At 35.8% G+C, this 72,089-nt stretch overlaps 1 protein-coding gene, 1 long non-coding RNA gene and 1 other non-coding gene across 3 annotated transcripts; all 3 read left to right on the top strand.

The window, feature by feature from the left end:
• The first annotated feature begins 27,209 nt into the window (after positions 1–27,209).
• On the top strand, positions 27,210–29,178 carry LOC145095716 (alcohol dehydrogenase-like 6). The gene is made up of 8 exons (XM_079033547.1): positions 27,210–27,306; positions 27,935–28,005; positions 28,072–28,147; positions 28,257–28,318; positions 28,409–28,504; positions 28,585–28,721; positions 28,999–29,016; positions 29,124–29,178. Exons 1-8 carry the CDS (start codon positions 27,210–27,212, stop codon positions 29,176–29,178), a joined length of 612 nt encoding a protein of 203 aa, XP_078889673.1.
• Positions 29,179–44,407: 15,229 nt separating this feature from the next.
• On the top strand, positions 44,408–45,755 carry LOC145094670 (uncharacterized). The gene is made up of 2 exons (XR_013703474.1): positions 44,408–44,844; positions 45,268–45,755. It is a non-coding gene; the product is annotated as an uncharacterized LOC145094670 (long non-coding RNA).
• Positions 44,586–44,720, top strand: LOC145096519 (small nucleolar RNA snoR126). Its single transcript, XR_013703923.1, has one exon. It is a non-coding gene; the product is annotated as a small nucleolar RNA snoR126 (small nucleolar RNA).
• Positions 45,756–72,089: the final 26,334 nt, after the last annotated feature.

Raw genomic sequence — 72,089 nt, 5'->3', positions numbered from 1 at the left:
TGCCCCTATGTCTCCGGCTTCTAAGAAGCGAAGGGCTGAAGAGATGGTGAAGAGTATTATGAAAAAGCGAAAGCAGGTTCAAGATCCTTTGGATGAAGTAGTTCTCAAAACTGACTTTGGGGACAGTGGTAAGTCTCAATCACTACTTTGTTATGATGATATGGGATTCGATTCATTCCAGAGGGACTCTCCAGTCAAGTCGACTTTCGAGGCGACTGGAAGTCTTAGTGGCAATGTGGAAACATCTCATGTGGACACAACCACTAATCTGGATGCCCCTTCACATATATCCATCCCTGAGCAGACTCCGGTCATATCACCCGAAGTTTCACTTGTTGAGTCCAATATGGAGGTGCTACGAACTTCAGGCATCCCTGCGCACATATCTGATATGGACGTAAATGTTAATAAGGGTGATGGGGTGTCAACTTCTCAAGCCCAAGGACATTCAGATACTACTGCTGTTTCATCTACCTTCGAAACATCTGGTATTGACTCGTCTACTTCGCTAACACCATTTCATACACCCATCTCTACAACATTACCTCAATCTGCAACTTCACCCACTTTTCAAAACATTCTGTAGCAACCAATCACCTCTTTATTTCCTTCTCAATCTACTGAAGGACATAAATCTATTGCGAATGATACCACAGAAGAAGATGATGTCATGGTGTCTTTTGCCGAAATACAATTTGATCTAGAAGAGGAGAACATACCAGATCACATGATGATGTCTGGTAAGAAATTCAAGATTCTAAACAGAAAGCTCAATCCTTGTTACAACTTCAAGCAGATGCTGGGAGTAGAAAAATCATGTTTCAGGAATTAAAGTTGATGTGATGCTCAAGGCTCAGGAGGTTCGATTGAAAAATATAATAGATAAAGTGGATAAGAATAATGAGTTGTGGGTAAAATTTCAATATGAATCCTTTCATCATGAAGTTGAAGAGTTGTGTGCAGTTGCCAAAGAAAGACATGTCCTGTTTGTTCAAGATGTCAAGAAAGTTCGTGAAGATTTCAATTTGAAGCTTGAAGAACTTCGTATTGACATGGCAAAGGAGGTTGCACAGATTGATCACAATTATTCATTTCTCAACAAGAAGGTGGATATTGTTGTAGATGTTGTAACTAGGGTGGTTGAGTTATACAATTTTTTAATTCGTAAGGTGGATTCGAAGTTTGAGTTTGGTGGTCAAAGTTTTTCGAAGATTGAAGAGCTCTTGGGGAATTTGAAAGAGCTTGTTTTGAAGCTTGGTTCTTTACCAAAATCTTCGGTTTCTCCAGATTCGTTGTCTACAATGTTCTCATCATTGGAGGCTTTGATAAAAGCCGATTTAGCACCATTATTGAAGTTAATCAATCTCATGCTAACTGATGTGCCGCCTATTTACACACAGGTGCAAGGGGGAGAAAGGAAGACGAATGTTGGCATTAGTTCGTCAAAAGTTGCTGGAAGTGGATCATCGAAAGATGGAGATGATGCGAAAGTTGTTGGGAAAGTTATTTCAACACAAATTCCCACTCCCACTTTTTTACCCAACACCATTGTTCCAATTACATCTACAACGACAACAACAAGGCCCTTGACAAAAGGAATTGTTATTAGTTCATCTATAGGTGGATAAGGTTAGAAGCCACTTCTGTCAACAGAAGAATTGAAGGGAAAAGGAAAGGGTATTTTGACAAAACCAACTGTCATAGAGAAGAAGTTGGCCTTGGAGCAGGAAATAGAGAAGCAAAGAAAAATTCAGAGTATTCTTTGACAAAAGACAAAGTGATCCTCCTGGTCTTGATAAGGGTGATCCATCAAAACATTACAACTATGAAACAATTGAGGCTAATGTTTTCAGTGGAGTTATGCATGAGTTTTATAAAGTTCCTAAAAAGAGATTTGATATCGAAAACTCAAATTTCAATCAGTTGGACTTCCCTATCAACGAAATGATGTTCATTTCTTCACAATATCAAATTGTTCATAAATTTGAAGACAACGAAGAATTTAAAAGAATGAAGCTCGGATTCCATGCGGTTCTTGTAAAAAGAGAAGAAGAGATTCAGTCTTTGGTGAAGATAGTGAGAGTTCTGAATATCTCAAAGGATGTTTTATTTGAAGGGGTATTACAAAATTTCAGATTTCATGCTCTTCGAGCCAATAATGTTGCTTTCGATTTTTCAATAGCAGATTTTCCATTGATGAATCTCAATGGTCTCATCAATGTTACTAAGATCTTGAAATGTACAAATGTTTCGAAGCTTCAACTGACCAACAAAGAAGATTTTCTACTTGGATTTTCTCACATAAAGTTGTTCATAGACAATTACTATGATTGTCTTGCAATGATAGATGTGGAGCTTGGACTTACAATGGGAAAACAAATCACTATCCCACAGTCCTTGTTGAAAGCTGCCAAGAATTTGAAGAATTACAATGATGGAGAAATTTGTTTGAAACCCTTGGGAATTGTTTTTGTTGGGAAGAACAAAAACAACATTACAAAGTTTTTATTCAAGGTTAAGGATGTGGAAAGATATACAACTCTCAGTATACAAATTTATTGGTTCGTATCAATAATTGGAAGAAGAATTCAGATGGTGATAAAGTTGAGGTTTGTAAATCGATTTTATGGTATATGAAAATCCGAAGAGTCTTACATCAATCGATCCAGATGCTAATGAGTTAGGATTCGACACTGCTCATAAAGGGGGAGAATGTTGAGATCGAAATTAGTTGTGAGGTGTCGAAGTGTCCTTAGTTATGTATTAGTGTCGAAGTCAGTCTTGTATGTTTGCATAAGGGTGTGTCTTAGTATCGAAGCGTAATTGTATAGGCCCGTGTGGATTTTTTGTATGCCTTTGTCATCCCTATAAATAGGGGATAGGTACTAGAGTTAGAGTATCTTTTGAGTCTTCGCTACCTATACTCTACATTTTCTCTATATCTTTCAAGAGAATAATTGAGCCAAACAGATCATGTTTACTCTTTGTGTTCATAATTCAACCTAAACTCTGATTTCATTTCTTGCAGTCGATTAATAACAACTACAAACATCCATGGATTCAAGGTAGATGGTAGCCGATAAGAATTGCTTGGAATACATCGACATCTGTTATGCGTATATGTTTGATTTCTTTGTTCAAAGTGAAGGACACCTGATTTCTCATTAATCCCTATTGTAATTTTGTATTTTATTTTCATTTTTTAGAACCTGAAAAGAGATGAAATGCACATAAGATATTGGTTGTTTGCGGTTCATATTGATTCTTGGTTACTAGCTATTGCTTTCTACTTTGGTGTTGTGTTAACAGAAATGCAAGATAACCACTTTCTATGCATATTTTCACTCATTTTGACATGTTTATAAAGTCACATTTGTCTTCACATTGTAAAACCAACTTAAACAAAAAGCAACTTGTCAATGGTGAGATTCCTACTTCTTTGGGAGATCTCAAAAACTTGAATTTAATGTGAATTTTTATTTCGTCTCATTTTTTTGCTTCATCTCATTTTTTAATGTGAATTTGTATTTCGATAACTAAATATTTATCGAAAATTGAGTAATAGAGTCAACATTTGTTTAAATATAAACATTGTTGTTCGAACGAATCTTGTGTTTCAGGTGTAGTGATCATGGATGTTTGGAGATATCAAGGTTTTAATTACAGTAAAAAGGTCACAACTCACAAGAATAGGATCAAATAGCTATGGAATGCCTCCTTTCAATTATGGACATGTATGACTTAATACAAATGTTCAATTATGAACACATATGAATATTAATGTTCAGTAATGAACATGTGTAGTTTTATATAAATGTTAGGAAGGTAACAAATGTTAAACATAAAACATTTATGAGTTTGTATAAATGTTCAGTTATGAACGTGTATAATTTTCTATAAATGTTAAGAAGGTAACGAATGTTGAATATAGAAGATGTATAAGTTTGTATAAATGTTAACTTATGAACACATATGATTTTTATTAGCATGTATGATTTAATATGAATGTTCAATTTTGAACGTAAGGTTTAATTATGAACATGAATCTCATGTACATTTGTTCAATTTATGTTTGTATATTGTTCATAAGTGATGGTACATATACCCATAAATGTTGTAATTTTGAAACATCATTAATAAATTATTATTTTATTTTGAAGTTAAAATAGTTATTTCACCATAATACTCTTTTAGTCATAAATTAATCTAATTTTTAAAAAGGTGGTTCTATGGTTCTATGCTTAAATTTGGCTCTATGTTGAACTCACCGATATATATATATATATATATATATATATATATATATATATATATATATATATATATATATATATATATATATATATATATATATATATATATATATATATATATATATATATATATATCAATTTCATTAGCGAATTTTCCTTTTAATTTCAAAATTACTAAATTAAAACTTCATTAGTTTTTTTGTTTATTTATCTAAATTATTTGTTAAACATAATATAGAAAAAAATATTTTAATTTTAAAAATTTATTAAAATTTTTTTCAATTTCTTATAAATTCAAACTTTTCAAATGGTAAGAATTTCATATTTAAGTTTTCTTTTAAATAAACTAATGCAATATATAAGTCTCATACCTACTATATATATATATATATATATATATATATATATATATATATATATATATATATATATATATATATATATATATATATATATATATATATTATATATATATATATATATATATATATTATATATATATATATATATATTTTATATATATATATATATATATATATATATATATATATATATATAGTTTTGTAGATAAGTTGTAATTTGATGGATTGAAGGTGTCAAGCATGTAAACTAGAACATTAGTTGTTGTACCTATTGTTTTGAAAACCAGACCAAACCGGCCGGTTCGACTGGTTGGATTGTGAACCGGCTTGGGAATCAGTTCTCAAATGCTCAAAAACCATTTATCACTGAACCGCAAAAATATCGGCTAATTTAAGGGAAAATCAGAAAATTTAGGCAGCTACCAAGAAAACCGGTTTATTGAAAGCAAAGAATGAGAATAATAACAAAGTCATTTTCTGTTGACTTGAGAGCTAAAATAGCTATAAATGAATTAAAGGAATGAGATTAATAGTTTATTAATTTATTAGGAATTAAAGGAATTAGATTAATAGTTTATTAATTTATTAGATGTTAATAAATTAATTAGAAACTAGTGAAAGTTAATTAGAATTAATTTGGATTTAATTTAAAGATATAAGAACTAAATGTTAAAGTTTTTGATAATTAAGCAATAGGAACATTCTCTAACCCCTTGTAGGTGGACGATTTTAGAGAGCTTACAGAAGGCTTCTGGAATGATCTCTAGTAACAAATAAGGTAAAGATTTGAGTCAAGATTAAATTTGATTATTTAATTGATTCAAATCAGGTTTATCTGCTAATCACCACATCTATATAAAAACCCCTCTAGACCTTCAAAATTCAGATGATCCAACTATTAAAATGCTAAGAAAATCGTTTCACACACACACACTCTCTCTCTCTCTCTCTCTCTCTCTGCCTCTCCTCAATTTATGGGTTTTAGACTTTTGGGTGTAAACCATTAGAGGTATTCCTACTTTGGGTGCTAGATCTTCCAAGTGCATCAAGGAGTTTGAGATCTACATAGAAATTACAAGTATATACGATTATGGCGAAAAGGTTGGTAATCCTATCCCTTTTAATTAGTTTGTATTGATGTTTTGAAAGTACATTGCTATAAATTATTAGTTAAAAGACATAGGTTAAGTAACATTAACGAAACACACACACACACGATTTTTAAGACCGGACCCACCAGTCGAACCAATTGAATAATCGAACCAATTATGTGGTTGGTTCAATGTCCGATCCGGTTTTCAAAATAGTGGTTGTAGCTAACTTGTACTTGGATGTTGTGTTAGCTTGTGCATTAATTCGTAGGATCCAACTATAATCAACTATCATTTTTAGATTTGTATTGTTAGCTGCATATTCTCTCATGCATATACAAGATCGCATTCAACATATTAGGGTTTAACCTTCTTATTAGGGTTTAGTTGTTATTAGGGGTTCTTGATGTTATTGACTGTCAAGAGTAGATTAGATTTATACAGTGGGGTTTCTATTGTAAGTATTTGTTTTGTTCTAACAAAAGCTCAAGATTTGTGTTTCGTTAATGTTACTTAACTTATGTCTTTTGATTACTCGTTACACATTCATATGCTTCGAGTTGGATAAATTTAAATTATTAGTAACTTGCCTAGCCACAACCTCCGGTTTACTATTTCATTTTTTTGTCAATTTGGATAGGGGTAGGGGTTTCTTTTTAGAACTTTTCTTTCAAGAATGACCTACCAAAGTAAGAAAATTGTAAAATGATTAAACTCACCATTTTGCGTTTTCTCTTACCTCTAAAATCGAGATAAACATCTGAACAATTAATATGATTATGAATTAAGGTTGGAGGTTGATCCATGAAGACATTATTTGTATGAAAATTATTACCATCGAGTATTGGACTTAACGGGATTCACCTCTAAAGATAGACTAGATTCATCTGATATGAATATTGGTCCCCTCAATCTTGACAACGATTGAATAATCCTTGGTATGTTGTGAAAATGCCCATCCTATCGGCTATGTATGCCTTATTCGAGTCCGAAATCCATATTCCATCTTGACAGCTTGCAAAAGCACTTATTTCATATTGTTTAGAGCATTGGGTGTGGGCAACAAGGTGTAACACTAAGTTGTGCCACCTCACATGCTACATAAGCAAATAGTGTTATAACACCAAGTGAGGAAATGGGCAACAAGATACAACAAGAAGCAACAACAACGGTCATTAAAGCCAACAGTATAAAATCATGCCGTTTCAATTCGTCGTAACGCCCACGAGACTCGCCACGATGAGATGCAACGAGTTAGAGGGGGGGGGGGGGGGGGGGGGTTCCCCCATTAAGACGGCGTTATGGGCATCCAGGTCAGCATCTCCCGTTCTCGTTATGGCCCATACCATATGGTCTTAAGCATTTATCAAAAAGTCATCAACGAAAACGCCCTCACTGAATTCAAATAGAACATGCATGGCCTGATAGAATTATTGTCCGACAACCTTCTGCATCCTTGAAACTCTCTCTTAATTTTGGTGTCTATATATGTTATGCTCATTCCTTGCAACATAATAATCAATCAGTTTGTCACTATTTTTTTACTCTTTTTTATTTTACAACATTGGCTAACATACATTTTAAATCATACTTTAAAATACACATTTTGTTCTATAGTACACAATAAATTCATCATTTTGTGAAAGGATAATTGAGTACCAGTTCATAATACACATAAAAGTACAAATCAAAAACAATAAGATGGATTTTTGACAAATCAATAGACGGATTCACAAGAGACAAATTATAGCTGAGTCCAGTTCTTGTTGATAGCTTACCTAACATCCATTGTAACATCAACCTTTTCATCATCAAGGTTCATGAATAAACAAAGCGTACGTTTCGACACTGATTAAATGAAAAGATCAGCTTGAACGACAGCTCAAGAACCAACCAAACTCTGAAAAAATATATACGTACATAAAGAATCGGCAAGAAACAACATTATTTAGTAAACATGAAAACCCTAATCCAATCTGAAGCAAATAAAACGCAAAGATCGGCATGCATATGCATGCATGATATAATATAAGACTCCTTAATTCCTCCGACGTCGCTGCTTCATATGATACAAACCACGTACTACAAAGCTTGATGGCCTCGTCGACAAATGACCCTCTTCCACATCAAAAGAATGTTTGCATGACGACAAGAAAGATTTGCTCGTCCAAACCCTACTCCCAAACCTCTTCTTAATGTCATCCTGACCCTTATAATCATCACAATCTTCAGTACACTTAATTATAGCAGCAATGAAAGGGTCCTCCTCTGATGAATACATCCTTTTCGATTCACTTTTAAGTGGCTCCCGGAAAGACCCTGGTGGCAACGGAAGAGTCTTTCTCCTCTGCACCTCAAGGTTATGACGACTTAACCCAGGAACCAAAGCGCACCTAGGTGAAGCCATAGACTTTGGCACCCCAGGCATCTTCTCCCATGAAAAGGGTATATGAATCACTAAATTGGTTTTCTTGTGGCTCATTTTATGTTCCTTTTGGGTGAGTCTTTGAGACGAAATGTGTTGACACCATGGAAGCTAGGCTTGGTGGAGTGTGTATATATATGTGGGTTTCTAGTGTGTTATTCAAAGTTTAGCTGGCTATAACTGAAGAGAAACTCAAGGGATAAGTAAATAAAACGTGGATTGGAAGCTAGTTTAATTGCTTTTAAAACAATTCATGGAGATTTGACGAGTAATATGGAGAAGAAGAAGCAAAAAATGAAAGATTAAATGGAGTCTGTTGGTGATTTAAACGTATTTTTGGTCTAAATCAATGATTGTCCATTCTCTTGTTTGGTGTGAAGCATATTGCATAAACTTGTAAGCTATGCATGCAAAGCTGTACTCTAAATTTTATTTCTATAATTGGTTGTGTAGGTATAAATGTAAGCATCTTTCTTTAACATACGTAATATATCCCTATATAAATTTTGATTAAAGGAAATATGGAATTTATAAATTTTACTTAAGTATATGATATAGGAATTTGACTGATTCTATTAAAGGACAAACTCAGGTGGATAAGAAACTTGAATGTTGTTGGAGATGTCCAAATTAAAACAAAAGATAATTACATATAACTAAACATGTTGCTTTAGAGTTTCATCCAATTAATTGTATTGGCTGGTGACCATACCCGCCCGCCGGTAAGTTCGATCTACTAGTGTACCAATAGAACAGGCTAAATACAATTTCCAAAACCGGCTTTCTAAACGTGTTTCGTTCGTGGATTTAGAATAGAGAAATTAAATTGAAAAGTATGGAATGTAAATTCCACTAAAAGTTACGTCTGCTTGATAAAATTAAAGGCATTAAAAAATTTTAGATTCCATTAAAGTTTGCTTCTGAAAAAATTGGTCATTAGTTCTTTAGCTTAAGATAAAAAATTCAGATTTCATTTCTTATTTTTAATATATATATATATATATATATATATATATATATATATATATATATATATATATATATATATATATATATATATATATATATATATATATATATAAATTGTTTACTAATTAACTCCTTTAAATATGATTCATCAAGTCCAAACGTATTATCTGTTGGATTAGTGTCTAAGTCAGTAACCATATTTGGTATATACTTGATCCGAGTGTGCATGGTCCTTTTGGGTTGCCTTCACCAAAGCAACTTGACAAGGTAATTTGATAAGAGAGAGGAGATATTATGATTTATTTATATATTATAAGAATAATATATTAAAGGAGAAATCATATTTATTTAATTAGTATTAGTCATAAATTAATTAGGAATTAATTTGGTGACTAAAAGAGATTAATTAAATAAAGGGGTATAAACTGTCAAATGTGTGATAGTTGAGTTTTGGGTTAGGAAACCTAATGGACTAAAGGGGGAACGAAATTATGATGAAGGATCATCATATTTTCGTCCAAAGGCCTCATTCCATAAGGCTCCTTGGGCTGCTTGGTGGCTAAGCTGTCCATTAGGGTTTTGACTGAAACCCTAGCACCCTATAGTATAAATACATGCCCTATGCTTCAATTTAAGGCCACTTGATTCCAAGGAAACCCTAGGGCCGAAATTAGCATCATTCCTTCTCTCTCTTAGTTGCCTTCTTGCTTCAAGGTGTTTGTGAGCCATTAGAGGCACTACAATTGTGGTGCTTGCTTTCAAGAGTTCAAGAGAGTTCAAGAGATCAAGGAAACTAGTTGTTATTGCTATATAACAACAAAAGGTATGTCTACTACACTTCTATGTAAATTTCGAAAATTATAGAAGCATGCCAGGGTTTATTTTGTGTTCATTAAGTTGTATGTCTTATAGTGAAAACATAGATCCAACTAGGGTTGCATGCACACATAGGATTGTTTGTATAAAATCTAACAGTGGTATCAGAGCCATTGGTTTTTTTGTTTTCAATTGGATTTGATGCATATTATGAATTTGACAAATTAGGGTTTATGGCAAGTAAACCCTAAGGCTTGGTGATTTTCGCAAATTAGGGTTGCAAAACCCTAGTTGGCGATTTTTTGATAGGGTTCTTAAACTGTTTTTGCCTAGCCTCCAAATTTCGAAATTAGGGTTAAGAAACCCTAGGGATTTCGAAATTCCCTTGCCCCCAAGATAAGATCCCAAGATTTTAGGGATTTGGATATTGCTATCTTTATAATTATCCATTTAATTGTTTAAACTAGATAATTGAAGATCTTGTATTATCCTTTCCATATATTTAAAAAAATCTAGGGGATAAAAGGATTAATTAAATTAATAATTTAATTTTATGATAAACCTTAAAGATTTAATAGTTCAAATTAATTGTTTAATTTTGATAATTATTAAATCAAAGTTTTCTTGGTGTTTAAAATTTTTTAAATTAAATAGCCTTAATATTCGAAAATTTTAAATACACATTAAGATACTAGTATTTTGAAATGCTTTAAAATACACCCTTATACAATTATGATATTATAAGATTAATTATTATATATGTATAAGAATAAGCTAGTCTTATCGCTAGTAGGCCTCATTCACGAAGCCGGTCTATAAGGTGGGTATAAGGTTGCTGCCTATAAAATGGCGCTTAATGGATGTACACTCACATCTACCGCTTGCTTGACTGGTGGAGGGTCGTTAGCCGAACGGATAGGATAGGGCACTTGATTCCTCATTAAAAGTATAATGGAAATGTTAAAGTAACTACATTGTTTTACAAATTCCCACTCTTAGTTACTTTAGGGTAAAATGTGAAAATGATGCTAATCCATGGAATTACACTTCGTACCCTTGTCAAACGTTGATGGAGCGCGTGTGGTTAACCGGCACATCAATTTGGGGATGACATAGGTAGCGAAGGGTGACTCGATGTTTGTCATAGATCAATGGAGCGTGTGTGGTTTACCGGCACATTGATTAGGTGATAGTGACGTTGAGTGCACCACGTTAATTCGCATGGTTATTCACAAATTTGTTTGCGATCCTCGGCATCCCAGTCGCAAATGTGAAATGCATATCGAGATTTAAACATGCCATTGAAAAGTTCAATGAATCTCAAAGATCTAGGAGTTTTCAATACATTTAAAACCTAAATTGTTTTTTCGTTTTTCATGGTGAGAATTAGTGAATCGTCATTCACTTACCTTCAAGTTATTTACTTTTAGAGTACGGCATCCCTTTCTAAGTTGTAAATAATGTTGTTGGATCCTAGCCCTAATTTCTCATTTGGGTGTTTAATTAGGGATTCATTTCTAATCAAGCTTTGTCCCTTTCTTTTTCAGATGTCTGCTAACAACAACAACAACAACGCTTCTGGGTCATTCTCGTTGATGAACTTGTGTCAGAAAGTGACATTTGATGGTTCAAACTTCAACGAGTGGATGAGATACATTCGCATGATCACACGCTACGAGGACAAAGAATATGTCCTCGATGAAAAGCTTGAGAAGATCATCCCAGATGTTGCTACTCCTGAGGAACTGGCCGCCTTTGAGGCCCACGAGCGTGATGCCACGAAAGTTCACTGCATCATGCTGGCCACCATGAACCTCGAACTCCAAAAGTCCTATGAGGACATGTATCCATATGAAATGCATCAGGATTTGCTGGACAGGTATCACCAGAGCGCGAGGCAAGAGCGCTATGAGATCATTACTAGCATGATCACCGCTAAGATGGGGAGTGGAGAATCCCTAACCTCTCATTTGCAGAAAATGCAGAGGTATGTTGATCGTCTTCTCAAACTTAATGTTAAGTTTGATGAGGATTTGGCTATCGACATAATCCTCCACTCCTTGCCCTCCTGCTACAATCAGTTTAGGATGACCTACCATATGAACAAAGAGGAGGTCTCCTTGAGCAAGCTCCAAGGACTCTTGAGGACTGCTGAGAGCAACCTCAAAGACAAATCCGTTGCACCGTCGCCTGCTGTGGCCGCTCCCGTGATGGCGATAGGTCAAGGAAAGGGTAAAAAGAGGAAGGCTCCATGTAAGAGCCACCATAAGGGGAAACCCCGTGATGGTTCGTCATCAAGTGGGACCAAAGCAGGCCCCATTAAACCCTCTTCCGATCCTAAAGAAGCAGAGTGCTTCTATTGCCACCAAAAGGGCCACTGGAAGCGAAGCTGCCCACAATATCTGCAGGACATAAGAGATGGGAAGATCAAGCCCACATTTGCAGGTATGTATTCTATTAAATCTAATAACTCATCATTTGCTACTTCATGGGTTCTCGATACAGGATGTGGTTACCACATTTGTTCTGATTTGCAGGGCCTAAAAAGAAGTAGGGAGATGGAGCATGGGAAGATGAACCTGATTATGGGAAACAGAAGATCGTCGCCTGTGACCAAAGTCGGTGTTTATTCTTTAGTGTTAAGTAATGGGTTAGGAATAGATTTAGAGAATTGCTGTTATTCGCCAGATATGGCAAGAAACATTATTTCTTTTCATGGGTTGTTTAGACAAGGTTTCAGATATTCTTTTGATAATAGTAATGGTTCTATTAATGTTTATTTGAATGGTGTCTTTTATTTCAATGCATTACCTTGTAATGGGATTTATGAATCAGTGATGATTGTTGATAATTTTGGAAATAATGTTTTGAATATTGATTCGTCTACTAGTCTAGACAAAGCATGCTTGTGGCATTGTCGTCTTGGCCATGTCAACAAGAAACGCATAGCCCAACTCCAAAAGGATGGAGTGTTGGAGTCATTCGACCTTAGGGACGATGACACGTGTGAGTCTTGTTTACTTGGGAAGATGACCAAGTCACCCTTTACTGGCACTTGTGAAAGGGGTAAGGGTTTATTGGATCTCATACACACCGATGTGTGTGGGCCCTTTAGATCCACCACAAGGGATGCTTGCCGCTTCTACGTGACTTTTACAGATGATTATAGCAGATATGGATATATCTACTTGATCAAGCAAAAGTCGGAAACCTTTGAAAAGTTCAAAGAGTTTAAGAATGAAGTGGAGAATCAGCTGGGCAGGAAAATCAAGATGCTTCGGTCAGACCGAGGAGGAGAGTACCTAAGTCTTGAGTTTCACGACTATCTAAAAGAATGTGGAATCGTTTCGCAATTGACGCCTCCGAGAACGCCACAATTGAATGGTGTGGCTGAGAGACGTAATCGGACCTTGTTGGACATGGTTCGTTCTATGATGAGTCGGACTTCGCTACCAATAGCTTTCTGGGGGTATGCCTTAGAGACTGCCGCCCATATACTTAACTTAGTTCCCACTAAGAAGGTTTCCAAGACTCCTCACGAGATGTGGACAGGGAAGGCTCCCTTGTTGGCACATATCAAGGTTTGGGGTTGTGAGGCTTTCGTAAGACGAGAGACTCACGACAAACTAGAACCTCGCAGTGAGAAGTGTTATTTCATCGGCTATCCGCAGAAGTCTTTTGGCTACCTTTTCTATAGACCGAGTGACAATGTTGTCTTCGTTGCTAGAAGAGGGGTTTTCCGAGAAAGGGAATCAATAAGCCAAGAAGACAGTGGGAGGCAAATTGAACTTGAAGAAATTCAAGATCAAAGCGATGAAGGAACCTCGGACACTGGCACTCAACTTGAGGAGGAAACTCCTGTTGAACCTATTGACGAGTCCCTACCTCTTCGACGTTCCACTAGGGCTAGCGTTCCACCCCAGTTTTATGGTTTTCATATTACTACTGAAGGGGATACATTTATTAGTGATAGTACACTAGTAAATTTGGATGAACCTAGTAGCTATAAGGAAGCCATGGCAGGCCCGGAGTCTGCAAAATGGAAAGAGGCTATGGACAGCGAGATTCAGTCCATGTACGACAACCAAGTTTGGAATTTGGTTGATAATGTACCGGGTCGTAAGACAGTCGGGTGCAAGTGGATCTTCAAGAAAAAGACGGACATGGATGGGAAAGTGCATACTTATAAAGCGCGATTGGTTGCGAAGGGCTTTACTCAAACTCCCGGAGTTGACTATGATGAGACCTTCTCACCAGTTGCGAAGATAAAGTCTATTAGGGTGATGCTTGCCATAGCTGCGTTTCATGATTATGAAATATGGCAGATGGACGTGAAAACCGCTTTCCTTAATGGAAAGTTGGCTGAGGATGTCTATATGAATCAGCCAGAAGGTTTTGTCGATGTGAAGCATCCGAATAGAGTATGCAAGCTTGAGAAATCTATTTATGGATTGAAACAAGCATCTCGCAGATGGAATCTTTGTTTTGACGAGAAGGTTAAAGATTTTGGCTTTCTGCGAAGCGAAGATGAATCTTGTGTGTATGTCAAAGTCAGTGGGAGTATAGTAAGCTTCCTCGTATTGTATGTCGACGACATACTACTCATAGGAAACGATGTCCCAACCTTGCAGGAAGTCAAGTCCTGGCTTGGGAAATGCTTCGCTATGAAGGACCTCGGAGAAGCCGCTTATATTCTGGGAATAAGAATAGTAAGAAACAGGGAAAAGAGACTGATAGGACTCAGTCAGGATACATACTTGGAAAAGGTACTAAAGCGTTTTAGTATGGAAAATTCCAAGAAAGGGGAGTTGCCAATCCAAAGCAATACCAAGCTGAGTAAGACTCAGAGCCCGAGTACAGAGACAGAGATAGCTGATATGAGCCGAGTACCTTACGCTTCCGCAGTAGGCTCTATCATGTACGCTATGACTTGTACTCGCCCTGATGTGGCCTTCGCTTTAAGCATGGTCAGCAGATATCAAGGGAATCCTGGTAGGGCACATTGGATTGCGGTTAAGAATATTCTTAAGTACCTTCGGAGGACCAAGGGATGGTTTCTAGTCCTCGGTGGGAGTGATGACTTAAGGGTACGAGGGTACAGTGATGCTAGTTTTCAGACGGATCGGGATAACTTCCGATCGCAGTCAGGCTGGGTCTTTACCCTAAATGGAGGAGCAGTGACTTGGAAAAGTTCCAAGCAAGAGACCGTAGCTGATTCAACGTGCGAATCAGAGTATATTGCGGCGAGCGAAGCGTCAAAGGAGGCTATATGGTTGAAGAACTTCATTGGAGACCTTGGAGTTGTGCCATCCATAAAAGAGCCCGTGGAAATTTTCTGTGATAATGAAGGAGCGGTTGCCTTAACCAAGGAACCAAGGGATCATGGCAGATCTCGACATATCGACAGGAAATACCACTTTATTAGACATCGGGTAGAAGAGGGACTCCTCGTTGTGAAGAGGGTATCGTCAGAAGATAACCCAGCAGATCCCCTTACAAAGGGACTGAGTAGGGTCAAGCATTTGCAGCACGCTAGGAGCGTAGGGCTGAAGGACGATATTAGTTTAGATTAGATAGGTAGAAAACTTGTAATAGATAATGTCATATTCAACAAATGATGATTAAATAAAGGTGTGTTATTTATAAGAAAGTTTCTATCTTGTGTTGATTATTTATCTATTGTGTCGATTTTGCATGTTTTGACTTCCTGAATAATAAGATTATTCGAACAGTTCACAATCGCTCATATGTTGGAAGTAGATATGAAGGAAGATTGTCATAAATTTGTTTGTAGATTGTCTGAAAAGTTTTAGACATAGCAAAGGTTTGCTGCAAAGTTTATGAGTGCTTATGAAATTTGTATTGAGCATTGAAATAGACCCACACTTGCTGGTATTACTTCATGAATGTTATCACAAGTAATCGCAAGATGATAATATCATATAATCTTTAAACCTAGAGATATGGTTATTGTTTACTAGTTGATTATACATTGATAATACGAAAACGCATCAGTAACTTGATGTTATAAAACGTATTATTGTGTGTGGTTTAACTAGTAAATGATAAAGGCATATTAGTCAACGTTTTCTGTTCCTTTTATTCTATGAGGATAAAAGCGATATCTCGGCCACTTGATGATTTGGTTTGACTTATGTGCCGGGCCCGGTCAGGATAAAGTTGATGTGTTCAACTGAGTTCTATGTCGAACAAATCAGAGATCAAGAAATAGAGTGCTAGACAATAAGTATTGTTAGCATGATATCTAGAACAGAGGATTATACGATCCCTTATCTGAAGGACAGATTATTGGTCAGAGTTGACAGCGGCTATTGAAAGCTACGATTGCTATCGGGTACGGAAGTTATACGTGAGATATAGTTACTAGACTTATCCAAGTGGGAGACTGTTGGATTAGTGTCTAAGTCAGTAACCATATTTGGTATATACTTGATCCGAGTGTGCATGGTCCTTTTGGGTTGCCTTCACCAAAGCAACTTGACAAGGTAATTTGATAAGAGAGAGGAGATATTATGATTTATTTATATATTATAAGAATAATATATTAAAGGAGAAATCATATTTATTTAATTAGTATTAGTCATAAATTAATTAGGAATTAATTTGGTGACTAAAAGAGATTAATTAAATAAAGGGGTATAAACTGTCAAATGTGTGATAGTTGAGTTTTGGGCTAGGAAACCTAATGGACTAAAGGGGGAACGAAATTATGATGAAGGATCATCATATTTTCGTCCAAAGGCCTCATTCCATAAGGCTCCTTGGGCTGCTTGGTGGCTAAGCTGTCCATTAGGGTTTTGACTGAAACCCTAGCACCCTATAGTATAAATACATGCCCTATGCTTCAATTTAAGGCCACTTGATTCCAAGGAAACCCTAGGGCCGAAATTAGCATCATTCCTTCTCTCTCTTAGTTGCCTTCTTGCTTCAAGGTGTTTGTGAGCCATTAGAGGCACTACAATTGTGGTGCTTGCTTTCAAGAGTTCAAGAGAGTTCAAGAGATCAAGGAAACTAGTTGTTATTGCTATATAACAACAAAAGGTATGTCTACTACACTTCTATGTAAATTTCGAAAATTATAGAAGCATGCCAGGGTTTATTTTGTGTTCATTAAGTTGTATGTCTTATAGTGAAAACATAGATCCAACTAGGGTTGCATGCACACATAGGATTGTTTGTATAAAATCTAACATTATCATCATTTTTTCCACACCCCACTCACCTTACAATACCCCCACACCCCTCCCCAACCCATCCACCCTACACCTATACCCATGCACCCTATCCACCATCATATTCATACATACCCACCCACAAGCCTACGCCCATCCGCAGCCTACCCCCACCCCTACATACACACACACACCACCCTCACCCCATCCAACACCCAGACCTCCACCTTCACCTTCACTCACAACCCTCATATCCACCCGCACACCAAGACACATAAGCCCAACCCTATACATACCTCAAACTCACAATAAATTCCATACCCACACCCATAAATGTATGTATATATACATGCTTGAGCCAACGCCAATAATCCATCATCAGTGTCGATGCCCACCTCACCCTACCCCTCACCCCATATACATACCCACACACCCACCTACCCTCACCCATATACCTAGATGTGCACGCCCACCCCACACTCACTACATCTCACCTCAACACCTTATATCCGTCAACCCCCCTCCCCACCCCACCCACCACTACCCTATCCTACCCCATCATACTCATCCTACTCTCATCAATGCCAACACCAATAATCCCACACCAGCATTAACACTAACTCCCACCTCGCACATACACTCACACCCACACCCCACACATTGGAACTCGCTTACGCCCACACCCCACACCCATGGAACTCTCTTACGCACATACACTCACACTCGCACATACACTCACACCCACACCCCATGCCAGCACTAACACTAACTCCCACCTCGCACATAGATTTTTGTCATATTACACAATTTACTTTCCAACTCCTTCGATAAATCGACAAAATAAACAAAAAATTATTCCATTTCATGTCTACAAAACACATAACATATTTCAATTTCTTCATATTCTAATTTTCTCATATTCCGTTTCCTTTGTTTGATTCAACTCCTTCTAAAATCATCCAAGAAACCAAACACAATAGTTCCATAAAGATTGAATTTGGTAAAATAGGTGGCTTTTTAAATAGCTTTTTTTATTACATTAAACCTCTTTGCGGCTAGAAGTGAAAGATGTTAGCATTTGATAAAATAATTTTTTGAGTAATTAATTTTATAAAGGTTAAATTATAAAATCATTAATTAAATTCATGTTTTATAGATAAATTGAGACGCAAACTCTATGTCTACCAATTCTTCACTACTAAGTATCCTCACGGATAAACTTAATTGCTCAAATTACCTTGATTGGCATCGAAACTTGGAACTCGTATACAAGTACGAAAAGAAAACTCAAGCCATTGAGGAAGCTTTCACTGAGCCTCCTACAAAAATTATATCTAGATATGAAAGGAACGACTATGATAAGTGAATTCACGAGTCAACTAAGGTGGCATGCATCATGTTAGCGACGATGGTTCTAGAGTTTTAAAAGTACTTTGAGAATGACATTTTGCATGAGTGCACAACTCAAGGAGATGTTAAAAGAGAAGGATCGAAAAGATCAATTTGAAAAGGTAAAAGCTCTCATGGATAGTAGATTGCAAGAAGGTCGAGTGTCGGTATTCATGTCCATACATTGACTAGTTAGAGCGTCTAGGATTTTCAATTATGCAAGACTTCTCTAGGCTACAAATATAATCCTCAACTTGCTAACTAGCTTATACAATCATTTTATTTTGAACTTTAACATGAATAATCTTGAAAGGTCTATTATAGATTTGCATGACATGCTTAAGACCACTCATTCCAACATAGTCAAATAAAGAACTCCAACATAACTACTCTCATGTTGGCTATAAAGAAAGGAGGTGTCAAATGAAAGAGGTCGAACCATTGTATGAGAAAATAGAGGGGCAAAGTTGCTCCAACCAACTCTGACCCTAAGTTCAAGAAAGATAAGGACTAATATGAGATATATCCATCAAAGAACTCTCAAGAAGTTGTTTGTTTCCACTACAGAGAAACAAGATACATGATGTAACATCCAAAAATATGGTCCCAAAATTTTCATTTTTAATAACAGATAAAATATTATTTTACAATATCATCCAAATATTTCAAATAAAAACCAATAGATCAATTGCCATAAAATTAGTATAACATCCTTAAAAATTCATAAAATTTAAACTTTTCAAAACAACCGTTTTTCTAAAGAACTGTTTACAAAAACCATTGTTTCCAAAACATTATTTAAAAATCAGAATCGCTTTCAACATAGTTTTAAAACATTCACATTATCAAAGTTTGCTAGAAATCATAAGTCCAAAACACGAGGATGTGTACGGTCATGCCTTCACCTTGACATGATCCACTAAAGTACCTGAAACCATAAACCAAAACTGTAAGCACGAAGCTTGGTGAGTTCCTCCAAAATACCAATCACACAACTGTTCACATATATAAAATAACATTATGCAATGGGTCTACAGCTAAAACACTGGATTACCCCTGAGCCCACAGTATGATTCTAGCTTGCCTATCGGGCCCACAGCTCACATCTGGCTTGCTCTTGAGCCCACATCATAAGTCTGGCTTGCCCTCGAGCCCACAACTTATGTCTTGCATGCTCCCTGTACCGATCAGTCATCGAACTGAACTATCAATATTTAGCCCTTAGTACGAGTCTGGCATACCGACTGATCCTCAGCTCGTATTTGGAAAGCTATTGAGCCCTCAGTATGAGTCTAACATCCCCCGCCCAACCCTCAACTCATATATGGAATGCTACTGAGCCCTCAGAATGAGTCTGGCATGCCCCACCCGACCTTCAGCTTATATCTGGAATGCTCCAGAGTTTTTTGGCTACAGCACAAAGCAGTACAACCTCAACCCAACCCAACATGTCAACATATAATAAACAACAACATATATATAGTTAATCATGCAGCCAGAAACACAGGTAGTCCTAGAGATCTACCAGGCTAAAATATCGGCAACTAACATATCATGCATATCTGTTTCATACTCAACATATCAGCAAGCAGCATGATATCAACCAATCGGTCGGCCTTGGTGCCTTCCACCCGAAAGTACAGTAAGGAAAACTCACCTCGAAATGTTGAATCATATTAAAAACCTCCGACTGCTGGCTCACGAAAATCCCGAACTATCACAACAAAACAAACATCCAATTAATAATTGACTTACCATCCTTGACTAATGATCCATACTTAGTGTAAATGTCCATTTTTTACTTTCCCTAATTGGGCCAAAACCTAAGCCCAGTTCTTGATCCAAAAGGCCCAAATTACCTCAAGACCCATAATTAGCCCAATTTTCCAAATTAGCCCCCAAACCCCTTATTGGGCCTTATCCAAAAGTTTGATCCTCTAATTATCCCAAAACACACTTATCCAGATAGACCATTAGATCCCAAGTATCAAAGCCCAACAGATGTCCCAATACCCGCAGCCCAAAGTATGAAACCCAAACAGAAGTCGTATGTGGGGCGTACCCCTTCGGTACCTCGCCTCGCATTGACTACCTATGGGGTGGCTGACTTAGTACGCGGGGCATACGTTGCCTTACGCGGAAGTACCCTCGCACGGCTTAAAACTTCCATAACTACTTAATGGATTAATAACTTAAGCTCAAACTTTATATACATGATTCAAAAGCACTCTAGAACCATAAGGACTCAAACTTTAAGACTTTGGTCGTCCAAAAAGCCCAAAATACATGGTCTTAATCCATTAAGACCTCCTACAAAGAACAAGGAACCAAACTAGCTAAAGGGACCTCATTTTTATGTTTTAGGACCCATCCTTGGGTCTGAAAGGACAGCTAAACACATCCAAAACAAAGCATGCACAATATTAGGACTTTTGGGACAAAAGAACAGCATAAAGCTACCAAGATGAGATCCAAACAAACCAAGCATAAAGGTAGAATCTTTTTACCTTCTAGAGCTTCTTAGTGAAGTGATTATCCAAGATCTGCTAGCTTGCTTCCATATCTAATCACCTTGATGCAACTTCTCCTTCTTCAAACCCATAAGGAACAAACTCTTAGCTCAAAACACACACTTACGGAGTTAGGGTTTACTCAAAACAACTCAAGGACTTTGACGTTGGAGAGATAGTAGTAAATGGTCCATAAAGATGCTTAAATACTCCACAAACCCTAAAAATTACGGTTTTCACCCAGACACACGTACGCCCAGCATACATATGTATATGCCCAGTGTACTACTCATGCTCCCAAAATTACCATTTTGCCATTAGGGCTTCCCATGGCCACTTCTTTCCAATCCAAGGACCAAAAATAACATAATTAAAACCCAAGGGATGAATTTGAAATTACTTGAAAGCTAGGGTGTCACAACTAGATTAAAACTTCATATGATGAATCCCAATGGTGTGTGCGATGTAGTCAACCCGAGCTCTTCCCTTTGCAACCGGAAGTACCTGAAACACAAACTAAAAATAGTAAGTACAAAGCTTAATGAGTTCCCCAAACTACCACATACCATACATATTATGCAATAATGAGATACGGGCCCCGCCCACACTCAGATAACAACGAGATACGGGCCCCGCCCACACTCGGATAATAATGAGATACGGGCCCCGCCTACACTTAGATAATAAAGAGATACGGGCCCCGCCTACACTTAGATAATAAAGAGATACGGGCCCCAACCACATTCACATAATAGGCCCCGCCCAATAGACATACACATATTAGCACATACAAGTATCACACAAACAACAAGTATAATAACCTAACTAAACGAGGATAGGCCTTGGTGCCTTAGACCCACTAAACCAGTGAGGAAACTCACCTCGAATACAGAACGATAGCTGAACAGGTCCCGGCTCCGAATATCAGCTCTACTCAACCCTAAACAGAAAAAATTCCTTAAATGCAACTCAAAATGCCCCAAAACTGCTTATAGTCGAACTTGGTCAAAGACTAAAGTCAAAAGTCAAGGTTAATGGTCCGAGTTGACCCAACACGCCGTGTTTCTACATCCGCTGCAAGATCGGGAAACACCAAACCAACTCGTCATGTTTACTAATGAACACGCTGAGTTCGCCAGAAATCCAACAACTTAATGCATTAAGTTGTCTTCATCAAATCTAAGAGCTCCAAAGCTCAGATTTCCTCCAAAATGATATCTAGAAGGGTAAAGTTTCCAACTTTGCCCTTAGGAACCACGAAAATGGTTCAAACCCCAAACCCTAGGCTCATTTGTGTGAGGGCTTAACCCATTAAGCTCTTAATCTCCAAAGACATAGTCTCGAAATGCAGATATGACACCCAAAGGATGAAAAATCACGTGAAGTTGCCAGCTTCACATTCATGCATGCCAAAAAGAAGCTCTAGAGATCAAGGAGGGCTGAATAAAAGACTTAATGCATGAATGAGACCTAGAACCTAATAAAGCTTGCAACTTTAAGCCAAATGAGGCCACAAAATGGCCAGATCTAACATGACAACCCATGAAACACTCAACTCCTTGGACAATCCATCGATGATCCCAAAAGTCATTATAAAACCCCACAAGAAGAGATCTAAAGAATAACAAAGCAAGGTATAAACTTGATACCTCAAACTTTACAGCTCCTTCAAAAGAGTACAAAAATCAACACCCAAAGCTCGCCACAAGCTCACACACTCAACTATGGAAGATGATACTCGAATTTAGGGTTTCTAGACAAAAGAGGTTGGTAAGGAGGCCAGATAAGGGACTTAAGGTCTTCAAATAGGGTGCAACACCTTAAAAATTAGGGTTTCCTTCCCAACTGCCAACACGCCGAGTTAAGGCACCTCGACTCGTAATGTTGGTTCATTAATATCCGCAACCAAAGTCATCTCGACACTCCGTTTTGAGGCTTCCAACATGTCGTGTCCCAAAGAAAATATAAACAATTGGAAAGTAAGCTTATACCGGAGACCAAGTGTTACACATGAGGCATAGCTTTCCGAAATACTTAGCGGAACTAAAGAAGTTTAAGCCAATGGGTTTGCCAACTCAGGTATATTTTTGATTAAACTCTATAATGATTTTACTGCTAATTCATAATATTGGACATAAGATATGGCATTAATATTTGTACTAATGTAAATGTATAAAGGGGAGTAAATGTTGAGATGCAAGGAAATGGACCTAATCATGGGCAACAAGAAAACAAATCATTTCAATATGATTGAGAATTTTGAAGTTAATGTCCTTAATCGTTTATATATGGTTTTTTCATATTGTTACTACTTGCTTGAAATGGCACAAAAAATATTTCATTTTATTCGTTATAAAAAATATAGATATGATTTTGGTTTTGATAATTGTTCAATTTTAGTTTACAAAAATGATATTATTTATTTTAAAGCAAATCCTTGTCATGGAATCTATTTGACTAATATAAGCATAAGAAGCAACAAAATTCAATTTTTAGCGTTGATTAATCCAAAAATGGTTTAGATAACATATATATGTGACATTGCCATCTTGGCCATATAAACATGAAAAACATCACCAAATTCCAAACAGATGGGATTTTAGAATTATTTGACTAATGGACTTATGATGAATGTGAATCTTGGTAATTAAGAAAAACGATAATGGCACCATTCACATGAAACTATGAGTAGGGAAAATATATGTTGGATGTAGTATACACTTATGTATGCGGCACTACAAGAAAAAGACCCTTTTACGACGCGCAAACCACGACACTCATTGATTTATGTTACGCAAAAGAGAGTGACATTAAAAAAGTATCATCTCTTCAAAAAATTTAAGGATTTAAGTCACGCATAATTGCGTGCCCTTAAATTAGTGTCTAATGTAAAAAAAAAATTATAAACACGGAGGGCACATGCGCGTCCTCCATAACTGTCGCTTTATAATTTTTATTGAAACGCGCATTTAGTAGACAATGGGGAAACAAAATCCCCAAAATTTTGAAAACCCGCCTTGTTCTTTTCTAGCTTCTTTCTATCTTTCATCTTTGCAATCGACCCTCCCTCTTTTTTCTCTATTGTGAGAAGTGATGGAAAGAAGGGAGACTGGGATGGATCCGTTGGTGATGATGAACGGAGGTGCTTTCCGGTCAATTTCGGAGATGGCGTTGTCAATTTCGATGGTGGTGTCGACGTACATGCGTAAATCCTTAGCAACAAGGAATCAAATCCACCCTTTTTATTCTTGGTATCAAAAATTAGGTTTAAAGGGGTGAAATCTGTATCTTTGATACTTATGTTTACGTCTTGATTTCAGACTGCTTAGATAAGAACAATTAGAGAGATAACGATGGGAATCATCGGAAATCTAAGTTTTGACCCGCTTCAGTTCTTTAATTATCGAGGTAATGAGCTTCTTCTTCCTTTCTTCCCCCAAACCCTAAGTTCTTTAATTATCGAGGTAATGAGCTTCTTCTTCCTTTCTTCCCCCAAACCCTAACTTCTTCTCCCTTGATGAATTATAACTTCAATATACGCTAATATCATAGTCACAGGGATAAAGAACGCTAATTTCTTCTCCACCCTTTTTATTCTTGGATCATTAGCTTCTTCTTTTTTTCTTCCCCCAAAACCTAACTTCTTCTCCCTTGATGAATTATAACTTCAATATGCGCTAACTTCTTCTCCCTCTATCAGCCACGATCCATGTTCTGAACGTTTCGTTCCGAATAACGGTACGTTATCGTTCCGATCCTTGGCGGAAACGTACTTTGGTACGGAAACTCCACGATCCCACAGGATGGAAAAATTGATTGCTGGAACGTGTTTTTAGAGATCGGAATTGGTCCAATATGTGATTAGGATTGCCAATTTTGGTGTTTGGGTCGCCAATTTTGTGTTTTTGGAATGCCGATTTGCTATCCTATTGCCACCGTTTTGTCTAACTGGTCTCAAAATCTACCAGTTTTGCTATTTATTTTTTTCCTTGTATATTAGGATTTGATTGAAGCAACTGGTATGATTGAATTTATTGATTCGGTGGTTACACGTGGTTACACGTGGAAATTCTCTCAACAGGGCAACTGTTCTGCGGGTAGCTTTCAATGCACCGTGATACGCTTCTTTCAAAGTAGATTAAGGTAATGTTTTTTTATCTTACAATTGTCGGTTCTTTATTTCTCCTCCCATGCTTCAAATAAAAAAACAGTTTAAAAATTGTACCCCGTTTACATCTTTCCGGTCGGTTGTCGTCGCCTCCAACTCGACCATCTAACGTCGCCGCCTGTCGGGACAGCTGACTTTATTTGGATTGTTCTAATTTGATACCGTTGAAATGATGGTCTTCATTGTTACTCCTCTTCCATCGATGCTTAATGGAGGTACTCATAATGAGAATGAAGGAGAACAACTTCCCCTTTCGATCTGCCATGGTTATCATCCAGGTCAGCTGATAACTCTTGTTTTTGGAATGCCGATTTGGTACCCTATTGCCACCGTTTTGTCTAACTGGTCTCAAAATCTACCAGTTTTGCTATTGATTTTTTTTCCTTGTATATTAGGATTCGATTGAAGCAACTGGTATGATTGAATTTATTGATTCGGTGGTTACGCATGGTTACACGTGGAAATTCTCTCAACAGGGCAACTGTTCTGCGGGTAGCTTTCAATGCACCGTGATACGCTTCTTTCAAAGTAGATTAAGGTAATGTTTTTTTTATCTTACAATTTTTGGTTCTTTATTTCTCCTCCCATGCTTCAAACAAAAAAACAGTTTAAAAATTGTACCCCGTTTACATCTTTCCGGTCGGCTGTCGTCGCCTCCAACTGGGCCATCTAACGTCGCCGCCTGTCGGGACAGCTGACTTTATTTGGATTGTTCTAATTTGATACCGTTGAAATGATGGTCTTCATTGTTACTCCTCTTCCATCGATGCTTAATGGAGGCACTCATAATGAGAATGAAGGAGAACAACTTCCCCTTTCGATCTGCCATGGTTATCATCCAGGTCAGCTGATAACTCTTATTTCCCTTCTCATAACAACTCCTTGCCATCGACTTCTATACCAGAACTCGATTCCAACTTTGGTTCCTTCTTCTACACATATACCTACTATTTGATTTGGTGAACCCTAAGTTCTTGTATATCAACCTCTAATTATATGAAGTTTTCCCTTTTCCGTTAGGGTAATTTGAAGATAGTCATTCATACATACTTTTCTTGAATTCTTTTGTGCTTTTAATTAAGTATAATATTATATGTAGCTTTTAATCTTTCAGAAGACATAGGTTGTTGTACATCTGTGAATTCTTTATCACTATGAGGGCAACTTCACTTAAGAGGGTAATTTTAGACATTGGATTCATAAAGTTTGGCCAGATAGATGTTGCAGAGAAGATGTTTGATGAAAAGCCTAAGAGGGAAGTTATCTAATTGGGCTCATTGATAACAGGTTACATCAATAATTGATACTTAGAACAAGCATTAGAATCTATTAAACGAGTGAAGATTGTTGGAGTGCAACCTAATGATCCCTTTTAGGTGATCGTTGTTTTGCCATGTGCTTACTTAATATGTCATTTGTTCTTTAAACTAACATCACTTTTAACCCTTATGCATCCAGTTATGAATCTTCAAAATTGGATTCGTGACCTTCTAATCAAATGGGATGGTCATTTTACCCCTCCTTTTTTTACAAAAGTTCTTATTTCTTTTATATGTAGGGCCCATATGGTGGTATAGGGGCATCAAGATATTGCTACAAATAACAATGTAGAATTGTAGCTTATATATATATATATATATATATATATATATATATATATATATATATATATATTATTGTGAAATGTTAGGAATTGTGCAGCTGGAAAAATATTTGGAATACCACTTCGTGGAACACATTCCCATGCTTTTGTTAGCTCATTCATGGTTAGTATTATAAATAACCTTTTTTTATTCAATTAAAAAGTTCTTATTACATTTTTTTATTTTTTGATGTAGGGAACTGATGAGATTATAGATAAGTCTCTAAAAAGTCATGATGGATCTCAAGTATGTGAGGATTTTGTTGGTGCATCTCAGACCTGGTTAAGCAAAATAAAGGTAAGAAATTTTCATTTTTCATTATTTATATAATTATATGTCATATTTTTAATAACTCTATTTTTTTATATGTTTCAGAGGCTAAGTATATTGATGGGTGTTTTTGGTGAAACTAATAAGAGTGAATTAGCTGCTTTTATTTTATATGCTTTAGCCTTTCCTGACAATTTTCTAGCTCTTGTAGACACATGTGATGTAAGTTATTAATATAATTATTATTATTTTTATCATTATTTGCATACATTACCAATTATAATTCGGTTGGATTCAGGAACAGCAGGTAAACAAACTTTGTAAAACATAAATTTGCATAATTGATCCCTCAAGTTTCAAAGTTGCAAATTTGGTCCTTTTTTGTGGTTTTTGTCCCTTCTTAAAATGAAAAAGACTATTTTTCCCTTGTGATATATATATATATATATATATATATATATATATATATATATATATATATATATATATATATATATAAATTGCAAATTTGGTACTTTTGGCATACTTTTGTTGTGATTTTGGTCCTTCCTCAACTTGAAAAAGACTATTTTGCTCTTCTGATCTCTTTTCTAGATAATTTTAAATATAGGACCCCTCTTTTTAGTCATTTGAAAAGAAAATCCAAAAGAAATTACGTAAGGGCAAAATAGTCTTTTCAAGTTGGAACATGATCAAAAACCGCAACAAAAGTACACCAAATTTGAAAATTTGAAACTTGAGGGACAAAAACCAAAGAAAAAGGCAAACCACAGGGACCAATTTTGCATTTTTCATAAATAAGAAAATTTTGAAAAGAAATATTGTAAATAGAATTGTTTTTATAGGTTTGGGTGCAACTTGGAGTGTTTCTGATGTTTCTAAAGGATCAACAGTTGTGATTTTTGGTTTGGGAACTGTCTGTAAGTATCTAAACCTGTTTTTATATCATTTTTATTGGTTAATTGAAATGTCAATTGATTAGGTTGCACAAGGTGCTAAAATAAGGGGCGCATCTACGATAATTGGGGTGGACACTAATCCTGAAAAGAAAGAGAAAGGTAATAACACACGATTTATTTTCATAACAAGTGCTAAATCTAACAAGTCTTTCTTGGTGTGATTAGTATAAAAATTGTTCATTAATAATGATTTTTGTTATTTGTGCAGCAAAAGCTTTTGGAGTAATAGATTTCATCAACCCAAATGACATTGATGAGACAGTTCAACAGGTACACTAGTACTATGTTTATGTTAATAAATACTCCAATAATAAGATTAATAAGGATAATATAGTTGATTTCTTATATTTATGATTTCAGGACATCAAGCGACTTACAGACGGTGGTGTAGAATATTCATTTGAATGCATTGGAGACACTGAGATGATAAATACAGCTTTGCATTCTTGCTGTGATGTAACCTAACTAACTCTTTTCTTAATCTCTTAATCTTTAAAAGGTAAAAAAAGATAATTATTTTTGTCATTAATTATTAGGGGTGGGGTGTGACAGTTACTCTTGGGGTTCCTAAGACAAACCCAAATGTAGCATGTCATTATGGATTATTTATTACTGGAAGAACACTAAAAGGGTCTCTTTTTAGAGGATGGAAACCAAAATTAGATATTCCCAGGTAATAAGTACACTTATTTCAAACGATGTAAGTCTCTTGCGTTGCAATTTATATAAAATTAATAGTTTCAACATTTTATCATAATTTTATAATTAAAAATGTTTATAATACGTGTGTCCACCTTATCAGAACCATGCACCACCATGCTTCAAGAAAGAAGTTACAAACTTTTCATCTAATTTAAAGGTATGGTAGAATCACACAGTTAACAAACCCGTATACTATTAAAATATACATATAATGCTAAAATATACACATTTCATCTGGTTTCTGTTAGGTTTATTCGTACCGCAAGGTACTACCATACTACCACAGCTATCCCAGGATTATCATACCATAGCTTGCTATAGGTTGGAAGTAGTATTACATCTTATTTTGCTAAAATTACTTATTTTCCCTTAGCCTTGATCTTATCTTTTTTGTTGTTACAAGCTTTGGATATTTAGAGAAGCCTTGACCCAAATATGGATATTGAGATAAGCCTTGATGTTATCTTTTTTGTTGTTATAGGCTTTGGTGCCACTATTGTTGAAAATTCTTGTGTCTGCCCCTCAAGTTATACTTGGATGCTATCTTATTTAGCATATATAGATGTAACCATTGTCCTTTTAATGTGTTAAGAAACAAGTTTTATTCAGTTAAGTTATCTATAGCACCAACCAATATTGTTCCTCTGTTTTTTCTTGTTTCTGTTGTTCTAATCCCTCTTTTCTTCTCCCCTAGTTCTTCTGTTTTTGTTTGGTGAACAAGGTATAGTTACAACTGCGAATATCACTGATTACATATTCAACAGAAGTACTGCTATTAAAATTGAGAAACTTTTTACAGATGCTGAAAAGAGTCATAAAATCTTAATACTCCTTATAAACTCGTTATTGAAGAATAGTTGTTAATAATCGAGGGTAAACTTCATCGCCTCTAGTACATATAGTAGCAGGTAGGTGTGGGCTTCTTTCTCTTTAATTTTGTTGGTCTTTGTCAAATACCAATTTCATTCTAGTTAAACAACATATGTGTTACTTTTTCAACATGTTTATAGTTTATATGAATCTATTGTAGGGTTTGGAAGACGTCTCTGTTGAACCAATAAGCTCTTCGCAATGCTGGTGAGATGAAGCTTCCAATACAATTCCATTTGTTATTACTGTTGGAGTATAATCTAGACTTAAGGGTATTTTGGTAATTATGTTAGAATTCTGGAAATTATATCACTATTTAATAAGTTAGCGATTAAATATAAGCAACTGTTATAGAAGTTAAGGTTTTAGGAAGTCAACGATTGAACTGTGGTCATTGAAGAGTTGCAATGTTAGGAATAAAAGTCATAATGGTTTGACTTGTATTTGTATGTCTTATGTAACTTTGTAACTGATCTTCCTTGAAGTCTATAATAAAATTTTGGTGTTGTGTTTTACAATTCTTCTTCTCTCCCCTTCGTGTAATAATGTTCTTTAATGCTCTTTTGTGATTATGAGACATTAAATGCAAATTTAATTTAAAAATTAGTAAATCTATAAATAATATTTTTTTAAACATTTAAAATCATGATACGCAAAAATGTGTGTCATCTTCATTTATGACATGGCCTTTCTTAACAGGGGCTTTCTTGATACGCATTGCGTGTCATTAACACGCGCGTCGTAAGGTTACGACACGCGAATGAGTGTCGTCTTCCTTTATGACAGGGCCTTTCATGATACGCATTGCATGTCGTAAACACGCGTCGTAAATGCACGTCGTCTCTATTTATGACAGGGTCTTCCTTGACGCGCATTTGCGCGTCGTCTAAGCCTTTTACGACACGCAATGAGCATCGTAAAAGGTTGTTTTTCTAGTAGTGCGGGTCGTCTAGATCAACCACCATACATGGTCAAAGGTACATGGTAACATACTTCCCGATAATTTTAGTACGTGTGGATATGTTTATTTGATTAAACATAATTATAAAACCTTCGAGGTGTTAAACATTTTTCAGAAAAAGTAGAGAATTGGATAAGTAAAGGGATGAAGATTCTCAGATCTAATAATGGTAGTCAGTATATTAGTTAATAATTTAACAATCATTTAAGTAATTATGGAATTGTCTCACAATTAACCCCCCCCCTACACACTTCAACATTATAGTGTATATGAGAGGAGAAACTAAACATTACTTGATATGGTTTGGGCCATGATGATTCACAATATACTCATAATCAATTTATGGGCATATGCCATAAAAATTGCTATAAGAGTCCTAATTCTTGTACGAACAAAGTAGGTTTTCAAAACACCCTTTGAAATATGTAGTGAAAATAAACCATCACTAATATTCAGAAGTTGAGGGTTGTGAGGTTAACTTTCATCGTGAAGCTCAAGACAAATCAGGAGCCACATCATAGAAGTGTTGTATTTTTTATATCCAAATGGGACTTTTGAGTAATTTTTCTACAAGCCTTCTGAGAACAAAGTATTTATTGCTCAAAAAACATTCTTCCTTAAAAAAGAGTTGATATAAAAATTAAGAGGCTACTAGGAGCCAGATTAATCTTAAATAAATTCAAGAGTCAACTAACAGAGAACTTGATGTTGACACTAGAAACTCAACAATGGGTTGCAGAACTTTTTGATCCTCCGCAAAGAGTTACTAGGGAATTTGACATAGTACCACCTCTTTTCTACCATTCTAGTAGAGTACGTCATGAACCTGAAAGATATGGCTTACTCATATATGATGACAATGTCTTAATGGTAAATGATAATAACCCTACCAACTATCAGGAGACCATGGAAGACCTAGAATTTGCTAAGCGAAAAAAGCCTATAGAAATTGCGATAAAATATATGTATGATAATCAAGTATATGACTTAGGCGATCAATCATTTGAATTTAAAATAATATTATGTAAATGGATCTTCAAGAGAAGACTACCATGGATGAAAATATATATATACATACAAGGCACAATTGGTCATGAAGGGTTATACTCAAACTCAAGGAATTGACTATAAGGAAATCTTTTCACAAGTGGTAATAATAAAGTCTATTATGATACTTATTGTCATAGCAACATTTCGTGATTATGAAATATGGTAAATAGATGTAAAAACAATTTGTATGAACAAAATGTTTATGGAGGATTTGTTTATGACATAGCTTGAGGGTTTTGTACATTCTAGCTACCCAAATAAAGTAGGTAAACCTCATAGGATCATTTATGGACTCAAGCAAGAATCTCGAAGATGGAACCACTACTTTGATTAAAAAAATCAAGGAATTTAGTTTTGTTAAGAGTGGAGATGAAGCTTGTATATATGCCAAAACTAGTGGGAGAGTTGTAGTATTCGTTGAATTATATGGTGATGCCACACTCCAACCTTGAGTTGTGTAGAATATTGGCGTGAGAATTGTTTTCTATTAAAGACATAAGAAACGCAACATGCATCCTAGGCATTAAGATCTGTATAAATAGATTTAGGTGTTTTGTTGGTTAACCATTGTATATACATATATAAGGCCTTGAAGAGATTTAAGATGTGAGATTCCAAGAAAGGCTTCATACCTATGCAACATGGTTTGGAATTGATTGAGGTATTGATCATGTATGCCTTGTTATGTAAGAGGCTGGATGTGTCATGTGAATTGAGCATGACGACTCGATATCATGCAAATCATGGAAGAGATCATTAGATGGATGTCAAGAGCATGCTAATGTATTTGAGAAGAACAATGGATATATTTTTTATATGTGATAATGAGAAAGAGATCATATAAAGGGTTAAAATGATACAAATTTCCAAAAGCAAGAAACAAGCCATGTTCATAGTCAGGAATCATCTTCTTATTTAATGGAGAAGCGCTAGCTTGGAAGTGTACTAAGAAGAGTGTCAAAGTTAACATAACAACAAAGTTTGAGTATATTGCAGCAAAAGAAGTTGTTAAGGAGCCATTTTGGATGAAGAAGTTCATTAGATATATTGGTCTTTTTCCCAATATAGAATATCCTACAAATATTTATTGTGAAGATGAGGGTGCAACTGCTTTCTCTAAAGAACCCATACAAATGTCAATAAGGTGTGTCACACACTCCTCTATTGTGCACTCTTTTTGCTTGTTTCGAATCCAATCCAACATTAGCTCTAATTTACTTTCTTTTTACTTAGCATCATATTTTATTTGCAAATTTGCAATTTCAAGCATTATAGATATCATTTTATCTTGAAATGCATCAATATACAACTTAAAATATTAAGATGTCACACTAAATATATATGTATAAATATAGCGATATCAGCATCTCTTCGAGCTATAAAGATTTTGCTCTTAGAACTATTATAGAAATAATATATGAAAGATCCAATAGGGTATCCAATAAAAATAACACTTTTGGTAAAGGTTCTAGTTTCGCTTGAGCTTCACAATGAATGTAAGCCTTATAATACTAGACTTTCAAATATGCTAGTGGTGGCTTACTTAAATTCCATATCCAAAATGGTGTTTTAGACACCTTCTTTATCAGTATAAGGCTTTAGACTTTAGCGTTATATTTTAAGGCATATCCCCATAAACTGATTGGAAACATCGTATGGTTCATTTTAAGGATATATCCCATGAATACCTCAAATGTTTAAACTTATGTTTTGTAACATCCGGATTTCCAGGGGCATTATCGTGTATGTTAATCTTGAGATTTAAGGAGGGACTCGACAATTCGAGTCGAGTTGATCGCATGAATTTAATGAATGGACTCGACGAGTCAAGGAGGGACTCGCCGAGTAGGTGCTGGGAAAAGAGACCCTAACTTCCCAGGTTTGAGGCCTATTTAAAGGAGCTTATAGCCTCATTTGCGGCTACCTTTCCTTGAGACCAAACCTTAAACGTGTATGGAGAGCCATGAGAGTCTTAGAAGCTAAAACTTGGAGTAAACTAGTGCATCTCTTGAGGGGAAGAGGAGATCACCCATCAAGAGAGCTAGAGAATCAGTGGATCTGGTGTAACTTCGTGCAAGGGCTTGAGTAAGAGGTAAAAGCTTGCACCTTTCTTGTTATTTTGCTTAGATATTGTAGATATGGAAGATTAGGGTTTCTTCCACCATTGTTGGGACTTTGTATGCATAAGGTCTCTCATGAGGCCTAGACTTCAGATCTGGACCTTGTGAGGTCCAGAGAGTCCAGAGACTATAGCTTTAGTTAACCATAGAAGAGTTATTGTGGTTAATCATCCTTATTAGAGTTATATTGGCATTGTGAGCTTTATATGCCATGTTTAAACGTAAAGCTTGCAGCTTTACATGACAATCGACCCTCAGGATGGTAGATCTAGTGTTTGGGGTGATGGATCTGCCTTAAATCGTCTGAATGAACATTTGGTATAAATGAACTCACCGAGTCGATGAGCCGACTCGACGAGTTGGTTAGGGTTTGTCCCGAGGAACTAAATCAGGCGATAGCTCGACGAGTTGGGGGTCAACTCGACGAGCTGAGTTGGACTGTCATGATATTGTTGAGGAAAGTAAGTGGACTCGACGAGTTGCAAGGGTGCACTCGACGAGTCGGGTCAAACATTTACTGTTGACTCGAGTTTGACTTATGTTGACTTTGGGGCTTTTATCAACATTAGTAGTAGAGACCATGGAGGGGTAAAATGGTCTTTTATCCACTTCAAAGAGTTAAAGAGAGGAAGAATATCCTTTGGTCATTAGAGTTGTGATTAGAGTATCACTTAGAGATATTCATCCCTTGTGTTAGGCGGAGACTAGTTCGAGATTCAGGAGCTGGGTCTTTTCTTGCCGCTGGCCAGGTGAGTCTTCTCACTATAGGCTTTGATCAACATAAGTAGTAGAGACCATGGAGGGGTAAAATGGTCTTTAATCCACTTCAAATAGTTAAAGAGAGGAGGAATAGCCTTCGGTCATTAGAGTTGTGATTAGAGTATCACTTAGAGATATTCATCCCTTGTGTTAGGTGGAGGCTAGTTCTAGATTCAGGAGCGGGGTCTTTACTTGCTGCTGGCCAGGTAAGTCTTCTCACTATAATTTATCTAGAGTGGTAAATAGAGTTATATGACAGAGTATCTTGTATGCTACTTATGTGATTGTGATGCACTGCATTATTTCTATGTGATTTATGCTATGTATGTTCCAGAGTTTACAGAGTTAGAACCGGAAGGTTCACAGAGTTAGGACCAGAGGATCCAAAGAGTTAGGACCAGAGGGTCCATAGAGTTATAGCCTCGAGTGGCTAATATGTGTTATATGTGGTATTTTGGGGAATTCACTAAGCTTCGTGCTTACCGTGTATTGTGATATGTGTTTCAAGTATCCCAGAGGATCGCGGGAAGGCACCGGCTTGATTGTACACACCAGAGAAAGAGTTATGTTTTGAGGATCCTAGATTATTAATGTTGTTATGTTTTGTAATTTGAATAAACGAGATTTCCATACCAAATGTTATGAAAAGTATGCGATTTTAAAATGAAAATTTTGTTTGGAAAATTACGGTGTTACAAGTTGGTATCAGAGCCTTGGTTTGAGGGATTCGGATGCGCCTTCAGGTAAATCTGGACTCAAACTGAGGATTTGAGAAAAAAATTCAAAGAAATGATTTTCCTAAAGCAGACAAGAGTTTCTAAGAGAAAACGAGAAGGAGCAGTGTGTACTATCATCCAGAGCCCGAACGGTGATTTCCCAAAATACCCTTACGTTTGTGTTATGAGATATTTATGAGATATTATGCATGCTAGAGATTGGCTAGGTATTTCATATGTTAGGACTAGAGTGGCTTGATTTGTGATGCCTTAGCCTAGGAGTTACTGTTATCTGTAATGTGCTTTTGAGTATGTGTTGAGTAAGAGTATCCAGTAGGAATCCTTTTTAGAGAGGGATTTGAGTAGATGAGTAATCTAGGAGAGATACCTAGATGAGCAATTGTGGAGTCTACTGAGAGGGTATTCAGATGCCCACGTGGGGGTGAAGTCGCTTGAGTTTGGTGGTATCCTACGTGTAGGAGGAGAGCAAGTAGGATAATAGCCTAGAGTAGTTTCACATGTTGGTAGAGATTATTCGATGCCCGAATGTTGCTTGCTTCGTGCTTGTGGAACTCTTGATGATGAGAGTCAGCTACTAAGTGAATATGACGATATTCAGGAGGTAGATGGCTGGCATCATAAGGAGTTCTTCAGTAGCTGATGGCAGAGAAGTGTGAGAACCTAGGAAGAGCCTAGGAAAGGGTGACCTTAGTCAGATGAGTACACTGACAGAGTTGGATAATCCACTGAGGAGCGAACACGCATGACGGGGTTGGTGATTGAGAAGGTCGAGCAGCTACTTAGGGACTCGGGGATGGTCCGTGTGGAAAGTATGGGTAGATGTGGCAGGTAGTATGGGCCCGTACTACTGAAAGCAGAGGACCCATACTCGATACAGAGAACATTCTGGAGGTTTGAAGTAGCAGATCGAGAGGTGATTTCATGGTTCGAGTACCATGATTTGTAGCGGATCGAGAGGTGATTTCATGGTTCGTGTACCATGATTTGTAGCAGATCGAGAGGTGATTCCATGGTTCGAGTACCCTAATTTGTAGCAGATCGAGAGGTGATTCCATGGTTCAAGTACAATGATTTGCAGCAGATCGAGAGGTGATGTCATGGTTCGAGTACCATGATTCGTAGGATTGAGAAGAGATAACATGGTTCGGGTACCATGATTCATAGCAGATCGAGAGGTGGCCACATGGTTCGAGTACCATGACTCGTGGCAGTTAGTGTTATTGGATCTACGAATTATTATGTGGTGATTGGTTAGACCGAGATCAGATGTGAAAGAGTATGGGGCCAGAGGTCCATGATGAACGAGTTTTAGTGGAGCATCCATTAAGAAGGAAATCGAGTTAGCTCTGAGGGATTGTTGGTGAGATGCCAATTGGAGTCACAAGACTCAGGAATGAGTAGAGATGGCGGTTATGGAGGATTGTGGCATGCGTTGAGCAATCAGCCGATGGTGGAGATGTCATTTTCTGTGACCTGAGCGGTGCTATTTCCGTTCCTATGGGAAACAGGAGAGGTATTGAGATTTTCGGTTTCCAAGGTTGGGGGTGAGCCCTGTGGGGTAGCTTTGGGTTACGATCTTTCATCAGAGTATTTGGGCAGTATGTCTGCCGAGAGGTAATGTTAGAGCCTGAGCAGGTTGTCAGCGGGGACTGAGATGGTTAAGGACAAGGATACACCCTATCTGAGCATAGCAGGGCATGTATTAGCTGCAGTGGCAGACGATCAAGAAGAGGATATTGGGGCGGTGGCTCTTATTGTCTATGATGAGTATCGAGTGTGGTAACGATGAATCCACTCTTATTACAACCCACGTGATGGCACGTTGGATGAAGAGTCGAGGATGAGGAATATGTTAGTTCGTTATTTTCAGACTGAGAGTCAGGTTTACGAATGAACAGTTGAGATGTCCGGTAGTGGGATGGTACAAGATTCTGAATGACTAGAGGTAGTCATGATGAGAAGTTTCTGAGGATTTCATCGGAGATTCGGAGTATTTGGAATTGCTTGACCTCCATCAGGGAGATCATCAAGCATTGCGTATCACCTTCCAAGTAGGTGTGATGTTATTGGTAAAAATAGTTTGTGGGTTAGATTGTTGGCGAACCAATTGGTAATGGATCGAACCCTGAGTGGGGGAGAACCAGGTACTTTTGAGGAGATCAAAGAACTGTTCAAGAGCGGTTAGAGAACCGGGTAAAGAGGCATGTGGTGCGAATTCCTGAGACCAGGGTTATTGGTGGTCAAGGAGAGGTGCAGAGCGAGATAGTGCATGTGGTACGTGTTTGAGAAAGGATGAGTGTCTCCACGGCAAGCGGCCGTTGGTCGGAGACCTTGTGGTGGTTAGGAATCCTTCAAGGTTAAAATTTGTGAGTTCGAGGTGGTTGTCTTGCGAGGTTAGTTCGACGATTGAGAATTTCTGGTTCAGAGTATGGGCTATTATATGCAGTATGAGGAGGGAAGAAGTTGATTGGGCAACCAACTTCAGGGTCGTTATGAGTATCCTTGCATGAGCTTTGAGCATTAGAGGAGGAAGTTTCGGATTGTCATCTTCGTGATCTGAGTTGTTGGCAATTTCTCCATGTTTTAATTTGGAAGATGGAGTATTTCGGGGTTACAAGTGACACAAGAGAAAGATCGGTTGCGAGATTTCAAGGAAGCAATGCAGTATCTGAGTATGATGCCATGAGTAAGAGATCAGTGGTGGAGTCAAGACACTGTGAGGCATTGTGATGGTATTCCGGGGTATCCGAGTTTAATGTCCTAAATCTCAGATTATTTTGAGTTTTGAGTTGAGAGGACGAGTGGTGTATTAGGTGTCTATGGTTCCGGTGGGGGCCCTTCAGCTAATTGACATCAAATGGATTTATTTGAGAATGTGAATTGCATCGAGGAAAAGAGGCTTTGTCACGACGGTGGTTTTCCGAAGTAGTGATGCTTAGCTTGGATGGGTGTGTGTGTGTGTACCTATCTATGTTGGGCCGCAGAGTATGAGTTAATGATTGCAGTGTGGTGTCAACCTGAGGATGAGATTGTGAAGTGGTAAGAGTAAATGCGGTAAGATTGCGGGGAGCTGCAGTTTCAATGAGTCAGTGCAGAGAGGTTGTGGTCATGCTACAGGGAGCCGTAGTACTCACTATTCAGTGAGGGTGTGGTGATGCTATGGGGATCCGTAGTACTCACTATTCAGTGAGAGGTTGTGGTGATGCTACGGGGAGCTGTACTACTCACTATTCAGTGAGGGGTGTGGTGATGCTACAGTGAGGCGTAGTACTCACTATTCAGTGAGGGGTGTGGTGATGCTACGGGGGGCCGTAGTACTCACTATTCAGTGAGAGGTTGTGGTGATGCTACAGGGAGTCGTAGTACTCACTATTCAGTGAGGGGTGTGGTGATGCTACAGGGAGCCGTAGTACTCACTACTCAGTGAGAGGTCGTTGTGATACTACGGGGAGCCGTAGTACCCACTAGTCAGCGATAGAATGTTGTGATGAAGTGCTCTCTGATTAGAGCTTGACGCAGAAGAGTTTTAGGCTTGGGTAGCCCTAATATTTGACTTGTGGAAGCCTGGGGTCGAACCAGGGGCGAGACTAGGGTCTCCATGTTTGTCGGAAGTCGTTATATTCCAAATGGGGTAGTGGTTTTCGTGGCCAAGGGAAGTGAATAAGTGAGGTACGTATGGGTTGCGGGTCATGAGTCATGAGTTGAGTGGTTCATTGGGGCCAGTGGTTCCAACTCTCGAGTTTGAGTTTGGCTCTGGTAGTGCATTGAGTAGGCAAAATGAGATTCTGGATTCAGAGCTAAATCTCATTTCGAAGGGGTATTGCTTCCATCTGGTGCCTTAGACCTGAGTGGGTCAATTCGTTAGTGTGAGAAAACCACAAAACGAATAGGACCAATGAGTAGTATACGGAAGAGGTCGAGGATGAAACGAACTCCGTATTCGCTTGAGGAAAAGCAAACTTCGTGACTTATGTGTCACACTGGGCCGAGAGAGCTAGTGTGGGAAGGAAGTCAGTGAGACATGTTGAGGTATGCAATGGGTAACCCTCGGAGGATCAATTGCTAGGTCGGGAGATGACCTGGTGCTTAGTGTTCAAAGGGATTTGGAGAAGGGAGCTCGGGTTTGATTGCAGCTCAATGGATGAGTCCTTAGTGTGATGTGATCCTTCCATTCCTTGATACATGACCTGGATTGTTTATCATGTCTAGGACGAGTAACCGGTAGCCAGTTTGGGGCATGGACTTTTTTTATTAGTCCCCACTAGAGAATCAGAGGGGTAGTGATCTATCAGGGTTTGTTATTCAAGGAGCGAATAATGTGGTGACGTATGGAGATGGCGGTCTGGCCGTGTGTCAGGCTACTAGAAGTTCCAGATTCTTGAGAGTCAGAAGGGGCAGCATAGTGGCAGATGGGTCTGTCCTTTTCTAGGGAGGAGTTCCTGTTTGGATTCAGGTGTCCAGAAAGGAACATAGTTGTGTGGTAAGAGACCCTTTCGATGGTGCCGTTTGGTCATTTGATTAGATCTATATGTTGTGGAGGAGCGATTTCGAGGGCGAAATCTAATTCAAGTGGGGGAGAATTGTAACATCCAGATTTTTAGGGGCATTATCGTGTATGTTGATCTTGAGATTTAAGGAGGTACTCGACGAGTTGAGGGACCAACTCGCCGAGTCGAGTCGAGTTGATCGCATGAATTTAATGAATGGACTCGACGAGTCAATGAGGGACTCGCCGAGTAGGTGATGGGCAGAGAAACCCTAATTTCCCGGGTTTGAGGCCTATTTAAAGGAGCTTATAGCCTCATTTGCGGCTACCCTTCCTTGAGAGCAAACCCTAAACGTGTATGGAGAGCCATGGGAGTCTTAGAAGCTAAAACTTGGAGTAAACTAGTGCATCTCTTGAGGAGAAGATGAGATCACCCATCAAGAGAGCTAGAGAATCAGTAGATATGGTGTAACTTCGTGCAAGGGCTTGAGTAAGAGGTAAAAGCTTGCACCTTTCTTGTTATTTTGCTTAGATTTTGTAGATATGGAAGATTAGGTTTTCTTCCACCATTGTTGGGACTTTGTATGCATAAGGTCTCTCATGAGGCCTAGACTTCAGATCTGGACCTTGTGAGGTCCAGAGAGTCCAGAGACTATAGCTTTAGTTAACCGTAGAAGAGTTATTGTGGTTAATCATCCTTATTAGAGTTATATTGGCATTGTGAGCTTTATATGCCATGTTTAAACGTAAAGCTTGCAGCTTTACGTGACAATCGACCCTCAGGATGGTAGATCTAGTGTTTGGGGTGATGGATCTGCCTTAAATCGTCTGAATGAACATTTGGTATGAATGAACTCGCCGAGTCGATGAGCCGACTCGACGAGTTGGTTAGGGTTTGTCCCGAGGAACTGAATCAGGCGATAGCTCGACGAGTTGGGGGTCAACTCGACGAGCTGAGCTGGACTGCCATGAGATTGCTGAGTAAAGTAAGTGGACTCGACGAGTCGCAAGGGCGCACTCGACGATTCGGGTCAAACATGGACTGTTGACTCGAGTTTGACTTCTGTTGACTTTGGGGCTTTGATCATCATAAGTAGTAGAGACCATAGAGGGGTAAAATGGTCTTTTATCCACTTCAAAGAGTTAAAGAGAGGAAGAATAGCCTTCGGTCAACAGAGTTGTGATTAGAGTATCACTTAGAGATATTCATCCCTTGTGTTAGGCGGAGGCTAGTTCGAGATTCAGGAGCGAGGTCTTTACTTGCTGCTGGCCAGGTGAGTCTTCTCACTATACTTTACCTAGAGTGGTAAATAGAGTTATATAACAGAGTATCTTGTATGCTACTTATGTGATTGTGATGCACTGCATTATTTCTATGTGATTTATGCTGTGTATGTTCCAGAGTTTACAGAGTTAGAACCGGAAGGTTCATAGAGTTAGGACCAGAGGGTCCACAGAGTTATAGCCTCGAGTGGCTAATATGTGTTATATGTGGTATTTTGGGGAACTCACTAAGCTTCGTGCTTACCGTGTATTGGGATATGTGTTTCAGGTATCTCAGAGGATCGCGGGAAGGCACCGGCTTGATTGTACACACCAGAGAAAGAGTTATGTTTTGAGGATCCTGGATTATTAATGGAGTTATGTTTTGTAATTTGAATAAACGAGATTTCCATACAAAATGTTATGAAAAGTATGCGATTTTAAAATGAAAATTTGTTTGGAAAATTACGGTGTTACATGTTTAATCAAATAAACATATTCATACCTACTGAAATCACTAGTGAAGGTTACAAATTACCTATTACCATGTCTGGTGATTGATCCTAACAGTCCACATACATAACTGTGTACAAGTTCCAACAAATCTTTTCATTTCTTACAATTCCTATAAATGATACATTTTAATCTTTCCACTAGAACATATTCACATTCATCATAATAGTTTTGGTCAAATGATTCCAAAATCCAATTTTCATGGAGTTTGCGATGTGTTTCTTGTTTATATGGCCAAGACAAAAATGGTAAAAATATTTCTTATCAAAAACATCTTTGAATGAATCAATGCTAAAGATTTAATTATTTTTGCTCCTCATGCTTATAACAATTTTGTAGATGTCGTGACAATGATTTAATTTAAAATAAAGAATATCATTTTTGTAGACTAAAATTGAACCATTTTTAAACCAAAATCAAATCAACTTTATATAAAGCATGAAATGAAATAATATTTTGTACCATATCAGACAAGTAGCAATAATCTAACAAAACAATAGTTAAACCACTAAAAAGTTGTAATTCAAAATTCCCAATCATATGGACAACTATTATATGATTGTTGCCCATGATCAGATCCAACTCTCATTGTCTTATCTTTTTTTTACTTCCCTTTAGTTCATGCACATCTTTATAAATATGAGTAACTCATCATGTGCCTAATGCTGAGAAGTTAGAAGTAAAAGTACTATAGAGGTTAAATCATATATATATATATATATATATATATATATATATATATATATATATATATATATAGACACACACACACAAACACACTAATCGTCTACTCATGCGTTGCGGTAGGCGGAGAATAGTTTTATTCAACAGTTAGTTTATTTCGGAAATTAGTTCTACTCGGAAGCATGTTGAACACAAAACATATACATATTGTTATCGGTCAGTTTTGCAGCAACAAATATTTTCCTTTCAAAAAATAGTTTCTTTTGGCGATTAACATCGTTTTAAAAATTAGTTTCTATACGGAAACATGTCATCTTCCAAAAAACATGCAATGTATCAAAAATTTGATTGTTTCCCACAAAGGTCGGACACATTGTTGTAGTATGTTGTTGGTTATCCTGAATTGCGACGCCATTATAAAGTTCTTAGGGTTTCTAAAAAACATGTGATATGTTTTTTATTGGAAGTGAATTTTAGTTTATTGATTGTTTTTGTGTGTTTTGTGTATGTGTTTTCTTCCGTTGGATCCATTGCACCAAAAATAGACCAGTTATAGCTACATTTTAATCTAGTTATGTCATCTTCTAAAATAGCAATAACATCTTAAGTTGTTTCAGAACTTTGACCAGTTTGATGGGATGTGTGTTTATAATATTCAACTTTTTTTTATTTTTAGTCTAGTTTGAGTTGTTTTTTGTTCCTAAAACCAAATATATAGAATAAATTACCACAATTATTTATAAACATTAGTTTCTTTTCAATGAATAGTTACATTTTTAAGCGACCACTTTTTTAAGGAGGATGGTGAATAGTTGTCTTTCGGAGATTGGCTTCCCAAGGCATTTAAATTGAAATAGAGTTTACAAAATGATGTCAAATAATTTCCTTTAGAATCAAGAGTTTTTAGTTAGGTTTGTGACTTCACCGTATTTGCGGTATATAGCAAGTTAGAAGTACATTTGAACTTTTCGTGTAAATATACATGAAAGAAATTACATCCTACTTTCATTCATTTGTGTTTTATAAATGTGAGATGTTTCATTATATGAAAGTACATTTCTTATATCGGTAAAAAGCAGAAAGCACATTGCTATTTCTCACATTATTCCCATACTTAAACATTTAAAAATATTCCTTTTATAGCATACTCCAACACAAATCTTGCCGACATTTTAAAAGAAACTGCTCTAAAATTGTCAAATCTAAAAATCTCAACAAATCTCTGTAAAAAATACCTCAAATATGTCTTTTTTCGAAGGACTGAACCTGATGTTATTTTTAAATAAAAAAGGCAACGATAGAACAACAATATTTGTGGAGGTAATTAACCTGACACCTTCATCACATGCCCATTTCACATACTCAGTCTAGCCAAAGACCACAATATACTTTGAAGTTATTAACAAAAGAACATTATACAAACTCAATTCCAATAAACTTCAGATTACTATTAGAAATAAAACACTAATTGTGATTTGATGAACAAGATGCGGAAAATAAGAACAAACACAAATAAAGAAGATATGTCGAATGATCACTCGATTTATTCAAACATGAGGAATAAATTACACTTTCAACATAGATTAAAAAATCTAACACTGCATAAGAAACCTCACAACGTGGAAGCTATATTTGTCTCACTCTTAACCCTAATAATGAATAATACATGAATATTTATAGGGAAAAGACAAGTCTTGAATTTTAACCTACACTTCATCAAGGAGACTCATTACCATCATCCATAGTGCTTTGAAAGTATAATGATCTTGTAACAGAATAAAAAATGTATATCATTGTGGAGCGTTTTCTATGATTGTGCGAAAATTGAGATGAAAAATGAGAAAAAAACAAATTTTGTAATGGACTACCACTCCAGCCCATTTAGCTACTTTTGAAGCCCAATGGACGATTCTTCGTCGCATCCTACGATTTTGCAACCCATTCGGCAATCTTGCACGTGGTATTTGTGAAATTGGATAATTCTAAAAACCTTATTTTATTTTAATTTTTTGTCTAATTCTTAGCAAAACGTTTATAAAAATTAAGCAAATTTTCTACTTAAACTTTTCATTCTTTTAACTTACCAAAATTATTTAAATCAAAGTGTACATTAAACCAAATATGGGCCTGTTATTGGGCTTCTATATTCGTTGTTGACTTGCAGTGTTCTTGCGCTTCAGTTCTGCTAAAATTAGGGTTCTCAATTTCGCGTATTTAAACGCCACGATATTTAAAATTAGGGTTCTCATGAGTAGTATCTATGATGTGATTAAAGGTAACTTTAATCGATCTTTTTCTATATACTCGATTCTTGAATTTGGATTTCTGTTTTTTCTCTGTTTTTATCAAACATCAATTCTTGCTTCAGCGTTTCAAAGATTGATTTCCAAAGAGGCGATGAAGAAAGAAAACATTTCTCGATTCTGATTATTAGGTGCTTGTGATTTGATGATGGATGATTTAAATCATCCATTTTTCTCTTCACGCAGCATCATTTGATGACCGAATTTGTGCGTGTCTGAGCCTCACGAATTCCATTTTTGCTTTCATTTATCCTCGATTGAAATTTGGTAGGATTTTGCGATGATGATAATTAAATTCCTCGTTCTGATTACCGAATTTCAGCAAATGATAGATTGTTTTTTACAGAGGTATTTGAGCAAAACCTACGTTTTGAATATATTTTTCTTAATCATTATGTTTCATAAAAAAGATTATCGGATTAACCCTGTTGTCCCAATAGTAAGGCAAATGATTCAAAGTGATATTTCAATGATTCAAAGTGATATTTAAATATAGAGATAATTTGATTGAACGAAGGAGAATTAAATCAGTTTTTTTGGGTTTATGTGATTTAATATTTCTTAATTTTCAATATAGAGATTAATATTTGTGAAAAATATTATATTTTGCTACTTATCAAGAATCTTGGAAACCCCATTAATACCTCTAAATGTGGGAATTTTTACACCACCTAATAATAATATGTCGTTTCTAACTCCACTCTCATGTATTGTTAACCAACGAATGAATAATGCATTTGATTCGTGGAGCTCATAATTCTTTGTTATAAGGTTGTCCGGTAAGGTTGGTTTTTTCACTTGTGAGGGAGACGTAGCAACTAGCAAGGCAATTGACAAGTGAACACCGCCCCTCATGCGCGTGTAAATGCCTTGTGGCATAGTAACGGAGAAGGGTGAGACGATGGATTTGATTGGGCGCTGCTTTTTTTGTCTGTTTTTTTTTTTTCTTTTGTAGCCTTTTAAACTTAGAACAAATAAAAAAATATTTTTATTCAACAAAAAAAACACGTTCAAACAATATGAATAATTTTCTTGGTTGATGTCTCTCGCATGCAACATGGTGAATCAAAGAGGTGAAAGTTAAAATGTTGAGACGTAGCATAGAATTTCGATCAATTGGGATTGTATCGTGGCACACGAATTATTGGTATTGTTGGTACGCCTCTGATACTTTATACCACCTATTGAAATTGAAAAATATAAATTTATTTTTATGTATATCTAGAGATTTGGCAAATAATAATGAGTTTTTCAATTGAGATGTGATTCTAAAGGTTAACCTTGTATTAGTACAATACAAAAATGCATAGTAGCTTTTAGATAATTGACATATAGTATTGATGTAGACGTATCGGATGAGCATTTGAAAATGTGTGAGAGGGCGCGTCGACAATATGCCTATGCTTTTTGTAAGTATGTCATAACTTTATGGTAACACATATTTGCGACATCCGATTAGAAGTGATGTCGAACAGTTGTATGTAGCACATGAAACTAAATAGGGATGAATATATGGAGTGGAGAATTAGTTGGAACCGGTATCGGAACCTAATGGAACCGGTTGGACCCGAACAAATACTATTTTATTGTCGATTTTTTGAACCGGGAACCGGTCATTGGAACCGGCCGAAAACCGAGAACCGAACCGGACCAGCTTTAAAAAAAAAACTCACTCATTTTAAGTTGTATTATAACGTCCCAAAAATAATAACATAAAATTTTTTATTTTTAGACAAAATAAATCATTAATACAGAACATCTCCATAAAAACCAAGGTAATCAAGATTTAGCAAAACATTATTAAATTAGAGTAATTAACAGAATGCGGAAACATGTGGAAAGCAATCATCCCAAGCTCTTGCATTTGAAAATCGAAGCACCTGAAACATAAACTAAAAATCGTAAGAACAAAGCTTAGTGAGTTCCCCAAGATATTATATACCATACATACTTAAAAATACATAATGGGCTCCGCCCTTCATCGGACCCCGTTCGGCATCGGGCCCTGCTCGGTAAACATATCTGTCAATCATTAGGCCCCGCTTGGCATTGAGCCCTACCCGATATAAGCATATCAACATATAAACATGCAACACATGTCATAATCACAGAGATAAATAGCATACATACTACCCTTCGGGGCTCGCCCGACATTGAGCCCTGCTCGGTAACATAAATCACATAACACATGCAAGAGTCACACAAACAACAAACATACTATATATAGCAAGTCATGGGCCGACATTGGTGCCTTCGACCTGCTAAACATAGTGAGGAGATTCACCTTGCACTGCCGAAACACATAGACGATCCCTGCCTACTGGCTGACAGATTCCCGAACTGTCAAAATCAAAACAATACACAATTATCCATTAAGTTCCAAACCATAACTATAAATCCATACTCGGGGTAAAAAGACCATTTTACCCCTAACTAAGCTTGGTCCAAGACCAAGGCCTAACCTCACAACCTGAAAGGCCCAAAATCCAAATAACCAACCAAGGCCCATTTATGGCCTAATTTTCCAAATTGGGCCCAAACTCCTTACATTGTCCTTACCCAAAAGCCCAACCACAATTTCTAGTCCAAGACACTCATATTCGGATGGCCCATTAAGAACTCAAACACACAAGCCCAAATAGGAAGCCTAACATGAAGCCCAAAAGGCCAAAACCCACTTGCCTGACTGAGTACGTGGGGCGTACTCGGTTGTACGCTAAGCGTACATGCAATTTAGCTTGTACGTTGCGCGTAAAACTTGTACGCCTAACGTACTCATCCCTTAAGCCACAAATTCCATTAAGCACTTAATTCTCAAGATCGGGAGTCCAAACCACAAATCTACTTCTTAAAGAACGTCTAGACCTATAAAGTCATTGACTTGATGACTTTGCATGCCTCTAAAGAACCCAACATCAACTTAAAGCATTAAACTTTCACCAAATGGACACCATCTCATACATGAGGGATTCCAAACCCTAAAGGAGGCAACTTTATGCACCATGAGACTTAGAAACACCAAGAGTGGCAACTCATAGCTCATGGAGTGGTACCAAACCACTAGATCTCATTCTTGGGACCAAAATGAACCAAAACTCATACCACATAGATCTAAGCTACCATGAACAAGGTCAAAGCTTTTTTACCTTAAAGAAGCTGGAAATGAAGCACCTAATCCAGATCTACAAGTTCTTCCTTGATCTACTACCTTGCATTAAGCTCCATCTTCTTGGAAATGACCCAAAAACACCAAAATGCACACTATGAGCTCAAAATCACGACCATGGATGCTTAGAGATGATTTCTAAGGTTTTGGGAACTTGGAGGCTGGTAAAGGGTCCAACTAAAAAGACTTAATGAGATTATATAGGGTTCACATCCATGGTTTTCCTTTAACACTCGTACGTCCAACGTACGAGGTCCCGCAACCCCAATCTGATCCTTGCAGTATGCTAAGCATACACAACATTACGCTCAACGTAACACTCCTCGCATCAGTACGTTGCATGTACTCCTAGGCGCGCCCCGTGTACTAGGGTTTCTTCTTAAACCCTTAATCACTCCAAAGGCCATAACTTCTTCATTATAAACCCGATTCCGACGATCCATATATCCATGCAAAGGTAACGAGAAACTCTACACTTTAGTCAACCCATACATGTCTTACCATATCCTGAACAAACATCCATTTTCCATAGAAGCCCGAGCTGACAAATTACCGAAATACCCTTGACTCCAAAACACAAACCGAATACTTGGATCATCCAATTTACATCATCCACCTCCAAATGGGCCCAAAACTCAATTTTTCATGGATCCTAAGCCTCCTAATACCCAATCCTTGATAAATATCCTGAAATGGAAACGATCTGAAACAGGGCGTTATGGAAAAGATTATATAGCTAATTTTAGATTATAAAAACTCTTGATTATAAAAACGACCTGATTCTTTTTCCTACATGTTGTTTAGGTTTTGTAGCTAATTTTAGATTATAAAAACTCTTGATTTGGTTAAAAATTGAATGACTTGCAAAATCTGCAAGAAAGCATATCAACTCTTACTTTTCTTGTTTCAGTAACAATTTAACAATGTACTAATTATATGTTTTATTTTGAAAATATAGGGTTATGGAAAAGATTATATAGTAGAAACAACGGCATGACATGTTATACCAAGTGACGAATCAGACCAAGAAGAGGAGCCACAAGAACAACAACCATCAAAAAAACGAAAATTTGCAACCCCACAAAAACAAAGACAAACAAAAAAACCATCACTACCAAAAAAGCAAACACAACAAAAATACCCAACAAAACCAAAACCCAAGAACAAAAAAAATGCTTCAAAAGGAGTTAAAGGATCAGATTAACCCAACCAGACGAGGTGAGGGTAGAGATAATTGTACCGCTCTTGTTTAGGATTACTTCGAGATAGAATGGATAAAAGAGGAAGATGGAATTGAAAGAAAGTGGGCCGAATGTAATTATTGTTTAAAATTACTAGCCACAGATGCAAATTGGAATGGGACAAGTTCAATAAACAAGCATTTTAATGGCTGCACGTTAAATCCGGACAACAAACCGAATGAAGATGATGACAAACAACAAAAGTTGTCATTTACGAAAGATCCTAATGGTGAGGGCTATGTATACACATGGAAACATGATGAAATGAGGATCCAACTTGCCTTACTAGGCCTTTTCACCATCGGGGAACTATCTTTAAATTCATTGAAAACGAGGCCTTCATAGAATTTGTAAATGCCCTCAATGGTAGGGTGAAATTGCCTTCATTGCATAAAATTTCTCGTGATGTTGTATCCTTCTATTTAATGAAGAGGCTGAAGTTGTACAAATATTTGAGCAACCCCAAAACAGCCATCCATTTGATGACCGACACATGGACATCCTCATGTCAAAAGATAAATTATATGGTTGTCACGGCCCACTTCATTACCAAAGATTTTGTCATGCACAAAAGGGTAGTCAGCTTTAGAGAGGTTGATACTCATAAAGTTGAAGACATGGCCTGTGAGTTGCTAATTTGCATAAACGAGTGGGGCATGAAGAATGTCATGACGATGACCATTGATAATGCCAAGACGAATGACGCGGCAATCAACATCATTATGAAAGAATTTTTGGGTATTTGTGAGAATGGCAAACATTTTCACATTAGGTGTATGGCTCATATCATAAACCTAGTTGTGAAAATGGGGTTAAAACATGAAATTTACCATGTAAAAAGCATACAGGATGCGGTGAAATACATTAGAGCCTTCCTGCAACAGATCAAGACCTTTAAACAAGCCTTGAAGGATGCGGCTGTAAAGGTTTTTGTGTGGTGAAACTCCAACACGGTGGAACTCTATCTTTATATTGCGAAGATCAGCATACGATATGAAAGTCGCGTTTCTCGAATATAGCTAAATAAAACCAAATCTGTTTCAACCCTATAAATTAGCAATATTTACAAATTTAGCATTCTGTCCAAATTTTGAAAGTTGCATAACTCACTCAATTTAAGTTGTATTGACCTGAATCTTTTTCCTACATGTTATTTAGGTTTTGTAGATAAGTTTAGACTATAAAAACGCTTGATTTGGTTAAAAACTGAATGAGTTACAAGCTCTGCGAGGAAGCATATCAAATCAGATTTTTTTTTTTATGTTTCAACAATTAAACGTAATATGACTTTTTTGTTCAAATGTGCATAACTTACTCATTTTAAGTTATTGACCTGATTTTTTTCCTACATGTTTAGGTTTTGTAGATATGTTTAGACTATAAAAACGCTTGATTTGGTTAAAAATCGAATGAGTTACTAGCCCCACAAGGAAGCATATCAAATCAGAATTTTTTTTTTATGTTTCAGCAATTAAATGTAATATGACTTTTTTTTGTTCAAATGTGAATAACTTACTCATTTTAAGTTGTATTGACCTTATTCTTTTTCCTAAATGTTGTTTAAGTTTTGTAGATAATTTTTTAATATAAAAACGCTAGATTTGGTTAAAAATTGAATGAGTTACATGTCTTGGAATATAGCATATCAAATCTGTTTTTTTTCGCAGCAACATACATGAAACTTTGATTGTATTTTATTTGTTCTTTTTTTATAGATCCAATGTTTTAGAAAAGTGTGGAAATGATGCTGACACATTCAGACTTTGAGATGGTTAAACAAATGATGGAGTTCCTTTAGAAGTTTAAGAAGAAAATTGAAAAAGTTTTGTGTTCATCAAAGTCTATCCGGGAGATCCTAGACATAGAGCAACATCTTAGGAAACATGAAACCAACCCGGATTTTTTGTTCATGGTACCAGATATGAATGAAAAATATGACAAATATTGGGGTGACTATGACAATATAAGTGATTATGTCTTCATTGTGACATTATGAGATCCTCAATGCAAGTTAAAGTTTATGAAAATTGTTTTTACCCTAATGCTTAAAGCCAAGAACAAAGATAATAAGATGTCTGTTGATGAAATAGAATCGAAAGCACGTGCAAAGGTTATTGATATCGAATGCAAATTGGACAAGTTTTTCAAGACATACTTGGAAAGACCAAACATGACCTCGTCGTGTCGACATGAAACTCCCGAAGAAGTTAATTTTGATGACGAAAACAAATTCTTTGGAAGCTATATGACCTCAGAAAGTGTCCCCTCGACTTCGTCGGAAAGTCAATTGCAACAATACTTAAACGAGGACCCAATCGGATTTGACAAGGTATATGATATCCTCACATGGTGTGGTTCCCGATCGTTGCTCGAATGGCATGAGATATTGAATTTCTTTTACTTCAACTTTTCATATTTATTTTATAAATTCATGTCATTTATTATACACTAATTTGTTTCTTAATAGATATTTTGGGGATGCAAATTTTCACTGTAGCATCCGAATCCACATTCAGTAACGGTCGTCGAGTAATTACCGACTACCGTACTAATTTGTCCGTTGTAATTGTTCATGCATTGATATGCACTCAAAATTGGTTAAGAAAGAGTAGCTTTCCTATATACGACTATGACGAAGTGCATGATGTGTTAGGTGACGATGACCTCACTATTGGTAATACACTAAACTTGTTACATTTATTTTTAACGTCTTATTAGTCATTGTTACATTTTATTAAGTAATAACGTTTTTCTTTTGTATTATATATAGACATTGTGAATGCTATACACAACGTGAAGCTAACGGGGAATAGATCGGAGAATTAGTCAAAATGTCAAATAGATGTTGGAAAACACATATTAGACTTTTTTTGGGAAACTTGAAAGTATATTTTGAATGTTGGATAGTTAATGATGGGTAGTTAGTGATCAGGAAATTATGGCAATTATGTTCTGGTTAAGAGTTGGTAGTTTTTGCATACTTTGGTTAATATCAACAAAATGGTGCAATGGTTGTTTGAAAGAAAGAAATTGACTTATTTTTTATAATATCAAACTTGTAGTTTTTCATATATTATCTGGCAATCGCTTGTTTATATAGATTACATTCACAAATTAGTGCATGTTCCTAGGAATCTAATAGGAGTTACATTCATAAATTAGTGCATGTTCCTAAAATAATAATACATCCAACACCTAACAAGGTTTCAAGACCCGAAAAGAACCGACAAAAAATGAAACCGTAACCGAAATATTTCTCAAAATACGTTACTATTTTTCGAGGACCGGTTCCAACATCAAAGACCCGGCAAAAACCGGAACCAGTAGAATTGATGGTCTAGTTCGATTCTTAATTTCGGCCAAATTTGGTTCCTGGATCGGGTCCGATTTGGGCTGGTTCCATCCAGATCAGTTCCTTTGTTCATCCCTAAAACTAAACACGGTTTTCCAGGAATGTTTGGTAACCTTGATTGTACACATTAGGAATGGAAAAATTGTCCCAATGCATGGTCAGGTTACTTCATGCGAGGTGGTAATGGCATGCAGACTGTTATACTAGAGGCAATTGTTTCACATGACCTATGGTTTTGACATGCATTCTTTGATATGGCGGGGTCGAACAATGACACGAATGTGCTTGGAGCGTCTCCACTATTTAACGATATGAATATAATTATGAGTATTACTTCGGTGATGGGATATATCTAGAGTACGCCACGTTTGTCAAGTCATACTCATTTCCGATTAAAGTTAGCAAAAAAATTGGTAATGATGGATGTGGAACGGACGTTTGGGGTTCTCAAACAAAGGTGGCACATAATCAAACATCCGACACGAGCATAAGATAAGGCAAAATTGACGAAGATGTTGACAACTTATGTTATTTTACATAATTTTATAATAGTTGAAGAGGGTAGGGTAATTAGTATGTATAGTCTGGACGACATACTTAATCCACCTGTAGTAATATAAGTCGGCAGTCCGGTATACTTCATAAAACTATTGGAAATACAAAGCAGTGAAACACATCACAATCTACGTCATGATTTGTGACTGAGCATATATGGCAAATGCAATCACAACAACACAATGATGATAATCGAGGAGAATGAGGACGCGACTGCTGAAAATGAGGTTAGCGACGTAAGGACAACAACGACGAGTAGTATATTCTATGTATTTTGTAATTTAGGTTTTAATATTTTTTAATGTTTTTAAGTGATTTAAGAATTAAATTTGTGTGTTTTTAATTAATATTTTCTTTTTATTTTTGTTTAATAATTATTTTTTTAATTTATTTAAATCTAAAAAGATAAAGATAAATACAAATGAGTGTCAACCATTTTCAATGACTAGAGATTAAAACCTCGCGCTCGACGACATAGTTTTGCGATACAAAAACCTACATTCCGTATAACTATTGTAATGAAAGATATATCCTTATATATCCTTAGATGAATATATAGATACCGAGACTATTACATGGTCACAAAAACCTAAATTAAAAGAAAAAAACATACAACTATTTCGTATTATGATATGTATAGTAATGGGGAACATGGGATAAAAAACAAATCCAATTGGTTTCAGACTAGTGGTTTGGTGGTAGACATATAGTGGAGCTAAGGGACATATAGATGACAACACTTTTTTAATGGTTTGATCATACCGATTAGCCTAATGTATGGTCTCAGTTTTTGTCAAATGTGGAAGCCCCACCCACATGAAAAATGTGTAAAACTTCTTGAATCACATTTACCCGTATACTTGTGTCTTCATTAATAAATTTCGATAGTCATTTTTGAAGTAGTGCCCTAAACTCCCACTACTAATTCCACATTTTTTTTTTCTTTGAGAGTTGATTTGTAAATAAAGATTATTTATCATTCATAACAATTTATCTACGGTTTATATATAAGTTGTATAATCTTCTAAAACATTAGTTGTTATGTATAGATAATTTTCTTTCTCCTTAAAAGTAAAAACATGTCTAGCTTCACCCATTTAATCTTTTGTTTATAGTATTGCTTAAAAAAAACCTTAGATCTCTTGCTCGTTGCAATCCGAGAGAACCTAACATCGAGGTTCAAAGCATAGGTTGTACCTTTCCAATTAGACAAATTTTTATGAAACCCATCAATAATTGATTTTGATTTCTTTTTTAGATTTTATCGGAATACCTAAATAAGGCTGATAGGTGTAGGCAACTAGTGTTTTTGAGAAAAAAAAAACGGCATCAATGGAAGGTGGTGGTGGCAACGGAAGCAACGCGCAGACATATAACGCCTAATAACAATAAATGGGGGCGTTATAAACCCATATCCAACGGTCTAAGTGAAATGAAATCTATGAGTTTTACAACTGTTTGAAAACTAACACCAACCACAAACAAGTTCAATTTTTTAAGGTTTGATTTTTAACCACAAACTAAGACCGAAAGATGTACTCATCTTTCATTACTCACTTTTTATATGGTTTAGGAAATTGTCATATTTTACTGCCTCTTTTTAAAAAAAAATTAAAAAAATTGTGTGTGTGTGTGTATATATATATCAAAATTCATGGTTTTTAACTGCCTACAAAACATATATATATATATATATATATATATATATATATATTAATTTTTATATATAATTAAATTATATATAAAAACTAAAAACAATAAAGAAAATACAACAAAATAGAGTTGGTCAATCACATGATAAGAGAGAGGGTGGGGTACCCTCTCGTCACCATTTCCTTGCACTACCTAAACCGCAGTCTTAATATTGTGTATCAGGATGCGATTCTCTTCCCCGCTTTACTCCTACTGGCCTAACTAAAAACATTTCAAAACTATAACAATGTTAGATGGTCCTAATCTACCGTAATCCCATTAATAGCACATCATCCACATAGAAAATGTAAAAAGTTACGAAGTCAAAATACCTCACCTTTATCTTTTATATAAAACCACACCAATATCATCCTGATTTGTGAATGGTGATATTTAAACCTTCAATTGCCAAAATGAACAAGATCAATGTTTTAAAACGTGGGTTGACCCGGTTGGTTCAACCGGTTGGACCGTGACCCGGGGTAGAAGGCGGGTCAATTGAGAGCGATTTTTTGTAAAAATACGAACCGGATCAAACTGGTCGTGTTTCCCCTAAACCGCGGTTCAACCGCTTATGTCGAACCGGTTAAAACTGGATTGACCCGTTTTAATAGGGTTTGGATAGTTGGAAACAAGTAACGAACGCCAAAACAACGAGCCATTTGCGGTTTCTTTAATGTTTTTCAATGTTTTTAAATATTTAAACTTTGTGGATATTAGATTATTGATTTTATATGTTTATGCATTATGCATGAAAGTAAAAATATATAAAAATAGAAAAAGTCCATAAACCGGGTTGACCCGGCGGTTCGACCGGTTGAACCAGTTGACCCGTAAACCGGTCATTATACCGGGTCAACCAAAAACCCGAGTTTTAAAACATTGAACAAGATAAAGGAGAGTTGATCTTATTGCCTAATCCCTCACTTAATATGAAGCTCATTAGATGGGCTAATATGCACTAGAATATAAGATCTAGTTGAACCCAACCACTTGGAACCGAACCTCATAAAATATATGATCTTTTCCAAATAATCAATGATAGAAATGATAGAGAATCATATATTTTTTTATAAATCAACTTTAAACATAATAACCTACTTTTTCTTCTTCTTATACTAGTCTCTTATCATATTCACCATAACTTAGACCATCAAAAACTTGTGTACCTTTAAAAAGGAACATTACTCCATGCCTACTACATTATCCACTAACTTTGCGAGTTTATTAGCCATTAACCTTGGCAATAGTTTAACAGTGTATTCCTATCAAGTCAAACTCATGGGCCGAAAATCCTTCACTATCATAGGACTATAAATCTCTAGAATAAGCGCAAGGAATAAATGAAAATTCATGGAATTCCATGACAAATTCTGTAGTATCTTTAATCATAAGGTCTTTCACCACCACAAACCCTAAGACCAAATAGCATCTTTGACCTCTGGAAGAGAAAAACGACTCCAACCTATTTGTTTGGTTCAAAGAAAGACTACAAAATGGAGGGCTTCAGTTTTGAACCCAAACACCTAGAAAACTCTCGAAAAAAATAAAAAGTAAATAAAACACTTTTTTATGCGTGTTGGTTTAGTAATCCACTCACCTTGAAATTTAATCCCCCGGGATTGATGCCTCTTCCGATTCAAAAATACCATGAATTTTTTGGAGTTTTTATCTCGCTTAGCACTAGGCCTGACAATTCTCGATACGACCTGTGACACGACACGAAATAAACGGGTTTGGGTTGAGTTTTTCAACCCATCAACTCACAAACCCGTTAACTCGTTTATTAAATACGTCATATATGAGTTTCTCAAAAAATATATGAGTTGACATGCCAACCGTTTAGAATTTTAATAAAAAGAAATTATATATTTTTTAAATGTATTAAGTATTATACACTATAGAGTTTTTTATACTTTATACTAGGATAGACCATTGACCATTTGACCCGTGCGTGACCATTTGTTGATTTGAATTGCAATACGTTTGATGTTTGCCCTAAATAATCTCAGTATCTCAAAAACAAAATCGAATAAGCCCTCTCCCGGTCTCTCCTCTATGATGAATGACAGAACAAACTTATGAAGAACGACGGTATGGATAATTGAATCATTATCGAACGACGTTGACGCCTGCGATTGAATTTATCTATGCTTGTATTAATGTTTTAGTTTGAACATATTTCCATGAATGTTTTTAAATTTTATTTGGATGTTTAAGACTTAAGTTTCTAAAATTTGGATATGTTTGCATCAAGAATTTATTCATGTTTAATTATCAATTTCGTTTATAGAATCTAACTTACAAACCCACCAACATGTGAACCCGTATAAATAAGTGGGTTGACGGGTCATATCTGATTTTATGTTCCAAACCCGTCAACCCGTTACTTGTATAGTTAAATGGGTCGTGTTCGGGTTGATATATTTTGACCCACCAACCAGAACATGATACGATTGTCAGTCGCAATGTTTTAAAAACCGGTTTTTTAGTTGAACCGGTATGGTGACCGGTTCACGGTTCAACCGGTTCAACCGCCGGATGAACCGGTTTCTATAGTTTTCATGTTTTTTTTTATTTTCCTACATATACATACATATATAAATTATGAATTTGATACTTATAAGTTCAAACATTAAAAATACACATAAAAATACGTTGTAGATGAATTCAAATACATTAAAATAACACATAACCATAAGTTTAGTGTTTATATCAATCCATATATGTCAGAAAGAAAAAAAAGTATAATACCGAAATGAAATATAGGTTTAGATGAATACAAACACATCAAAAAACTTTATAATATTTACCATATGTTTTTATTTAGAGAAAACTAAATAGATTTGAAAAAAATCACCAAAGTTTATTATGTAAATTATTCTGTTTCATGTGTTTTTATTCGGTTTAAATGGTTCAACCGGTTTATTTTGACCGGTTCAACCGGGTTTTTTTAAAAACCGGCCGGTTCAATCCGGTTCAGAAATCAATATAAAACCGGTGATAGTTGATCCGCTCATTCTTCCGGTTCCCGGTCCAACCGGTTCGACCGGCCGGTTCAAACCGGTTTTTAAAACATTGGTCAGTCGTGCTTAGCACTCCATTTTATTTTTTCAACATTAAGCATCTTTATTTTGTCAAATTTTGCCAATTTTTTATTATAAGCTCAATACGATCAAGAGCCAACATATATGGCTTCAATAGTTTTCTCTTAATTTACCAATCTCTTTCGAATAAGGTTTCTATCTACATCCCTTTTCTTGTTGTAGTCATTATGACAAGCTTTAATACTTCTTTTTACGTTTTTTAACGTGTTCCTAAAAAGATGAATTTATTGCAAGAGCCCACTTCTACATCTTAATCCCAAGTACTCCTCATGGTTTGATCAAATTATCCAATATCCAATCAAAAATTAAAAAAATTAAAATTAATTGGCCCATATTCATTAACATTATGGTTAAAAACTATTCGTCGTTGATTAAAAACCAACATATCCAACACCTCACATGTAATATTCGGGAAAGTATCAAGCACTTCCTTCGAGAATAGATTCAACTTACCAAAATTGTCTCCACTCTTCTTTATTCTAGTTCTAGTAAACGAATAGGGGCTCATTTTTCCACATAAGTTTTTTTATCCCTCCACTGAATAATTAATGTAATGACAATTATGTCCCTCTTTTTAATTTAGAGATATTGAAAAAAAAGGCAAGAACCAAAAAACAGTCAAAGAACTAACTGCATCTTCCAATGAAGAAAATCAAGAACCACAAGTTTAAACATCTACCCTTCTCTAATAGCGTCAACAACTCAACGTTTTCCCAAGTCCTAACAGACGTCGAATATTATTTTCTAAAAAATGCTCGATTCTCCAATGTGGATCCTCTTGATCATCTTCATTCAAAAGGTATTACTGTTTAAAAACCTTTTATCTGTGGCAATTCACCATAACTAAAAGTGAGTTTGACTAATTCGCCATTTTTTTTTCTTCAATTGACAGAGAACTCCGAGAAGTTTATTCCATCGATCGCATGGCATAAATCGGCGATCATTGTGTAGAACAGTAGCATTGTTCTCTCTAGCAGCTCCTGGATTCCATCGAGATGGGCGAGAATCAACAGTGGCAATGATATCTTCGAGGAGACCGGAGGACTGGAATCCGGCAACCATTTATCTCGAAACAAATTGAGAAGGTCAGAGACGACGAACTTCAACCATAACTTATCGAATTGCGACACCGGTAAGAATCTTTCACTACTGAAGGCAAAATCTGGTTCGTTAATTGCTAGTTGGCTTCGGAAGGGGTTTTTGCACACAGACTGCAGATAATACAACAAAATGTTTAACCCCAAAATTCCTACCAGCTAAAAGGCTGTTCTTGGTGGCCTGGCAATCAGTTTTCCATAAATCTTTATCACCTCGCTATCAAAACGAGACAATATACAACAATGTCGATTGAAACCACACAAATTTGTAACATCTGAAAAGCAAACTTTAGTTCCATTTAACTTGTTCAAGTTCTCATCTTTGTTGGTTTTACTACTGATTCCACTTTTTTCTCTGCAAATTGCAATCAGGTTTTGGATAAATGTGGAAGAGGAAATTAAAATGGAGATGAATTTACTTGAATTTTATTTGGGTTATGAGAAGATAAGAGATCATTAAAGGTTGAAGTTGAAGAACTTAGAGTGATACCATAGAAGGAAGCACACGAGGACGCGATTCAATTTCGAATTTGATAAAGGCGAGATGAAGTAGTAATGGGAGTGAAGGGTGATTCTTGGAGAAGATTTCAGGCGTTTTGTTTGAAAAGATCTTTCTCGCTCTTCGACAATTAAAGGAGGGTATAATTGTCCAATGCATTAATTTTTAAGTGGAAAGATAAATAAAGGCAGTGGAAAAATCAGTTCCCAAACGAATACCCACCTAATGGAAGCTCGCAAATATTAACGTCTTTAATAAAATCATTAAAAACATTGGCCGTAGTATGAGAAAAAACAATACCAAGTAAAATATACAGTAAATTATACGAATCGTCTCTGTGTATTTGTCAAAAGGCATGTTTAGTTCTTATTTTCAAAAATTAATTCGGATCATTCCTTAACACGTAAAAAATTATACGCTTAGTCCCTAACAACATGAAATGATTATCTTGCCATTTTCAAATTCTTTTTCAATTATTTTAATGTTTCATTAATTTTAATTAAAAAGTATTTTAATTTAATTTGTTTATTTTTGATTAATTATTTTTTAAAATGATGGTGGTCCTACCACATACAACCCTACCCCAAATGAATACCTTTACATCGTGAAACCTTAAAATTTGAACACATTTTCTCCCTTCTCTCCATCATCAGAAACGTCCCACCACCACCTCTCCACCGGAACCATTGTTCACCGTTGCGAAATACAACTGCCCATCGGAAGCCACGACTTTTCTCCCTCTCTCTCTCACAGATGATTAATACAATCACCATATGTTAAAAGCATAATCGTCAACAACTAACATCATTATCAGATGTGTTAACGTCTTCGTCTAGGATTTGGACCATCAAAGAATATGTGACATCCCCATTTTCACGACCAGAAAAGACCGATTTATTTATACTTTATTTTGAAAATCAGAGTATCTTTTAAAGAAATATGTTGTGGAAATTGTTCCCAGAAAACATGATAAATATGTTATCAAAGCATTTCCGAATAAATGTATTTTTATTCATTTTAAAACATTGTGATGTCATCGTCAATACAAAAACATAAGCATAAACAGACCTTACATTCATTTACACTAATGATTTGCATCTTCTCTAATCTCTCGGTGTAATTTGACTTCGTATCGAAACCTGTGATACAAATAAACTGAGTAGGTCAGGTTGAGAAACCTGGTGAGTACATAGGGTTTTCAACCAACAATAATATATTTTTTTCTATGTTTAATCGTCAAACAATCAACCCAATTACCCATCCCCATTATCTTCTTTATTCTTTAAGGATCTACCCTAAGAATCAGCTATCCTTCAATCATTCATTCCTAAGGTTTATCCTATGGAATACGCGTGAAGTCCATTGTTGCTAATGTCATATATTAGGCACAGCTGCCAATATTATCCTTTAGGCGCAGCTGTCAGGATTATGTTGTTCTCAACTAGGCGTAACTGCCAATATCATCTATTAGGCGCAACTGCCAGGATTATGATGTTCTCTATTAGGCGCAGTTGCCGATATTATCTTATAGGCGCAGATGCTAGGATGTTTAAAGTACATCGCATTTCAAAATCATATACAGGTTGTGGCGCCGCTGCCAATATTCATCTATATCATCTTTCATCCCTCGTCACTTATCTACCCATGTTCTACCCAACATATTCATAGATAAAAAAAATACAGTTTAGATCTGAAATAAAGTCTAAATCTTTCATCCAGGATTGATCTGAAGATATAAAATACATATACAGCTTAGATCTGAAAAAAAAAAAGTTTAAATCTTTCATCCAGCGTAGATAACAAAGTATAAAATACATATACAGTTTAGATCTGAAGAAAAAGTTCAGATCTGAAAAGAAAGAAGCTTCGATCTTTCATCCAACATATATTTCCAAGTATAAAATACATATACAGTCTAGATCTGAAGAAGAAGTTCAGATCTGAAAAGAAAGAAGTTTAGATCTTTCATCCAACATAGATCTCAAAGTATAAAATACATATACAGCTTAGATCTGAAAAAAATAAAGTTTAAATCTTTCATCCAGCCTAGATCACAAAGTATAAAACATGTATACAGTTTAGATCTGAGATGAGAAGGAGTAGATCTGAAGGAAAAAGTTTCAGATCTGAAAGAAAGGTTTAGATCTGAAAGATAAAGTTCAGATCTGAAAAGAAAGAAGTATAGATCTTTCATCCAGCATACATCTCAGGTAAACTGGATAACATATATATATATATATATATACACACACACACACACACATAGCACGTAATTTATATAAAATACTTCATATCTATGTGTAAGATGAAAGTGACTATCCACTCACTTGATAAGGTGGTGATTCCAACTAGGGCAGCGCTTCGCTTCGACGAAACCAGGAGGTTTGCTTGAAAACCAGGCTCTGCGCGGGTAGAGTTCGGAACTGAAGAACTCTTTTTCTCGGAGCCTTCCGGCGCTCTGGGGCTTTATTCAAGTGCTAGGGAAGTTTCCTAGGCTTTTGGGGGTGTAAGGTTTAGAGAGTAAGTAGAGAGAAGAAGAAATGGATTTTGGTATGAAAAGTGAAGGAACTCTCGAGGGGTATTTATAGGCGAAAAAAGTGATGAACTCGTCGAGTTTCTGGCCCAACTCGCGAGTTTCTGGCCCCCAACTCTTCGAGTTTCTAGTCCAACTCGTCGAATTGGTGCCACTTGTCACAATTCTGGTGGATGCAAATAATGGCCTATATTGTGCCACGTCATCCCTTTTGCAGCAGCATCCTGCCGACTTCTAAACCCCGTAACTTTCGCATACGAGCTCTGTTTTCGACATTCTTTATATCCACTTGTAGGTGGGAACACGCTCTACAACTTTCATTTAGACTCCATTGGCTAGTTCCCGACCGATTTTAAATTTTAAAGTATGAGAAGATTGCACTGCTAAACGATTGTGTATAATTCATAACTTCTACATACGGACTCCGTTTTCGACTGTCTTTTTATCGTTGAAATCCTATTAATGAGATCTTTAATTCTCATTTATTTTATGTCGGCTAAAAATCACTCGATCTAAAATTCAAACTCCGGGCTGCACACTGTTGTGCCGAAACTTGGAAAAATCATAACTTCCTCATACAAAGTCAGATTTGGACGTTCTTTCTATGCACGTTCTCAGTTTAACATATGATACGACTTTTTTTTAGATTGATAAGGCTAAAAGGCACTTTATCGTAAACTCACTTTTTATGTCACACAGCTTCGTGCCAGTTTTGTCGCGAAACTTCGACACGTCATAACTTCTTCGTTATAACTCGGATTTCGGTGTTCTTTATATGTACCGAACCCTTAAGACATATACTACAACTTAGTTATGATTATTTATTCTAAATAAACTTTTACCAAAAAGTCGTTTTCAATGTTTATTATGTCTCAATTGACTAGCCCGGATCTGCGGGCGTTACAAAATAACACATGTATTTTATCCCTCTCTTCACATGATTTTTGTCTTTCTCTTCATCCGATCTATAGAACCACCATCTCATATTTAGAGTTTCGATATGTGAAGAACATATTTGTTGCTTTCAATGGGTGAAGAAGAAATCTAATGGTTTCTATAGCACTAGGGTTTCATGCAATGATATGGCTCTCAACCGGAGATAACAACACTAGGGTTTCAGGAGAAGATCAGGGAAATTAGGGGGAGAGCAACTGGTGGTGTTGATGTTATTTCCGACAGTGGTCTACATCTCTGATGGAGGTGGTACTCATCAGGTGTGAACAAATTAAGGGAAATGAGACGGTAGTCAGTGGTGGTGGTCAAGAGGTTTTTCGATGGTGGTTGTTCAGTTTTCTGGTGGTGGCGTAAATTTATGGTGGTAGTTATGTTTTCTTAACAAAGATATATATATATATATATATATATATATATATATATATTATGCTTATAGTTATAAAAACGCTAGATGGATCACAACTTTAATTAAAATAATTTATAACAATTAAAAATAACATAAATATAAAAATAATTGAAAAATAAACTAAAAATGACATTATAGTCATTTCATGTCTCGCAAGGGATGAAGCACACACAATTAAACTAATGAGGGATGAAATGTGCAACTTTTAACCTAACAAGGGACGGTCCGAGTTAATTTTTGAAAATATGGGCTAAACGTGCTTTTGACGATTCGTGTAATTTATTCTAAAATATAATATCTTGGATTTCTTTAAATAAAATGTTGTATGTACATCCAAACGAGTCTTTTTCTTGCGATCTTCTTGAGGTGCATAACGTAAATCATATAACATTTGAGTTTATGAAAAACTCATTCCCCTTCTATAACTATCGTGTTTTTCGTACAAGTAGCATGATATTCATCGGGGGATCCCAAATAAAAATATTACCACCTGACATACCTCGAGATGTGTTGCAAGCATAATACAAATGGATATTTGCCCACACACATTTATGCTCTTTAAATAAGTCCACTATAACCATTTTAGTCACTTGACGATCCAAGAAACCTATCAGTTGGGATGTGAAGACTTGCTCAAATTTAATAGAGCATCTAGATATTTTACTGGAGCATTTAGAATGTTAAATGGAGCACTTCAATATATAAGTGAGCATCATATATCATACTCGAGCACCTAAGAAGGGAATAGAGTACCTGAGATGATAATGAAGCATTTGAGAAGGGAATATAGCATCAGAGAGGTGCCATATTGATGGATGCACCATTTTTGGAGGAGGATGTGCCATATATGGTCAAGAGGCACCATTTGGTAGGATGATGATCATTGACGATGTTCATGGATGATGTTTATGGACGATGCTCATTGACGACATTTATATATAACTAGGCAAATCCACGTGCGTTGCGCAAGAATAGAATTATATAGTTAACATAGTAGTTTTATTAAAAATTATAGTTTAACTTTTAAGTCATTGTGATATATACAATTATTTGATAATTTTATAAATCGTTTAAAATTATGTAAATTATATATCAAATGAATGATAATATAACGGGTAACAAAACGTATGAACAAAAATATGAACTGCAACTTTTAGTAACATAAAAATAGAAAAACATCTATTGTAACATTTGTATTAAAATATATATATATATATATATATATATATATATATATATATATATATATATAACGAATAATAAAAAATATAAAAAATAAACATTATAACTTTTAATAACATAAACACACTAAAACATCTATTATAACATTTATATTAACTCTTCATATTTAAATCACAAATCTCTTCAATTACATTAATGTTTTTAATGAGCAAAACTTTACAACCTTATAAAATAAAGGAAAATAAAAAGTTATTAGTGATTACTAATTAATAATCATAAGTTAAAAACTCTTAAGTTGTAACTAATAAATAATCATAAATTAGAAAACTCTTGAGTTGAAGTGTAAGTGTCAAATGTATGCGGTACATGGAAATATATGTTTATTATTATTATTATTATTATTATTATTATTATTATTATTATTATTATTATTATTATTATTATATTCGTCTAAATAATTGGTTTTGATGCATCATTTTAATCCCTTCAATTATTAAAAATAAAGATATTTAATTATAAATTTATAACATACAGAGGTGCATATACATGTTAAACAAATCACATATAATATATATATTTTCGTAAATTTCATATGTAATTCTTGTGGTAGTAATATGGGTAAATTCTTTCATATGAAGAACATATCATGATAAGTCTATCATAATTACGTATCAAATGTTCAAAATTATGTTATCTTTTAAATATGTTGTGTAGGATAACCCAACAAAAAAAAATAATAGAAAATAAACATAATCAAAATAGAAAAACTACAATCAAATAAATAAGAGCATTGTGTGGTTGAATATATAAATAAAGATGTTACATAAACATACATTTAACTCAAAAGAAAAAACTAACATTCGTCAACTTTGCTCAAACAAAAAAAGCTATATCCATTTTATAAATCTTCTTTCTTCATTTAACACCATTCAACCATAGAAACTTGATGACAATTCTTCAGTAACCTGCAATCAAAATATTTTTCTTGAAAAAGAAGAATCAGAAAGATATTCCAAGCAAAACATTGATGTTTGGATAGTCACATTCAAGATTAAGTAATACACACAAATCACATATAAAGATTAAATGAGAAACTGAATATAAAGAAAGAATAGAAAAACTTCATTTGTTTTGGTTGAAAGAAAAATCATATTACAATTACCATCAATGAGACATAACCCATTTCTTCAAATCATCATATTTGGATCTTGAATGCTTCAACTATATGAAAACTTTTAAATCACAATATCTTCAAATCATTCTTACATGTAAGATTTTATATAACACAAAATACATAAAAGATTGGCCTTTTTCACTAAATGCTAATTAAACATAATATAAGTTATAAAACTTTTGAGTATTAAATCATAATTAAGAAAACTTTTGAGTTGCATTAGTTAAAAAAATGGGGTTTCAAATGAATGTGGTTTGAGTAAGTTAAAAAAGGAGGTTTCAAATGCATGAGATTCAAGAAAAAATGCTAGCTTTATAAGTATGTATGATGTTCATGGATGATGCTCATAGACGATGCTCGTGGATGATGCTCATAGACGATGCTCATGAATAATGATCATGGATAATGTTGAAGGTTCTAGAAGCCCCACATTAAATTTTGTGATTGCTTGGAAATTAGGTAGGACATCCCCTTTATATACTAATTATGGATGGGCCTGGCCTATCAGAATTGGGGTTTCCTATGCTTGCCTATAAATAGGCTCATATCCCATTTACTATTCCTTGCGGGTGTGTGCAAGTGCATAATAATTTCAAGAGAGCAATCACTGTGAGGTTGAATGAACATCCTTTGGAGCAGTTAGTAAGCAAGAGAGATTCTTTTGTTTTGAGAGTTCAAGTAAGGTGTAACATTTGTTGAGAAAAAAATTTTAATATTGATTTGCGGAAATGTAAGTTAATCTCAATGGATCTTTTAGAAAGCTCAACAACAATAAATATGTGGAATAAGACGAAAGTAAAATACTTAGTTTAATCATAACAAGGTTTTCATTCAAACACAAGTTAGTAATTGATGAACAACATAAATAAGATATCATGAAGATAATGAAGACTTATATTCAGTAAAGAGTAATACAGTGAAAATCTAAGAAGTGGTGCTTAGATTGATCAACATGATCATCTATATATAACAAAACGAGTTAAAAGATAAACAATAATATATTTCAAAGTAAGGTGTTCATGCTTGCCACGTTTGGACTGACATAACTCATCTAACATATAATTTCAGCAAATGTGAACATTACTTTTTGGACACTTCGGTGTATAAAAGAAAAAAAACAATATTCTCTTCATGTTAACCACCTTTACTCCGCCAAGCTAAGTCTTCAGTATGATCTTCCAAGTCTTCTTAATTGATCTTCAACAAAAGCTTCTACTATAACAAACAAAACGGGTCTTCGGTACTTCAATACATTTTTTAGCTACCGAGGGTCACTTCATGTTTCAACAACATTTGTATGTGATTGTAATTTTTCTTGAAAGTTTAATAAAATCCTCCCTATCCCGTTTTCCCGTGGACGTAGTTAACATTAACCGAATCACATTAACTATTGTGTTTAGTTTTTTAGAAATTTTATTCCACAACTTTCACCGAAGTTTGTTTTGATATTTGTCTGAAGTGTTGAACTTGTTTTGTTGTTATCCCAACACAATCCCATGTAAGGAACATTAATTCATAACCTATCTTATACTCGAAGAAATATCACAAAACAAAACTTTTTCTCAAGCTTGGATAGTTTTCTTGCAGTGTATACATCATAAACAACCCTATAGGTCTTGCAACACTTCTAAATATCATTGGGTTCCATCGATTTTGGAAAATCCATGACGTGCATCGATAGTGATAACTTTTCAACGTTCATGAAATTAAGGTTCTTGTTCTTAAATTAAGTGGTTATTTTGTGATAGAATTTTAAAGTTTGGTTAGTGGGTGATATTAGGGTTCTATAAGCCTCATTTCTCGGTTGAATAAATTGCTAAGTAGCATGTATACTAGAGAACCCAATATCGTTTGTTGCCCTTAAGGAATTTCAATAATTAATCGTTAGCAACATGTCATTGGTCTTAATTATCTTTTCTAAAAAAGGATGGATTTATTGAATTCCATGGTCACAAAACACCATCAATTTAATTCAAACTCACCTGCAATTTATCATGCTTCACTACAAGACTGGTATGACCGAAGCAAAGAATTTACTTGATCATTCCAATGTGTCCTATTTCCTATACTTGTAACGTTCTTGTAAGTTTTAAAGTTTTTTATATACAAAAATTTGACTGTAATATATTTCATTGTTTGGTATATTTTTGGAAATACATTATATAACATGAAGCACCATATACTTTGTTAACTTAAGGGAAAATGACTTAAAAAGGTAACGAAGTTCGAAGTTTAAGAAATGTACAAAAAACCATTGTCTTTTTTTATTACACAAACTATCATTAAAGTATATTTTTTTTACATAGAATACCAACACAGTACACATGTGTTCATATAAAATCTTGTGTTAACCGGTTCAGGTTAACAGAAAAATGACTTAGAAAGGTATCGAAGTTTCCAAAATGTTCAAAAAATAACATTGTTTTTTAGTACAAAAAATATCATTAAAGTATACCATTTGTACACAGAATACAAAATGAAGTACTCATTTTAGTACAAAAATACCATTGAAGTTCCCAAAATTGTTCATAAAAAAGTACTATTGTTGTTTTTTCAGAGCACATTTTGTTAACTTCGTTGTTTCCGAATTATGTAAAACACGATCATTGGAGGTTATTCACCGTCCTACCAGTTCACACCAGTTGTGTACTCTTTTTCATTCCTCGATCGATCAGTTTGTATCTAAATTCATTCATATAAAAACACATAACTAATAATATATCAATTAGGATGCAACTCGTTCAAGTGCTCCAACACATATGTTTCTCTCTCTCTCTCTCTCACACACACTATCTCTCTCTCTCTCTCTACTTCAACTACAAATTATCATCAAATCAGCCACATGACACTGATTGTTCCTGGTTATTCATCTCTCATTAGTTTTGGAGAATTAAACGCAACTCCTACTCTCTACATCCACATTTAGGAATTCTCATGACATAATGTTACACTTGTTTGTCCTTGCGTCTGTCTTGTGCCACGAAACTAATGAACGGATAACCTTGATGTATAATATGTGTATCTATATAACGTATATATGTTTTAGGTTTGAGGCATATAATGCAATCGGGAAGCAAGAATGTTTAACTAAGTTATACCCACTTACTTTTCTTGTTACCACAATAACGATCGAGTGAGTGAATGTGTGACAACCCGAAATTTCTACCTTGTACAACGATTCAATTCAATCAAAGTCAGAATCGCTTCTGCTATCTTTTAGCATTGTTTAGGGTCTGTATGAGTGTCCTAAGCCTAATATATTCGAGGATTGGGTGTTAGGAAGTATCCGCGAGAGTTCAGTGTGCAACATTCAAGCCAGAAACTCCATTATGAGGAGTTTACGGCCGTAAGCTAGAGTTTACGACCGTAAACACCTCCTTGGCCGTGAACTTCTCCCTTCATATATGATATTCCTTCATTTTTTTCACCTTTTTCTCACAATTCCATCTCAAGAACTTGATTTCCTCTCAAGTATTATCAAGAACTTTCACCTTGGTCTTCAAAACTGTAATCCATTCTTCTATTTGATTAGTTTTTATCCTTCTTAATCTAGTATCACCCTTTGATTTCATCCATGAAGTTCATCTTTTCGGGTAGATCTTCAAGTATTCAACACTTTCACCAAGAACACCTACTTGTTCTTGGGCCGTGAACTCCTTAGAAGCCTTCAAAAGTGTGAGTATCTCTTCTATCTTCTAGCTAGGCTTGATAAACACATGATTCCTAGCCTTAAAACATCATATAATGCATGAACATCAAGAGTTTACAGCTATAAACCCTTGCATGGCCGTAAACTCTTGTTTTGGAGCATATATTTTCTACAAACTCATCTTAAGTCCAAACATAGGTCCGTGAACACTTAGTGAATGTTAGTTAGGGCCCTAAACACCTCTTAAAGTCATGCTCTATGACCGTAAACTCCATTTGATTCAATCATATGTGATTAAAACACTTCAATCCAAGTGTTTCCTGGTCCTTAAAGTGGTTTCCTTGCATGATTAGTTATATATACACTAATTATATACATATATGTATCATTATATGCTTAATAGGATCTGTTTGTGCTCGAGGCTTCACTTGACACTTAGCATCCTATATCGATCCTACATTCATATCGCTCACTACAGGTGAGTTCATACCCCCCCATTAAGTTATCTTTTATATGATTTTAAATGCTTTTATTGGGGGGGGGGGGGGGATACAAGTACAACCATTATAGTTATTATATCAATCACATGTGATTAATAACTATCAAACAAGTGGATTTTTTATACTTTAAACTGTTATATCAAGCACACTATTTCAAAACATTTTTATAAGCTGACATCAAGTCATCTATAACCATTCAAATGGTTAAAACTCTTTTATATGCTAAACTCTTTAGTAAACTCTTTTAAACTTATATATTGTCTAAATCATGTCTATACAGGTATAGTTATATAAGTAAGGTTGAATGGGCTTAGGACTGATAACTCACTTTATTTCCTGTCTTGTTTGGTTGTGGACTTAGGGTATCCGGTTATTTGTCCGAGTTTCGTTTGAATCTTAGTTATAATTATATATTATGTATATACGTAAAATAGGTATAGATTAGGGAATTACTACTCACTATTTTTAGTATAATGAAACATACAAGAGTCAGTTCATTCATGAGTCAATATAAACTTACTATTATGAGAAACAGAACGAACATACTATGATGAGAAACTAAGAGAACATACACTACACTATACAAAGAGAACATACTATACACTAGAACAGAGATAACATACAATACACTAGAACATATTGTTGGGATGAAAACCCTAATTGTGATTTGATGAACAAGATGCGGAAAATAAGAACAAACACAAATATGAAGATTATGTCGAATGATCACTCGATTTATTGAATTGTGAGGAACAAATTACACTTAAGAAATAAGAATCTAACTCTATAAGAAACCTCACGTGGCGGCTACATTTTGCCTCACTCTTAACCCTAATAATGAATAATACATGACTATTTATAGGGAAAAGACAAGTCTTGGGCTTTTAACCTAGAATTCATCAAAGGGGCCCAATGCCATCATCCATGGAGTGCTTTGAAACCCTACAATCTCCCCCTCAAAGTATGGAATGGATGACAATGCTTTAACTTCCAAAACAAGCATCTAGCAAATAAAAAGATCTGCAACGAGGAATATATGAAGCAATCCACGAATCTTGATTCTTCAATGGTCTTCAAACACGGGCTCTAGGATATATAAATCAAGCACTGAAGTAATGTCTTTAAACTTCATTTTCGAATGTAATCCCAAAGAATCTTCATGAAAACCAAACCCGCCATAAAACCCATCTCAGAACAAAGAAACTGAATCACTTCTTGTCTTTGAAGAGCTCCCCCTCCAAGTCACAACGATCTTCAAATAAGCTAATGATATAAGCCATCAAAAAATATCATGTAACAACCCAAACTTTAAGATTCGTAACGCCACTTGATCGAGAAAATACAAGAAGTCGGAGATATAACAAGTCCTTAGCAGAGCTCGATGAAGAACTCTTGCTGTAAAGGATACTTCTCTGTAAAAACCTTAGTAGAGCTCGATGAAGAACTTCTGTAAAAAAGCTACCTTCATAATTCTCCCACAAGCTTTATCAAAAATCTTCGACTTTGAAAAGTCACAAATCCAATTTCGAATGGCCATACCAAATTCTCCCCCGATTTATAATCAAAAACATGATTATAAAGCCTTCAAAAGGTCATGAGAATGATCTTGAATGGATAAAAATTTACTATGCTCCCCCGCGACAAAAAGATATAAAAAAAATCCGGAAAAATCGTGAAAACTTGACGTTAAAAAAAAACGACTTTCCGAACCGCCAAGACTTGATGGAATCTTTATTTTTCTATTCACAAAAAAAATATGAGCGTTAAAGAATCCAAAACTGTTCACCGGCCCTCAATGTAGTAACTTTTCTGAAAATTAGGCCGAAACTGTCACTTTCTGAAAGACAGGGGCTGGAATGGTAATTCAGCATCAACAAACCCTTTTATATGTAACAAAATCTGCAAATGGTCCAGAACTGCCAAGGCATGAAAAGTATAGGGACCAGATCGTTAAATTCTTGAAGTGGCAGGGACCAAGTATGAAACATTAAGTCATCTTCCCCATTTATACAAACACAGCGACTGGAACATGATTTCAAGCGAACGCGAGTTTGAGCCACTTTCGTTTCAAGCCAACCAACCGAACCAAGGTTCGTTTCAAGATCGCCATTTATTCACGCGAACCGAACGTTCGGTTCGTTTCTTATTCCAAATCAAGCTTCATCAGGCGAAACTCCTTTCGCTTTCGGTTCATCCTTCGATCGCTCCAACCATTAACAACCGAACCCAGCTTAAACACGCGAACCCAAGATCGAGGTTCGTTCCATGAGCTGCTAACGCGAATCTCAAGTTCGTTCCAGGTACATTCCAAGGCCATTGATACAAAAGCGAAATCAAGCATCACGATGCAAACAAGGAGTGAAACCTTATCCTAGCCGAACAACAGGTTTGCTTTCTGACTTCCCTTCATTCGTTCCAAGGCAACAGAAGAACCCAATCATAGATTCGCTTCAATATCGTCGCTTATACCCCAAAGACAAGCACAA

The sequence above is a fragment of the Lactuca serriola genome, chromosome 3, assembly GCF_051521515.1.
Source record: "Lactuca serriola cultivar US96UC23 chromosome 3, Lser_US96UC23_V15, whole genome shotgun sequence".
NCBI classification, from domain to species: Eukaryota; Viridiplantae; Streptophyta; class Magnoliopsida; order Asterales; family Asteraceae; genus Lactuca; species Lactuca serriola.
Note: the sequence above shows the minus strand (reverse complement) of the source record. Positions and strands in the feature narration are given on the sequence as shown.

Coding starts and splice junctions, on each gene's coding strand:
- LOC145095716 (XM_079033547.1), top strand. CDS start 27,210: ATGGGTGTTTTTGGTGAAACTAATAAGAGTGAATTAGCTGCTTTTATT. Junction 28,006..28,071: donor TGATTTTTGGTTTGGGAACT/GTCTGTAAGTAT, acceptor TCAATTGATTAG/GTTGCACAAGGTGCTAAAAT. Junction 28,148..28,256: donor TCCTGAAAAGAAAGAGAAAG/GTAATAACACAC, acceptor TTATTTGTGCAG/CAAAAGCTTTTGGAGTAATA.